The following is a 72,089-nucleotide window of genomic DNA, read 5'->3' on the forward strand; positions in this document are numbered from 1 at the left end:
ATTTTATGGAGATTTAAGCCCTTATCATTCATAAATAAATTGAATGCTGGATTGTTATTATCTTAGATTCTCTAAATAATAATCCGAATAATAATTATAAATGCTTGTTTTGAACAAATACTACCTATTATTTTAAACTTTGGACTTAGAAATTATAAATAGTATTAGCATGTGAATTTTAAGGAATTAGCTGATTCTGTCCAATTTTAAAGGTTGATGCCTCATGCTCACCTTATAGTCATTGGTTTTTGCTGAACAAATGAATGTGTATCATTTTTTTTCTTTTATTTTCTGTTATACTTTGATTCCCCTGCTTCTAGCTGATTATGTTCTCCTTTATAACGAGAAAGAAGTTATTTTTTGTGCTCTTATATATACATGTTAAGCTTGGATATGTGTGGTTTGGTTTGTTTTAATAATATGATTGTGTGGTGTCATCTGCAATACTTTTTAAGGATGCAATCAAATGAGTTTATACCTTACAGTGAATTTGGTTAATTTCAAGATATCATTTGTTGGGATCTTCGGCTTTGGTTGCTAATACAAAATTCCTCAAATCTCGATTGGAATTTGGGAATCCGTCCTAAATGATACAAGATTTGATAAAAATTTCTCATTCTGATTTATTATTCGAGTTGAGATTCAAGATCTAATTTTCTTCCAACTTAATATTCAAGACGGGATTTGAGATGTCTGAAAATCTCATTTGAGATCCCTTAGGCAATCAAATGAGTTCATTTCCTTATAATGAATATGGTTAATTTCAAGATACCCTTTTTTGGAATCTTCCGCTCTAACTGCTAATACGTGAACGTAGGCTGGCAAAATTATCCAGATACTAATCGAGATAGAAACCCTATACAAGATTTGTTACAAATTTCTTATCCCAATTTTGAATGTGGGTTAGGATTTGAGACCCATTTTATACCGATTCATAAATTTTTTTATTTAGACAGTAACTGATGACATATTATTAGTTCAAAGCTCACGGAGTAAAGGTTGAATTATTGGTGCAATCATCCGTAATTTTCTGCAAGCATGCAACATATTAAGCAAGAGAATATTTAATTATTTTTTGGGTTCTGTTATTAACAATAATGATTTTGAAGATATTAGTGGGAGAAAAATGGTTTTTTAAAATCATTTTCAATCTTGAGAAAAAGTTTTCTTGCTGGCGTACACTGTCCTTCATCTATATTCCAGTCTTCCATTATGTTAAAAAAAACAAATATGAAAATAAAAAGAAAATAGGACATCATCAAGTATCAATCAAAGATCAATTTGTTTTATCCACTTTCAGGAAAGAAAAGGTAAAAACAATCCCACTGGAGACCATAAAGTTTATCTCAAAAGAAAAAGCACTACAATAGTCGAACACAAAGAAGAGTAATAATGAGAAAGGAGTTAATTATAAATTAAAGAATTGGTGTTTTTTTTTAAGGGTTCGGCATCATGTTTGCCTTCATTTAGCAAAGGATATATGAAAAAGAGATGAATATTGCACTTTAGATTTGAATAATTCCGATTGGATTTTGAATTGTTTGGATTAGGAAAAAAAAATCATTCGAATCCAACCTGAATCTCAAATACAATCAATTCGATTAAAAATAAATCGATATTTCAGATGAATTTGGTTTTAGATTGTTCCGTATTTAAATGATATTTTAAATTCAAATGATATTTTAAATTTGGATTGAATTCAGATTTAGGTCTTTTTGACCATTTTTACAAAAAATCCATGAATTCTATATATATACATACATATATATATATATATAGATACAATTGGATTGTTTAGATTAAAACATCCAAATTCAAATCAGATCTATTCAAATCCAATCCAATGCACACCTTTAGCCCTATTGGAATGATCATCTAACCATTCAAATTTCAAACTATAACGTATTCTGTTGTAGTTTGTAGAGCGCTTGAAAAGAAAATCTCTAAACAATAGCGACTATTATGCATTTGATGCATCAATGAATCAGATTCTAAGGTGATGCTTTTTCTCTCTAAACAAGCTTTATGGTCCTAGCGGAATTATTTTTAATCTTTCAGTCTTTTGAGAGGGCCAAAAAGAAACTAGTCTTGATAGCATATTTTACTTTCTTCATACATATATATATATATAAAACACAAATTATAAGACACCCTTTTATCTTCTTGCATAAAGAATATTTTATATACACGTACATTATACCTCAGGTTTTGTGCAGAAAATCATTATTGTACATCAATAATTTCTCAATATAATTCCTCTTATCAATCAGTATCCCCACGATACCTGCAGCATCTAGGTTTAAGATTCATTTTCCAGTACTGCTCTGCCTTGATCTGTTCTACTTTGACAGCCACTTGAACTTGATTCAACTTCTTGAGAGAAGGAGGTATTGGTGCCATCCTTAGTTGATTATGTTGACTAATGTTGAAGTAAAAGGAGAGCTTTTAACCATTTTTTTTATAATTATTTTCTTTGCATGCTAGGGCTGCTGGCTACTGACTACCGAGAGTGAAGGAGATATGGACATCAACCTTGGACTATTTTTAGAGAGACTGAGAAGGGTGCTAGCTGGTGAAGAATTCACGGTGCCCGATACCGCTGAACAACCTATTCAGAACCTTTACACTGAGACCGAAATCGTTGCTTCTTGGCTGAGGGACTCTGGATACAACACTGCTTGGTTTATGTAGCAAGTCAATGCAGAAGACGGTCAAACTCTTGCAGAATTAGAAGATTTTAAGGCTATCATTGACAAAATTCGTTGCTTTTCATACGTATATGAGAATGTGATTGACACATTTGCTATCAGCATCACTCAACAGAAGAGTCAAAGCGGATGCAGCAAGGACATTTGTGATGCTCTGCTAGGACTCCAAAGCAAAATCATTGATATAAAACAACGGATGCAGCAAGTTCAGCACATCCACTCTGGAATCGTTGATGAGCTCAAATCGATTGAAGCAAAAGCCAGTAATTTTCCTGCATCCTCATCTTTTAAGAATAGGGACACGATGGGTCTAGATAATAGAATGGAGGAGTTATTAGATCTACTGATAGAGGGACCGCCTCAACTTTCAGCAGTGGCCGTACTTGATAGCATTGGATTGGACCAGACGGCTTTCGCTGCAGAGGCTTACAGAAGCAACTATGTGAAGCATTATTTTGATTGTCACGCTTGGGTTCAAGAGTCTTTACCATATGATGCTGACCAAATATTATACGACATTATTAAGTTTGTGATGCCTTCACGTAGGTTGAGTGAAATTATGGAAGAAAGTTCGGAAATGAAAAAAATTATTCTTCATGAATATCTAATGACCAAGCGTTATTTGATTGTGCTTGATAATGTGTGGAGAATATCAGTATAGGATGTTATTCGAGAAATACTTCCCGATAATAAGAATGGAAGTAGAGTATTGATAACACTCAGTCGAATTGAGATCGTCGCCTCATTTCAGTTCGAAAATGGAGAGAACATTGGGCTTGATTTTGTGCCCATTGGAGGACTATTGAGAGTTACATACCAAGGATGGCCTTTCCACATCTTATATCATGGAATCATCTCACTGAACGAAAATATAGAGGAAGCACTTGATGAACCCCGAGGGCTTCAACTCGTTGCATATTGTATGTTACCTTTTTACTTGAAACTTTGTTGTCTCTACTTATCTGTGTTTCCCATACATTTTGAGATATGCACCAAGCAATTATATCAGTTGTGGATAGCTGAAGGTTTCATTCCAAACAACAACAAGGCAATTGCTAAGAAGTACTTGGAACAACTAATCAATGGAGGCTTTGTTGATGCAGAGAAGAGAAGTGATATAGGCAGAATCAACACATGCTCTATTCTCGGGCGTTACAGCCCTGCGTTGTTGACTGTGGCTTTCGAGGGGGAATTTATCATTTCCCCAATCATGGTTCAGGAAGTTATATTACGGGAAAATGTGAAACGCTTCACCGCTCACGAAAAATTGAATGATTTTGCATTTTTAGATGATTTTGACTCGTTCCTCCATTCTTTGTTGTACCTCACTTCAGGAAGCCAATACCTTGACCCCAATTATTGCGAGAAAATCTGTAAAATGTTCAAATTTCTCAGAGTATTGGACTTGGGATCTCTTGTTCTCATTCGATATCTTTCCGGAATCCAAAATTTATTTCTTTTGAGATATCTGAAGTTGAATATCCCTTCCCTCAAAACCCTAGCTTCGTCGTTATTTAGCAGTTTATTGAACCTGTACACCGTAGAAATGCCCTTTAGCTGCAAAGATCATACAACAGATGAATTTTGGAAGATGAGCAAACTGAGGTATCTAAATTTTGGCTCAATCATACTTCCTGCACATCCAGGAAAATATTGCGGCTCTCTGGAAAATCTCAATTTCATTTCAGCCTTGCATCCTTGCCGCTATACTGAGGATTTATTGGGCTGACTACCTAATCTTTGAAATCTCCAGATATGGGGAGACTTAAGTTATTATCAATCTTTGTTGTCCAAAAGTCTCTGTAGATTGAGCTGCCTCGAGTCATTGAAGTTGGCGAATGAAAGCAAGATGCCACGATGATCCAATATTATCCTTGCTGAATACCAATTTCCTCCAATTTTAACCCACTTGAGTTTTTTGAATATTGAGCTAATGGATGATCCCATGCCCGCACTAGAAAAGCTGCCGGTTCTTCAGGTGCTCAAACTGAAGCAAAACGCGTATTCAGGTAGAAAGCTAGCTTGTAGCCCTGATGGCTTTCCAAAACTCAAGGTACTGCACCTTAAATCAATGCTATGGCTAGAGGAATAGACTATGGGGATTAGAGCCATGTCGAAACTAGAATGCTTGACATCAACCCTTGTGCTCACTTAAAAAGGATTCCTGAACAGCTCTGGTGCCTAAACAACTTTAACAAATTAGAGTTATGGTGGCCTGAGCCGGAGCTGAGACAATAGCTACGGGAATTTAAGGATAAGGAGCAGTATGGCATTCAACTATATCCATATGGAATTTGATTAGCATGGATCGACTTTGATGAAGTTTTTTTCTTTTCTATCCAATAACTTCAACCTCTAATTATTTATCTAATTTCATGTAAACATCTATTTTCTATGATTGATTCGATAGTACGCAGTTGCCTAAATAATAATTATACCATTAAGTGTTTTTTACATTCTAATTGTGGTTGCTTCTAATTTTTGTCTCAACAAACACTTGGAAGTGTCCATCACATTTCCTAATATTGACACTAATCATTAATCCCTCATTTATAGAAGAGGAAGAACCCGTATGTATTGGTTGTTGAAATAATCAAGAAAAACTGTAAAATAAGATCTTCATTACTTGTATGTGCAGGTCAAAGCAGAGCGGAAAATATCTCAGCAGCCAAAGTTTCAATTTCAATAAGAATCCCGCTGTTTGGGGGATATACTTCGACAAGACCAGCCATGATGAGCAGATATCTGGTAGCAGGATTCCACAAACAGGAATATTCTGTAGAAGTCTGGTAGCAGGTGAACACGAACAGGAATATTCTGCTCGTTCACAAATGCACCATCCACGGGGCCACAGCGGGAGCCAGCCTCCTACTAGTAGCATAAGGCCATTCCTGTTAGAGGTTGAGGTGGAGAGACTCGGTCAATGACGGTTGCTAAGACGTGCACTCCTGCCCGAGAATCAAGGCACGAAGTCCACTCAGCCACAACTACGATAATGAAGCATCCACTTCCAAGAGTTGAGGGAGGTGATAGACTTGGATTGTAGGAAGGCCCGGATTCAAAGGAAGGCTATAAAAAGGTAACCAACGAAGGTAAACAGGTTAGACTTTTTGAGATTAGAATTGAGAAAAAGAGCTTTCTATTGAGAGATTATAAAAAAGCCATAATATTAGTGGCCGTGTTTCCCAGAAAGACAAAACCTACGTTTCTGACTTGAGCGTCGGAGGGTTTACGCTGGAAAAACACCCGGCGTGCTCTAACCTGTCTCTGTGTACACATGAGTCTGCGGAGAGGAAGTCTTACGAGGAGAGATTCTGGTCGTGGACGAGCAGAAAACCAGAATCTCGCATCAACATTTTGGCGCCGTCTGTGGGGAGCTGAGCAAAAAGCTTATGTTAATAGAGAGAAGAAGAGGAAAGGAAGTGAGGGAACAATCGATGTAAGAGGAAGTAGTGTACAAGGAGGTGACTTGAGGTTTAACGAGTTCGTGATGCTAAAAGAGATAGCCAATGAAGCACGGGAAAAAGTAATGTATGAGCGGATGGAACGGATGGAGAAACAGATGGAGACCCTGACAACCATCCTACACCAGCTGAGAAGTGAACGAAGGGGAGTTCAAGAGGAGGGGGTGAGAAGTGGCAGAATGATACCAGGGCACGATAATATGATGAGGTCGGACCACCAGAAGATTTGGTGGTGAGGAAATCCTTCGGGAATTCATCAAAAGGTTCCATCGCGCTATCCTCGATTTGAGAGCCTTTAACCATCCTCAGGCATTAAGGGGATTGAAAGAAGGGGTGAAGATAGGACGGTTGTGGTACAATTTGAGGAGTCCAACTATTCAGACATATTCAGCCGCTTATGAGCAGGCCAAGAAGGACATTGAGATTGAAGAGGAAAAGACAGCACGAATTAAGACAGACCAGCTAGAAGGGTTGAGGAGGAAAAAGAAGAGAGCCCTACCAGGAAATAAGGTCGATTAAGAGGAAGGACCACCATGCCTCAAGTAGTGGTGCAGGACGCCGGGTCACCTCTTACCAGCCTCATCAGAGGCCACCCCAATTTCAACGCAGCAGGGCGCAACCTCTTCGTTTACCAGCCAGGGATTTATGGAGAAAGCATGACCCGACATATAGTCATCCTTATCCACACCCACACGGTGGTAGATGAAGCAGACCAGAAGCATCGTTACCCCCTCCAGTTCAGAACGGCACCAACAGGGAAAGGGCGGTACACATGATCGACTAGAGCCAAGATTATGGGCGATATACTTCCTTGAAGATGCCCCTGGACGAGGTGTATGAGGCCATAAAGGAACGAGGATTACTGTACCTCTCTACCCCAATAACAAAGTTACCCAGCAGGAGAGATAGGGGACGCTATTGCATGTTCCATGGCACCCACGGTCATACCACAGCTGAATACAGAGATCTCAAAACTCAGGTTGAAGATTTGGTGAGAAATCGATACCTGGACGAGTTTGTAGATGGGATCTTCCCGATGGTGGCCTCGTCATGTGAATGAGAGCAGAGTGATAGGAACATGAGCCACGAGCAGCCTATAGTAAGAGTAATTGCTGAGGGCCCAACATTGGCGGGAGATTCCAACAGATTGAGGAAGAACTACGCTAGATATGCCATGACTAGCAAAGAAGTGTTCTTCAACACCCCAGAAGTTCCGATCATGTGGACATATGAGGATAAAGAAGGGATTCTATATCCACATGAGGATGCCTTGGTCATTAAAGCCACCACTACTAGCAAGAAGTTTGACCGGATTCTGGTAGACACGGGAAGCTCGGTCGATGTTTTGTTCAAGTCAACTCTAGAGGAGATGGGAATAGCAGACCTGAGGTTAGAGCATACTAATACCTCCTTGAAAGGATTTGGTGGACGAAAGCTGGTTCCTCTAGGCGTGGTCGAACTGCCCATCACAATTGGCAGCTCCCCGATAGAAAAGACTATAATCCTAGATTTTGTGGTTGTCGATGAAGAGGGTCCTTACCAGATGATTATAGGCCGCCCCTTTTTGAGGATGAGCAAAGCGATGCTTTCCAACCATTATCTAGCTCTCAAGTATTGGGTGAATGGAGTGGTTGGGGTGGTACGAGGAGACCAGAGAATTGCCCGAAGCTGTTACTCCACAGTAGTAAGGGAAGCAATGCAGATTACATCACTTGATACTCGAGTGGGAGCCAAGAATGGCATATAAGAGCTTGTAGAGGAGCTGGAAATAGTAAGCTTGGAACAAGGTGATTCAGGAAAAACAATATGAATTGGGTCGGGGCTTAAAGAAGAGCAGAAGCGGGAGCTGGTGCATTGCTTGTGAGCTCACGCAGATGTGTTTGCTTGGACACATGAAGACATGCCGGGAATCGATCCTGAGGTCGCCTGCCATAAGTTGACAATAAGGAAGGGTGCTCGGACGGTAAGGCAAAAAAGAAGGTGCTTCAACCAAGAGAGGTATGAGGCTATAAATGGCGAGGTGGAGAAGCTCTTGAAGGCAGGGTTCGTTCGGGAAGTTAACTACCTTGAGTGGATATCGAATGTGGTTTTAGTGAAAAAGACTAATGGTAAATGGAGGATGTGTGTAGATTTCATAGACCTTAATAAGGCGTGCCCGAAAGATAGCTTTCCCCTACCCAAGATCGACTAGCTGGTTGACTCAACAGCCGGGCATGGCCTGCTTAGCTTCATGGATGTATTTTCGGGATACAACCAAATCCCAGTGTTTGAGCAGGATGAGGAGAGCACGGTATTTATCAGTAACCAGGGTTTGTTCTGTTATAGGGTAATGCCGTTCGGTCTTAAAAATTCGGGTGCCACGTACCAGAGGTTGGTGAACAAAATCTTTAAGCCGTTGATTGGGAGAACAATGGAGGTGTGTGTGGACAACATGATAACCAAATCAAAAAACCCGAAGGAACATGTCGAGTACCTCGAGGAGACATTTGGATTTTTGAGGAAGTACAAGATAAAGCTCAACCCAGAGAAGTGTGCCTTTGGGGTCAAGTCGGGCAAATTCCTTGGGTTCATGGTGAGTCATCGGGGGATCGAGGTGAATCCCGATAAAATCCAGGCAATCGTGTAGATGAGATCTCCTCGTAACCTGAAGGAGATACAGAGCCTTACAGGGAGGTTGACGGCATTGAGTCGGTTCATATCCAAGGCGCATATAAGTGCCAGGCATTCTTTCAAGTGATAAGGAGAGGAAAGAAAATAGAGTGGACCCCTGAATGCGAAGAAGCCTTCCAGAAATTAAAGCAATATTTGCAGCAAGCACCTTTGTTGTCCACACCGTGGGATGGAGACATGTTGTTCCTATATATGGTGGTATCGGATCATGCCACGAGTTCTGTTCTAGTGAGAGAGGAAGAAAGGGTTCAATATCCGATATATTACACAAGCAAGGCCTTGCTCGATGCTGAGACTAGATACCCACAGTTAGAGAAATGGGAACTTGCTCTTGTGGTTGCTGCTCGGAAGCTGAGGCCATACTTCAAGCATTCCCCATCTCGGTAATAACAAACCAATTGTTACGATAGACTCTACACAAGCCGGATGCTTCTGGTCGGTTAGTGAAGTGGGTCATAAAGTTGAGTGAGTTCGACATAAGTTATAAATCCTGAGCAGCAATAAAGGCCTAAGCAATGGCCGATTTCGTGGCAGAATTCGCAGAGCCCGAAGTAGGTTTCAACCAGTTGGATGCTGCTACAGTCAACAACGAAGATCGGGTATGGCAAGTGTCAGTGGATGGATTCTCAGGGGAGCAGGGGTCTAGAGCAGGGATTGTTTTGGAAGGCCCAAAAGGGGAGGAGATCTCTTATGCTGTAAGGTTGGAGTTCACAACCACAAATAACCAGGCAGAATACGAAGCTCTAATAACGGGCTTGAAATTGGCTAAGACAGTGAAAGTGGATAGGGTGGAAATCTGAACTGATTCCCAACTGGTTGCAAATTATGTCAGTGAAAGGTTTCAGCCGAGAGATAGGAAGATGGAACAATATTTGAAGAAAGTCAAGCAGATGATTGGGAAGTTTGAGGTGGTTGAGGTGATACAAATCCTAAGGGAGGAGAATAGTCGAGCATATATTTTGGCCAGGATGACAGCTGTAAGAGATCAAAAAATGCCTAAGTCGGTCCCTTCGGAGGTGAAGTCCAGCCCTAACATCGAGCAGAATTTAGAGGTGCTGCGGATAGAACAAAAAAGCTCGTGGATGGACCCAATGATCTCGTACATTAGGGATGGGGTATTAGCACCAGATAAGTTACGAGTTCGGAAGATCAAAGCTCAGGCGTCGAGGTACACAATGATTGATGGGGTATTATATCGGCGGGGATATACCCTACCGTTCCTTCGGTGTTTGGATGAGGACGACGCAGATTACGTACTGAGAGAAGTACATGAAGGAGTTTGCGGAAACCATTCTGGCACGAGGTCCCTTGCCCACAAGGCTCTAAGGCAGGGATATTTCTGGCCGACGATGCACCAGGATGTGCAGGAGAAAACCAGGAGTTGCATGAGTTGCCAGAGTTTTACAAATTTCTCTACCCAGCCACTAGAGAAGCTCACTTCTATGGCCTTGCCATGGCCATTTGCTCAATGGGGAATTGATTTGATTGGGCCGTTGCCAAAGAGATGAGGGGCAGCAACACATGCAATAATAGCGATAGACTATTTCACGAAGTGGATAGAGGTAGAAGCCCTCTGCAGGATCACAGAGAAAAAGACGACTGACTTCGTATAGAGAAACCTGGTCTGTCGGTACGGGATGCCTTATGCCCTGATAGCAGACAATGGGAGACAAATTGACAACCATAACTTCAGGGACTTCTGCCAGACCTCGGGATAGAGCTGAAGTATTGCTCGCCTGCTCACCCTCAGTCTAACGGACAAGTAGAAGCAGCTAATAAGATAATCAAGAGGCTTTTGAAAACCAGGCTTGGAGCAAAAAATGGAGCATGGGTTGATGAGCTACCAGGTGTATTATGGGCATACATGACAACCCACAAAACAGCAACCGGCGAAACTCCGTTCGCTTTGGCCTTCAGACATGAAGCTGTTGTACCGATCGAGATAGGGGCGACCACGCACCTGACAGATCACTTCGATGAGTAGGAAAACAACGACCAGATGTTCTTGAATCTGGATTTGCTGACCGAGAAGAGAGAGCAAGTATTGAAGCGATTAGCCGTCTACCAGCAGAGGGTTGCTCGGTATTACAACCAGAAGGTGTGTATACGACAGTTCAAGGTCGGCGATTAGGTACTAAGGAGGGTGAATCAGAACACGAAAGACTCGACACAAGGAGTACTTGGACCAAACTAGGAGGGGCCATATAGGGTCAAGCAGGTAGCTAGACCCGGAGCCTATAAGCTTGTTCGCGCGGATGGCCATGAGGTGAAACGCCCCTGGAACGTAGCACACCTCAGGAAATATTTCCAGTAAGACCCGATCATACTTTAAAGTTATTTATATTCGTCCTTGTTGTTATTCGTTTTATGTTAAATCAATCTCATGTTAGCCGAATTCAGTAATTAATGAAACATTGAGGAATTTCAATCAGTTGTAATGTTGTAAAGATTTCTAAAGCATGCAAAGGCTCACTAAGTCTCAAAGCCTGTTTTATGGTGAGACAAGAAGCCAAGGATGCTAAGGATCTGCTCGACCGAGCGAGGACGAGCAGACTCTCAAATGTTATAAGAATTTCTAAGGCATGCAAAGGCTCACTAAGTCTCAAAGCCTGTTTTATAGCGAGACCAAAAGCCAAGCATGCCAAGGATCTGCTCGACCGAGCGAAGGCGAGTAGACTCTCAAATCTTATAAGAATTTCTAAGGCATGCAAAGGCACCTTTAAGTCTCAAAGCCTGTTTTATGGCGAGACCAGAAGCCAAGCATGCCTAGATCTGCTCAACCAAGTGAAGGCGAGCAGACTCTCAAATGTTATAAGAATTTCTAAGGCATGCAAAGGCTCACTAAGTCTTAAAGCCTGTTTTATGGCAAGACCAAAAGCCAAAGCATGCCAGGATCTGCTCAACCAAGCGAAGACGAGCAAACAATCAAACGTAAGGCAACGGGAAGCCGAACTTTTCGACACCTGCTCGACGACAATGTAAGCGAACGAAAAAATAAAATAATCTGCCAAGAGCTCGAAGCGGAGAAAGCAAATAAGAGAATTCTTATTAATCTGCCAATAATTATGAAAAGCTGCTAGTCTTAACATACAATGTTCTAAAAAAGAAACCTACAACACAAGGTACATTCAAGAGGACGGCAGGTCAGTAAGTTAGGCCGTCTTTACTGGCTGGTCCACCTCAGGAGCAGGGGGGTCTCACCAGTTGCTCCCGGGGGGGTACTTGCCTCGGCAACATCAGCAGGGACTGCACGAGGAGGGGAGGGAACCTCTCCAGCTGCATTTGGCTCCAACTCTTCGACATCTTCTTTGGCTGCCTCCTCATCCATATATTGAGCAACACTAGCAGCAAGCTCATCCATCTTTAGATCAGGATGCTGCTTCCTTAAGACGACCATGATGTAGCGATAAGAATGCCGAAGCCCCTGGTCATATTGGTTGTTAGCTTCCTTCTCTAGGTTCTCGACCTGAACCTGGTGGGAATCTTTGAGAGATTCGAGCTGAGCCTCGTAAGTAGCCTTTTGTCTCTGCAGGTCCTTCTTGACCTTAGTCAGCTCCTCATCAAGAGTGATTAACTTTGCCTGCGCGAGAGACTCTAGCTCTATCAACTTCAGATTCTCAAGGTTGAGATCTCTGACTTTCTTCTCGGCAGCGTTAGATTTGGTTTTGGCCGACTAAACGTCTTTTCTCATCTTTCGATCATAGCGGCTGACCTTCGCTTTATAGTAAGTGGCCATGTAGCCGAGATGAAAAGCACTATACTGCATAGCCCCCACCAGCTCGCCCAGAGTGCTGCCATCAAAGTCCTCTAAGTCCTTTTTTCTCACGAGCCTAGAATACTCACTGATATAGGGGACCAGATGCTCTGCTCGATTGTCGGGCAAACGAGGTTTCGACCCCGCTGGTGGAGGAAGAGAAGTGGGATCAGTGGCTGTTCCACTAGTTTCGCCGACTTTGGTAGGAGGAGGTGGTAGAATCCTCAAGGGGGGACCTGCTCCGCGATGTTCACCTGTTTCGTAGAAAAAGCATCCTTATTCTAGTCCTGCTTAGCAGCAGGAGGTTGATGACGTTTTCGATTCAAAGCCCCGATCACAGTATCCTCCATCTTAAGATCAGTGGACACCGGACGAGATTCGAACAAGTTGTAAGTAGATAGCAACTCTCGGCTCGAGGAGGAATTGGCTAACACAGCCTTGACCTACTTGAGCGGCTCAGGTTTAAGCTTGTAGTGGACACCCCAAGAACCAGCAGTTCGAACAAATATTGGGTTAGAGATAAATAAAAAACGAGGACAACTAGGGATACAAGACATCTAAAGCGAGTAGGCAACCTAGGACTACGAAATGGGATGGGACGCGATAGTTCTTCCTGTCAATCTATGCAACTTGACCCCAGGGACCCCCAGCAAAAAATAATTTTTTCTTCCAATTCCCACCACCACCTGTTGGAAGATCAGTTATGTGTTTTCTAGTCTTGGTACTTGACATGAAGTAATACCAGCAGGTGTCTTTGGGGCTACTCTTTAGCTGGTACAAGTGCTTTACCTCATTAATTGTGGGCTCGCTCTGGCAGCATCTATCCCACAATATGAACAGACCAGAAAGCACCCTCCACCCATTTGGGTTAAGTTGACCAGGAGCTAAGTTTAACCCACTAAGCATTCGGGTAAAATAGGGTTGTAGGGGGCACCTCATCCCGAATTTAAAACTTTCCAGAAACAGAGTAACGTTTCCCCTGGGAGGCCGGCTGGGAGTATCTTTTTTTCATAGGATCCTAAGGGGTATATCATCAGGAATGTCATACCTAGTCCGGAGGTCAACGAGGTCGTCTACTGTGGTCGTGCACGTGATGAAGTCAATAGCGTAATGGAATTCAAATGGAGGGATAGATTTCTGCCATATCACTTCGCCCGCAATTAAATGCGACATGACTCCTCAAAGGCTTTTCCTATCATGCGCAAGCCAGAACTGTTGAATTTCTATTGTTGGTCCACTATGTTACCCAACACCAGAAACTGGGGGACCAATGTTTGGGGGATATACTTCTACAAGACTAGCCATGATGAGTAGATATCTGGTAGCAGGATTCCACGAACAGGAATATTTTCACAAGTCTGGTAGCAGGTGAACACGAATAGGAATATTCTGCTCGTTCACGAATGCACCATCCACGGGGCCACAGTGGGAGCCGGCCTCCTGCTAGGAGCACAAGGCCATTCCTACTAGAGGTTGAGGTGGGGAGACTCGGTCAATGACGGTTGGCAAGACGTGCACTCCTGCCCGAGAATCAAGGCACGAAGTCCACTAAGCCACAACTACGATAATAAAGCATCCACTTCCGGGAGTTGAGGGAGGTGATGGACGTGGATTGTAGGAAGGCTCAGATTTAAAGGAAGGCTATAAAAAGGTAACCAACGATGATAAACGGGTTAGACTTTTTGAGATTAGAACTGAGAAAAAGAGCTTTCTATTGAAAGATCATAAAAGAGCCATAATATTGGTGGCCGTATTTCCCAAGAAGACAAAGCATGCTTTTCTGACTTGAGCGTCAGAGGGTTTACGACGGAAAAACACCCGGCATGCTCTGACCTGTCTTTGTGTACGCAGGAGTCTGTAGAGAGGAAGTCTGACGAGGAGAGATCCTGGTTGTGGACGAGTTAGTTGAGGAGAGATCCTGGTCGTGGACGAGTTAGTTGAGGAGAGATCCTGGTTGTGGACGAGCATAAAACTAGAATCTCGCATCAACACCAGCCTTCACTGAAATTGTTTGGTTTCTTTGTTTTCAAGGATAATGTTATATTCGGATTAATATTTTGTACAAAAGTTTGATTGATTGTTTTACTTTCTATTTTCACATTCATTGGTGTGTATTCAATTTGTCAACATTCAAGTTGCATATATGTGATTGTTTTTTATTTTATTTTTATCTTGTTTCTAGTTTTTGAGTAGTGGTACACTTCAACTTCAATTTCATTACTTCAGTTTGACGAAAAGTGTTTGTGCTATGATCACTTCTCATCATCTTAAAACTGACTGAATGATATTGTTATTCGGTTTTTCAGAATTTCACCGATGTGTAGTTCATTATAAGGGTGACAATGCTGGTCAAAAGTCAAACGGGGTTAGTTAAAAAAGTGCAGGGAAATTTCGGGTTTGTTAGAAATAGCCTTTGTTGTAGTTTATAAGGCTGGTTGTTGGGTCATCTTCACAGGTCTCATCAAAGCCATAGAAAGAGAGAGAGTTAAAGAGAAAAAGTTGTATATTCTTGGAATGATTGTGAAATGGTCCTTGTTCTTCTGTGGATGTAGGCACTTTGATTCAATTTTGAGTTTGGGTTTCTAGGAATGATTCTTGATACGTCAAAGAGGGTCTTAGGTGTGTGATCTTGGTACTAACAGAGGATTAAACACAACAAAAAGAAACTGGGGCATATTGTCTAATCTTTATAGACTCCAAATATATGGAGATTTTAGCCCTAGTCAATGTCCAACAGCCCTTGTAAAATAAAAAACCATCACTAATCCTTGGTGACTTTAGGGATCTAGTAAGGACTAGGTAGAATTGAAGAGGAGATTTAACGAGTGAAGTTCTGAAAGTGGAAGATTTAATCTATAGCACGGAAGCTTAGTTAGAATTGATGACTGGATTCTTTCTCTATTGATTGATTTGCAGCCCAACTGCATTAAGGGAATAAAGAGGAGCTGTAGTCGTTCGCACATTTTCTGTTCACAGCATCCAGCGGGTGCCTTGTAATGCAGTGCAATGAAGTTGATGGCACACAGGATGTGCTGCTGCTCTCTCTCAATTCCTTATAATCACATCAAGGCCCTTGTTTGTAGCAGAGGAATTCCCTTTTGTATTAAAATTGATTCTGCTGCTCTGGTTGTCATTGGATTCTTATGGTTTCTTCACTCATTAGCCAGTAACATAATGTTGAGTTTATTGATTTTGTTATCTTAAAAATGTCCAAGACATCTTGTGATCATGATATATTGTCATTTTATTTTTAGACAAAAAGATTGTTTTTCCAGTTAGCAAATGTATATTGCGTTCATTTTTGGATTGGAAAAACAAAAATTTGAAGAAGAAAAATGAAAATTAATAAAAAAGATTACAGGACATCTGCATCATGTTCTTTTATTTGAACTAAGTCTTTGTTTAACTTTTCTCCTTTTCCATTTTGCAAATTTAGTATCTCTTTCTTTTCTTGAACCAAGATAGTTTCCTTTACTTACAAGTAAAGTTTAAATGACCTTGATCTTCTATTTTTCTCTTACCTTATTTTTCTTTCACAAGCACGATCATTTTCAACGCTATCAAAATCATCCATCTATCAATACCCAATTTGAATAAAATTCAGCATCTTTTTTCCTTATTCTTTCTATGTAATAATTTGGTTGTGTTGCTTTTAATCAAAATAAAATATATATCGTCGGGATTTCAAAGTTTGTGATCACTTTAAGAAAAAAGCAGGTACTTTATTATTTGAATTATCCACAAAATAACTCTATTTTATTATTTTCATCTTATGAATGTTAGATGTACTATATATCTGTGTTTGATTCTTATTTACAACCTATGTTTTTGCTCACACGTTTCATATGTTGACAAGTCAGATTAAAAAAAGATAAAAAGATCAACTTTCTTTTATTCCATTTGCAAATGCATTGACAAACAGTTTAATTTGTTTAATTAATTTATTTTTTTAAAATCACGGTCTCTTTTAATAATTTGTTACTTTGCATGTTAGAACAACAAGGTAATGACAGAGGAAGAGATATGGACATCAACTTCAGACTATTTTCAGAGAGGTTAAGAAGGGTGTTAGCCAGTAAAGAAGTCACGTTGCCTGATGCTGCAAAACAACCTATTCAAAACCTTCTTGCCAAGAATGAAATCATTACTTCTTGGCTGAGGGACTTTGAATATGAAACGTCCTGGCTTCTGGTGCAAAAAATAGGAAAAGAGGAAATTGATGACCCTGATCTCGGGAACATTATGGATGAAATCAATTGCTTTCCTCATCTTATATCATGGAAGCATCTCATTAGAAGAAAATATAGGGGAAGCAATGGAGAAGCCCCTTGGGCTTTGGTACTTCAAATATTGCAGGTCACCTTTTTGCTTGAAACTTTGTTTTCTCTACTTATCTGTGTTTCCCACATGCCTAGAGATATCCACTAAGAAGTTATATCGGTTGTGGATAGTGTAAGAGAGATTGTAACATTTTTCAATCTTTGGTTTGATATTCTAGAAGAAAACGGTTTGTCGTTTCTGGGGAAAAAGGCTAACTGTTTAATTTCAGAGAGCATGTTTTATGTTCTAGAGAAAACGGCTAACCGTTTGGAGAAAATGGTTAACCGTTTAGAGAAAACGGCTAACCGTTTATTTCCAGAGAGCGTATTTTTGCGTCAACTGAAAAAATGGTTAGCAAGCTTGAAAATTTCATATGTCAATCGATGCAAATTCAAACTAAAAGAGTGCTTTGAAATACACTCACTAATTAAATGTTAAAATCGAAAGATACATTTTTGTATGTATAAGTTTATCATTAATAAATCTGAAAAATATTACAATCTAGTGGGGGATTGTAAGAGAGATTGTAACATTTTTCAATCTTTGGTTTGATATTCTGGAAGAAAACGGTTTGCCATTTCTGGGGAAAAAGGCTAACCGTTTAATTCCAGAGAGCATGTTTTCTGTTCTAGAGAAAACGACTAACCATTTGGAGAAAACGGCCAATCGTTTATTTACAGAGAGCATGTTTTCTGTTCTAGAGAAAATGGCTAATCGTTTAGAGAAATCAGCTAACCGTTTATTTACAGAGAGCAACTTATTTGACATTCTGGAATAAAACGGCTCACCATTATTGAGAAAACGGCTAACCGTTTATTTACAGAGAGTGTGTTTTTGCGTCAACTGGAAAAACAGTTAGCAAGCTTGAAAATTTCATATGTCAATCGATGCAAATTCAAACTAAAAGAGTGTCTTTGAAGAAGTGCCATTTCTAATGGTTGTATTCTTTTAAAAATAAACTTCTTCTTTATTAAAAGATAGACACACAATTAGATCAATATCAGATTTTGCAGATTTCATGTATGTTCTGGAAATACAATCTTATTTTCTAGAGATTGTATTCAGGATTTGATATATCTTGGGGGTAATTTGCGATTAAAACTCTATAGCAAACCAAGATTGGTGAGGGCAAATAAAACCTTAAAGGAAAGTATGCAAATACGTCTCAAATCCTAAGAAAATTTCTTTGTTCTTTGCCTCCATATTCGAAAATTCACCAACAATATTTAAGGTTTTATTTTTATGCAAATGGAGGCTGAGAAGAGTTTGATGTCATTTTTTAATCCTAGTGTCCATCTCGATCGTTTTGATGGAACTAATTTCACTCGTTGGAAGGGAAAATTGTTCTTCTTCCTTACTATTCTTAAATGGCATATGTTCTTGATCCGAAATTGGAACCATTTCCGGAACCAAGAGAAGATAATACCGAAGTTGTTAAGGCTGCAAGGAAACGTCGTGAAGAAGATGAATTGGTGTGTCGGGGTCACATGCTCAATACGCTTTCTAACAGGTTATATGATCTTTACAATTCTATGACTTCTCCAGTGGAAATTTGGAATGCTCTTGAGTACAAATACAAAACAGAGAAAGAAGGTACTAACAAATTTATTGTCTCTAAATATTTTGAATTTATTATGGTAGACACAAAATCCATTCTTGATCAAATACACGAGTTACAAATTATTGTTGCTAAGCTTCAAGAGTTAAAAGTTGAAATTTCTTAATCATTTCAAGTTGGGGCTATTATTGCTAAATTGCCTCAAAGTTGGAATGATTATAGAAAGAAACTCCTTAATAGTAAAGAAAACATAACTTTAGAAGAATTTCAAAAACACTTAGTAATTGAAGAAGAGACTAGGTCTCGTGAATCCAAGGATAAGCATGATTCTACTAAAGTTAATGTTGTTGAAGCTAGTAAATTCTCAAAGAATTTTAAAGTCAAGAATGCCAAGAAATTCAAGAAGTCCAACACACAAAAGTTTACTGGAAATTATTTCTTTTGTGGCAAGAAAGGCCATCGCCAAAGTGATTGCAGATTCAAGAAGAAAAAGGAATAAGTGAATCCCCATAAAGCTAATGTTATTTAAAAAAATCTGAAGAGATTTGTGCTATGGTTTCTGAAATGCAAATTGGCATGATTACCGAAACCAATATGGCTGAAACTAAGTCCTATGATTGGTGGCTCGATTCGGGTGCAACAATTCATGTTTGTAATGATAAGAAATTTTTCTTATCGTACAAAGAAGAAACGGAAGGACAAATGGTTCTCATGGAGAACAATAATGCAGCCATAGCAGCAGGGAAATGAGTAGTTGAGATCAACTTCACTTCTGGAAAGAAAGTCACATTGTATAATGTCTTTTATGTACCTTCCGTTAGGAAGAATCTTATTTCTGCTAGTTGTATGTGTAAGCATGGGCTTAAGAATATGCTTGAGGGTAATACTTGTATTATCTCAAAGAATGGATTATTTGTTGGGGAAGGGTATTCTTGTGATGAAATGTAGAAACTTAGCATTAATAATAATAATATCAACTTAGCTTATATTGTTGAGTCTTGTGATGTTTGGCATGCTAGATTAGCACATTTGAATTTTAGATCTTTGAAATACATGTCTAAGCAAGGTTTGATTAATTACAATGATGTTAAAGGTCATAAGTGTAAAATCTGCATCCAAGCTAAATTAACGAAGAAACCTTTTCCTAAAGTCAAACGAAATACTCAAATATTGGATTTAATACATACCGATATTTGTAAGTATAATGGTGTTTTAACAAGAGGAGGTAAGAGGTACTCTATCACTTTTATTGATGATTGTTCTAGATACACTTATGTGTATTTACTTAGAACAAAAAATGAAGCTTTTGATAAATTTAAAAATTTCAAATCTGAAGTTGAGAACCAAGAAGATAAGAAAATCAAAATGATTCGTAGTGATAGAGGTGGTGAATATTTCTCAATTGAATTTAATAATTATTGTGAAGAATTTGGAATTATTCACCAAAGATCAGCTCCATTTACTCCTCAACAAAATGGTTTGGCTGAAAGGAAGAATAGGATCTTCAGGGATATGATAAATTCCATGATCCTTAATGCAAAACTACCAAATAATTTGTGGGGGAAAGTATTACTCACTGCATGTCATATTCATAACAGAATTACATCTTTGAAAACACATAAATCTCCTTATGAAATTTGGAAAGGAAGAAAATCAAACTTGATGTATTTAAGGGCCTGGGGTTGTTTAGCTTTTTATAAACATGATCCTAAATCATCAAAGTTAAGTACTAGATGTATAAAGAGTGTTTTCGTAGGATATGCTGAAAATTCCAAGGCTTATAGGTTGTTAGATTTAGATTATAATGTGATTGTGGAATTTATAGATGTTGAATTTATTGAGAATAAATTTCAACATGATTCTAATATTGAATTAGAATCAATTATTGATCAACCATGTGTTAATACTCCTGTTACCTCCACTAACAATAATAAAAGGAAAGAGTCTATGACATCTTTCGAACCAAGGAGGAGTCAACGTGAAAACAAAGAAAAGAGTTTAGCTCCAGATTTTATTTCATCACAAGCACTACTCTTCTTGGTTGAAGGGGATAGAAAGAATGTACTTAATAAAGTATCATTGTTGTTAAATATTGAAAAAGATCCAAAGACATTTAGCGAAGCTATGTCTTCTAGAGACGCTTCTTTTTGGAGAGAGGCGGTAAATAATGAAATGGATTCGATTATGTCGAATCAAACATGGGTCTTGGTTGATCTTCCTCTAGGATCTAAACCAATTAGCAGCAAATGGGTATTTAGAAGAAAGTACAATAGTGATGGTTCTTTGCAAACTTTTAAGGCTAGATTAGTAGCTAAAGGGTTTAAGCAAAGAAATGGTATTGATTATTTCGATACATATGCTCCGGTAGCAAGGTTAACTTCTATAAGAGTGCTATTTGCAATTGCTTCATTGAACAATTTGTATGTGCATCAAATGGATGTTAAAACTGCTTTTCTTAATAGTGATCTTGATGAAGAAATCTATATGGAACAACATGAGGGATTTGTTTTGCCAGGAAATGAGAAAAAGGTATGCAAGTTAGTCAAATCACTTTATGGTTTGAAGCAAGCACCAAAACAATGGCATGAGAAGTTTGATTCGGTAATTTTATCTCATGGTTTTAAGCATACTAATACTGATAAATGTATATATTTTAAATTTACGAATGATTTTGGTGTGATTATATGTGTTTATGTTGATGACTTGCTTATCTTTGGAACAAATATGCAAGGAGTAGATGATACAAAGAAGTATTTAACTTCACAATTTAAGATGAAAGATCTTGGTGAAGTAGATACTATCTTAGGTGTCAAAGTGAAGAAACATAGTGGGGGTTACTTATTGTGTCAATCTCATTATATAGAGAAAGTGCTTCTTAAATTCAATTATTTGAAATTTAAAGAAGCCAATACCTCATATGATTCTAGTATTAAATTACTAGAGAATTCAGGCCGAGTAGTAGCACAACTAGAATATGCTAGTGCTATTGGTGGCTTGATGTATGCTATGCATTGTACGATGCCTGATATAGCATTTGCAATTTATAAAATGTCAAGATTCACGAGTAACCCTAGTGTTGAACACTGGAAAGCAATTGGTAGGATACTTGGTTATCTTAAAAGGACCATTAATTTGAGTTTGTTTTATAATGATTATCCTGAAGTACTGGAAGGATATTCAGATGCTAGTTGGGTAACCAATACAAGAGATAATAAATCCACTTCTGTTTGGATTTTTACAATTGCTAGAGGAGCGGTTTTTTGGACTTCAAAGAAACAAACGTGCATAACTCATTTAACAATGGAAAGTGAGTTTATAGCACTTGCAACTGCAGGCAAGGAAGCCGAATGGCTGAGAAATTTGTTGTTTGATATAATGTTGTGGCCACAACCAATGCCATCTATTTCTTTGTACTGCGATAGTGAAGCTACATTGTCTAGAGCTTATAATAAAGTGTATTTCCAGAGAGCGTGTTTTTACGTCAACTGGAAAAACAGTTAGCAAGCTTGAAAATTTCATATGTCAATCGATGCAAATTCAAACTAAAAGAGTGTCTTTGAAGAAGTGATATTTCTAATGGTTGTATTCTTTTAAAAATAAAATTCTTCTTTATTAAAAGATAGACACACAATTAGATCAATATCAGATTTTGCAGATTTCATATATGTTCTGGAAATACAATCTTATTTGCTAGAGATTGTATTCAGGATTTGATATATCTTGGGGGTAGTTTGCCATTAAAACTCTATAGCAAACCAAGATTGGTGAGGGCAAATAAAACCTTAAAGGAAAGTGTGCAAACACGTCTCAAATCCTAAGAAATTTTCTTTGTTCTTTGCCTCCATATTCGAAAATTCACCAACAGATAGATGAAGGTTTCATTCCAGACAACAGTGAGGCAACTGCTGAGAAGTACTAAGATCTACTAATCAATAGAGGCTTTGTTGATACAAGGAAGAGAGGAGCTGGAAGCGCTATCAACACATGCTCTGTTCGTGGTCGTTGCCGTCCTGTGTTGTTAGCAGTGGCTTTCGAGGCGGAATTTGTCTTTTTCCCGTTCGGGGATCCAAAAGGTAAATCACGAAAAAATGTCAAACGGATCAACGTTTTTGAAAAACAGAGTGATTTTGCTCACCTAGATGATTATGACTCGCACTTGCATTCTTTGTTGTACTTCACTTCAAAAAGCGACTATCTTGACCCAATAAATTGGGAGAAAATTTGTAAAATGTTAAAATTTCTCAGAGGATTGGACTTGGGATCTCTTGTTCTCATCCATTATCCATCCGGAATTGAAAATTTATTTCTTTTACGATATTTGAAGTTGAATATCCCTTCCCTCAAAAGCTTGCCTTCGCCATTATTAAGCAATCTTCTGAACCTGTACACCCTAGACATGCCCTTTAGCTATATAGATCACACAGCAGATGAATTTTGGAAGATGAACAACCTCAGGCATCTGAATTTTGGCTCAATCACACTTCCTGCGCATCCAGGAAAATATTGCGGCTCTCTGGAAAATCTCAATTTCTTTTCAGCCTTGCATCCTTGCTGCTGTACTGAAGATATATTGGGTAGACTACCTAATCTTCGAAATCTCCGGATATGGGGAGATTTAAGTTATTATCAATCTTTGTTGTCCCAAAGTCTTTGCACATTGACTTGCCTCGAGTCATTGAAGTTGGTGAACGAAAGCAAGATGCCAACGCTCTCCAAAATTGTCCTTGTTGAATACCAATTTCCTCCAAGACTGACCCACTTGAGTTTCTCTAATACTGAACTTATGGAGGATCCCATGCCCGCACTAGAAAAGCTGCCGCTTCTTCAAGTGCTCAAATTGAAGCAAAATTCGTATTCAGGTAGGAAGCTGACTTGTGGCTCTGATGGTTTTCCAAATCTCAAGGTATTGCACCTGAAATCAATGCTATGGCTAGAGGAGTGGACTATGGGGATTTGAGCCATGCCAAAACTAGAATGCTTGATTATCAACCCTTGTGCTTAATTGAAAAAGATGCCTGAACAGCTCTGGTGCATAAAGAGCTTAAACAAGTTCGATTGCTGGTGGCCGCAGCTGGAGCTGAGACAAAAGCTACGGGAATTCGAGGATAAGGAGCAGTATGGCATTCAACTCTATCCTTATGGAATTTGATTAGCCCCGATTGAATTTGATGTAAGTTTCTCTTTTTATCCAATTTCTTCAACTTTTAATTATTTATCTAATTTCGTATACTTTCTATTCAATATATTTATTTTCCTTCTCCTTCAGTTAAATAGTTAAGCCCTCTTTAGAGTTTCTGATAGTCACCCCAATCATTACGCCCTCTTTTGCCGCAGGGAGACTTCAGTACCCTTGTATGTTCAACTATGAGCCTAGGCGACATTGGCATTCATTTGTTTTAATAGTTAAGATAAAAAATGTAATATAAAAATTTTTCTTTTTCACCAATTTCTCCTATGACTTGTGTAGGTGAAGTCCGAGCAGAAAATATCAAAACTGCAGCCTGTGTTTCAGTTTCAACCAGAATCCTTTCAGTTAGTCTTCACTTCTGCTGTCTATACAAATAAGTCCTGATCCTATGGTGGACATTTTTCTGCTTTCTTTGTATCTACTGTCTACACGATAATAAGAAATTTCGTTTCAGATATTCAGTTGAGCGTTGATTGATTGGTGCTTCGGGCCATGGTTGGTTAATTGTGTACAAAAAAAATAAATAATATTTGTGACGCCTTTCCAGTCTTGGATTCAGTGGAATGTATTTTCTGTCTTTGTTCTGTTGCTTGCTTTGAAATCCTTTTCTAAGACTGGGAATGTTTGACACTCAATATGTTTGGTTTATTTTGCGGAAAAGATTGATTATTCACGAACTTCATACACGGCTGACTCTCCTGGTAAATATTCTTGTGAATAAGTACTATGATCCTCTTTTAGGCACTACAATAAGGCCTTTTTCTCTTTTTTTTGGTGCACTAAATTGTGTACACTAAAGCACACACGTTGTTGTGTCAGAAAAGGATCCTTGCAGCCATTGAGATTAATTGATTAAATGAAGTAGAAAAAAGAAAGAAATCAAAATCTTCAGGTCTAATTATCGCCAATTCATTCAGGAGGTAGAATCAGAGAGGCCGTGTTATAGCGGCAGCCTGAGAGATCATTTCAGCTGAAAAACTCAGAATTTATAAAGTTACGACTTCATTCTCATAAATATGAGGTTAAAATGCAGAGGTTTGATTTTATAGGCTTCAGTCAATGTAGTACATTCTAGTTTTGGATTCACTTGTATAAATTTTTAGTCTGTAATTGTTTCAAATCCTCTTAGTTTGGTTTGGACGTCATTGGTATCTTATGGTTTCTTAATCCAATAATATAGTGTTGAACTATCCGCGGAGATGTTAACATTCTTTTACAGGCACAAATTGTCTGCAAATGAAAATATATAAAATAAAAAGGACAAGTGATAAATGAGTTAATCTGAGGAAATTCGAACCTGTATAAACATATTTTTAGTATTTTGAAGGACCAAAAACCTCTCAATACAATTTTTCAGTTGCCAAATAAAATATTTCAGCCTCCCATTATTAAGATTGATGCTAGTTTAAATACTAACTTACATATAAAATTTGAAACTAAAGAACAAGAGCAACAATCCTAAACTAAGGCAAATAATTAGCTAATTAACTAACAACTGGTTCTGGTTTATTGAGTTCAAGTATATGTTAACACATTAACCACAACCAACCAAATAAATATAACTTAAAATAAAATAAAATAAAAATATCTCAAGACTTGAAGATCGGATCACATTCTCTTTTAATAAACTAACGCAGGAATTTCATCTCTGTCATCTTTTCCTTTCAATCAATTGTATTCATGTTTCTATTACTGACTGAAATGACCTAAATTAGATTGTGAAAGATGAAAATGATATAAATGTCCAAAACATCTTGCAATCAGGGTTTCGTTTTCCCTTTCCTAATCCTGTTAGCAAAATCCTTTTATTGAAAAAACACAAACCGGAAGAAGAAGAAGACGATAAGCAGATTATAAAGGACGTCAGCATCCTGTTATTTTCTAGAACTAAGTCTTTGCTTTCTTTACTGTTTTTTAAGATGCCTTCCTTTTGGTCTAGTATGGTATCTCTTTCTTTGCTTGAACCAACATATAAGTAAAGGCTAAATGCTCCTTCCACTTTTCTCTTGACTTGTGTAATCTTTCTCTGGTACTCAAGATCGAATAAAATGCCATTTCAGTAAAGCCAATTAGAGTTCTTTTTGTTCCATCGGCAAGTCATTCTTGACTGTTTTGCCTCCGCTTGAAAGCTTCCGTGCATCCATTTATCAGTACCCAATTTGAATACAATTCAACTTTTTTTTTTCCCTTTTTGGTTTCTGTTTCTTCCATGTAGTAGTTTGACTGAGATGTTTAAGGGTGTGCTTGAGGTGTGGTATTGCATAGCATTAGTGTGTAGGCCAAGCATTACTTCAACATATCCCATATTTGACAATTGATTGGAAAGGAGTGAGCAGCATTAATCTTAGCTAATGCGGTAGTTTGCATTAGTTTTTTTTTTTTTTAAATATAATAATAAAAAATAAGTATAACTTTTAATATAATATTAATTTTTTAATTATTATATTATAATTATTAATATAAATTAATAATTTTATTATTTATTATTAAATAATATTATATCATATTTTATTTTTTATTATATAAAAAATATAAATAAAAAATATATTATTTATTTATATTATAATAATTAATATATAAAATTGATAAGTTAATAATAACTAATAATAAATACTTAATAACATATAAAAATAAAAATATAACATAATATTACATTATTTAATTATATTATTGTAATTAGTATATAAAAAATTGATTATTATTTAAGAATTTAATATAACTAAAAATAAATGTTTAAATATAAATAGACTTGAATAATATTAATTTGAAATTAACAATATAAATAATAATATAAAATATTATTACACATACTATAGAATTCTTACTTGGATTATTTTCTAAATTATAATTTAAATTAATCACAAAAAATTAATACAGTCCAGTGCAACACCAAATATAGTATAATTAAAAATTAATACAGTACAGTATAATACCAAATATTGTACAATATTTTTGTAATACAATATTTTTGTAATACAATACTAATGCAATATAACATAATATAATACATCTGCATTAAAAGTAATGCAATACAATATAATAAAATGCAGTGTGCCAAACACACCCTAAGTTCAATCACAATAAAATATCGTGGGATATACGGAAGTCTGTGAGAGGTACTATACTATCTAAATTATCTACAAAGTAACTTCATTTTATTAAATTCTTATAATCTGAATATTAGATCCACTTGATGTTTGTGATTGATTCTTATTTACAAGGATAAACTTTTGCTCGCATTTTTCATATGATGACAGTTGACGCAGAAATCTGGTCGAGCTGTTTAGCGACCAGACAACACTTAGATTTGTTGTTATTGGGGAGACGGTTCTATGTTGCTTCCTCACTATCGAACAAGCTCCTACGATCTCGAACACTTCCTCCAAGAACACTTGCATTTATAACAACTAGTCAAGGGACGCCACAAGTTTTTCAGGTGTAAACCCTCCGATACTCAAGTCAGCTATCCGGGTCTATGATAACTCTATGAAATGAGAGTTATCATGGTACTTTTAAACTTAAATCATTATTACTTAGAGAGTAAATGACATGTTTTTATTGCATTTTAGTTATATCTTGCATGAGTATCAATTTTAGTTTAGTTTTAATAAATTTTGTTGTTTTAGAATAATTTGTGTGCTTAGATTGTGTGCATAATTGTAGATGATTGGAAGCTCAAATTTAAGGAAGGAATGCTGCTGCAATAGGCTTGCAAAAATGGGAAAAGAACTTGATTACAGAAGAATTAAAGCAAATTTGGAACGGTGCAGTTGCTGTATCCGTTGTTGCAGCATCCATTGTTGTACCAATCCTGGAGCATTGATAGAGAAGATAAAACCCATAACTAACATCCCCACTGCGGGTGGAAATTGGTAAAGCAAGTTTTTTTTTTTTTGTTGGGGGTAATTGAAGTCGAGTAATGTCTATAGATGATAGGAATATTCATGTTCCTTTTGGTTTCTTGACTCAAGGTTGCTTACTGGCTTAAGACATTTTTCATTCTACTCACTCAGTTAAATTATACCATTCCAACGTGATCTTGGCTTATGCTACAGATTCCTAGAGTGTGGTCTACAACATTAAGAGCATATTACTGAACAAGGTTGAGGTCACTTTAGTAAATTCTTGCTCATGTAGAGATCTACTTTCTATTTATAGCTTGGTCGACTCACATTTAACGTCAAACACTCACGATATGGAGGACGTTGTGGTCAGAGCCTTGAACAGGAAACGCCCCCATTCTAGTGGTGCTAAAGGGAGTTTGAGCAAATATGCTTCTTGGAAAAGCACCTTGGTACTGCAGAAAAAGTTTCTTTTCTGAAGACTCTCCCGCCTCCTCTACCTAAGGTAAGTGAAACAAGTGGGGCTTGTTAGCCTATACGACTATAAATATTGATTTTGATGATAACAAACTACATGTGTTGGTTAAACAAAGATTTATGTATTGAGATTTTATAATAAGAAAATGATTTTATGGAGTTAAGTTGTTTTTCAAGTTATGGACTAAAATGAAATAATTTTACAATCTTTGATTTTAATAAATATTGTTTTGAATTTTCGGATTTGGACCTATTTGAAAATATTTAAATATTTTGGGTTATTCTATAATTTCACATATTTTGGGTCATATTATAATTTCAAAAAGTTTTGGGATTAATAAAACAATATTTAGAAATTCCGAAATTGGACTTATTTGAAAAGATTCATAACGTTTTGGGCCATAATATAGTTATATAAAGTTTTGGGGTCAAACTATAATTTTAGAAAATAATTCACTGTAGCAGTTACTGTAGTAAGCGGCTATTCGAATCCTGACAAACGGTAGACCGGATTTGGGTAGTAAGCTTCTGGAACATAAACGACTATTCGGATTTCATAAGCGGCATACCGGATGTTCAAAAATTCAAATTTTGGCTGTAACAGTAACATTAAGCGGCTAACCGGATGTCCATAAATGGTAAGCCGGTTATCACCAAAATGTGCATAACGGCTAGTTTTTGAGCTCAAACTATATACACTGAAATCCAATTCATTTTCAATTTCTCCAGCAAGCAAAAACAAAAAGCACACATCATATCTTGAGCTCTCAATTTACAAATCATTATTCATTGAATCATCTTTGTTCTTCAATTTGTTCCTCTACTCTTTAAGAGAGTTTATTTTGTTGTAATTTTCATTTCTTCATCTTAATTGTGAGTGTTTGAGTGTGTGAGACACTTGAGTGAAGAGATTGAGAGATAATCTCTTTGTTGTAAAGGTTCATTGACACCTTGAAGTCAATTGTAAACATTTGAAGTCTTGGAAGGCTTGGATTGTGAAATCCTCAAGCTTGGATCTCTTGGAGGCGTGGACGTAGGCGGGGATTGCCGAACCACGTAAAAATTCATGTATTTGTTTCTCTTCTCTCTTACTCATTTGTTATTGTCCTTTTATTGAACTTATTGCTTTCGAATTTATTAAGGCATTAGATTGGATTATTGTGTGGTTTTGTTAGGATAATTTTTAAAATACCAATTCATCCCCCCTCTTGGGTTGCATACTTGTATTTCAGGGTTGCTAGTGACAAAGGTCCCACCACATCTCCTCATCTTGTTGGCTATAAATTTCAACTTCCAAATGAGTGACCCAAATATCTGGTCCTTTATATCAATGAGCATAGTAAACTAGTGAAGAAGAAATCTGTTGAGGATTTAAAGGCCATACACTCGGGATCTGGTAGGCGTTCTTCAATTCGGTGTGTTTCAGCTGGGCATCCTGGCCGCTTATTACAAAGCAAAAGTTAGTCGCTATAGGAGGAAAATAAATGATGATATTTAAACTTTGAAGAAGAGAGCGGCCAGCTTTATCTCAAGAACTTAAAGCTTGTGGAACAAATGTTCTTCTCTGAAGCTAGGGTAGTCTAACTTGAGAAAGAGTTGGCCAATATTAAGGAAGAATTGCCACCCAAAAAATCTCTTATGATTCTCAGTTGGAATAACTTCAAGCAGTTCACCAGGACTAGATCAAGGCTTTAGAAAATGAGGTTAATGACAACTACAATGAGGGGTTTAAACACTCTTATCGGTGTATTACGACTGCCTCGAGAAGCAACATCTTGACCTAAAAATGGATGAACTGGCAGTCGATATTATTTAATATATGAAGGAACAAGCAACCAAAGAAAACGCAGAAAAAAGAGGCCCTGCTGTAACTAGCGAAACCACCACTCCTCTTATTGCAGCTGGCGAGACTACTATTCCTCCTACTAAAACTAGCGAGACCCCGACTCCTCCTCTAACTAGTGACAATTCATCGAGAGTAAACCCTCTCGTAAACACTTAAATTTCTTAGATGTGACAAATTATCTCTTTTAATCAACAGACCTTTTGTACAATGTTGTACTTCTTTTTCGTTAATGTTATAAATGTTTTCTTGCCCTTCCAAATTTTCATGATTGATTGTATGCTCGTCCTGTTGCTAATGAACAAATGTTGGTATATTTTGACTTTGGTCACACCTCGAGGAGGCTTCGAGACTAAAAGTCTTATATTTGACTTAGAAATTTATTTATGTATGATTACCTATTTGCCTTCAGTTGGTTGAATAGGTTTTGGCAAATTTGTCGTTTTATCTCGCCTTGAGGAGGCTTTGAGACTTAAAGGCTTATACTTGCATTAAAAAATATTTATGCATCATTGCCTGTTTACCTTCTTGGTTGAGCAGGTTCTGGTAAATTGGACTTTTTATCTCGCTTTGAAGAGGCTTTGAGACTCAAAGTCTTATACTTGCTTTAGAAAATATTTACACATGATTGCCTGCTTGCCTTCAATTGGTCATGCAAGTTCTGGAAATTTTGACTATTTATCTCACGCCGAGGAGGTTTTGAGACTTAATGTCTTATACTTACCGTAGAAAATATTAACGTATAATTGTCTGCTCACCATCACTTGGTTGAGCAGGTTTTGGCAAATTTGACTTTTTATCTTGCCTTGAGGATACTTTGAGACTTAAAGTCTTATACTTGCCTTAGAAAATATTTATACATGACTGCCTGCTTGCCTTCGCTTGGTTGAGCAGGTTTTGGCAAATTTGAATTTCCATCTCGCTTCAAGAAGGCTTTGAGACTTAAAATCTATGATTTGCCTTAGAAACATTTAATACAAAACAAGGGGAATAATCAAATGAATGGATTTTACTGCACCCATCTTATTTACAACTCTATGAACTACAAACAAAGTAATTTAAAGATACTAATTCGTTAAGAAATTCGACCATCTAATTTCATGAAAACTTTACTGAAAGTACTTCTTTAGTTGCTCTGCATTCCAGGATTTCTTGACTTTTCATCCATCTGCGTAGGCAAGCTTGTACACTCTTAGTCTAACTGCCCTTAGAACTTTGTAAGGTCCTTCCCGGTTGGGGATGAGCACTCCATGGTTTAGATATCTGGTGCTTTGATTTATCTTTTTGAGCACCCAATCATTACTTTTGAATTGTTGTACTCAAAAGTTCTAATTGTAATAACAAACAATCCTTTGTTGATAGACTGTTACTCTTTTTAAGGTAACTGATCTCTTATTGGCGAGCAAATATAGGTTTAAGCACATCTGTTGTTGTTTTTGTCCTCGTTAAGGCTCCTTGTCCGGTGAGTACTCATCCTGTTTTTTGCTGGCGCGACTACCTAATAACCAAAAGCTAATGCAGAAAGGATCCCACCTGTGGTGTTCTTATGAGTAGTTCTGTAAGCCTAAAGAACACCGGGAAACTTCTCGACCCATGCTCCCTTTTTCTCCCATAATCGAGTCTTCAAGAGTTTTTTAATAGCTTTGTTTGCTGCTTCTACTTATCCATTTGCCTTCGAATGAGCTGGCGAGCAAAATCTTAGCTTGATGTTTAAGCTCTTGTAAAAATAGTTATAGCTGTTAAATTGTTTACCGTTATTTGTTATGAGGTTATAAGGGATTCCATATCTGCACAGGATGTTCCTTTAAATAAAGTCAGTCGTCTTCTTCTTTGTTATCCTACTAAACGACTTGATTTCGACCTACTTCGTGAAATAATCTATTGCCAGAATAATATGAGTGGCGGCTCATCGCCCTTTCAGTAAAGGCCTAATCAGGTCTATTTCCCCACTAAGCAAATGGCCATAGTTTTTTCTGGCGGCTGTGCTAGATAACAAGCAAAGCTTTGCCAACTCTTGCAGCTCCTGGTCTTTTCTTGTGCATTTTGACCATCATTGGCTAGAAATATCCTTACCTTAGTGAAATACAAGTATGCAACCCAAGAGGGGGGTGAATTGGGATTCTAAAAATTATTCAATTTATAAAGAAAAACTTACTGCAAATATAATCCAAATTCAAAGCAATAACAATTAAGTTGATCACAATATAAAGAGATAAGGGAAGAGGGATTCAAACACAGAGATTTTTACGTGGTTCGGCCAACCTCGCCTACATCCACGCCTCCAAGCTTTCTGGGCTTGAGGATCCACTAAGCAAGCCTCCAAGGCTTCAAATGCTTACACTTGACTTCCAAGGTGTCAATAAACCTTTACAACAAGAGATTATCCCCAATCTCTTAACCCAAGTGTATCCCAACACTTACAATCACTCAAAGTAAAAGATTACAAATTGATTTGCCTCTCACAATATATAGGATTACACAATGGTGCTTAATATGTGAATAGATGAAGCAAGAATGTGTTCTAAGCTCTATGAAGATTGTATTCTCGAATATTAGCTCAATGGTCGTGTTGTGATAAACTTTCTTTGAATTTGAATGAGCTAAATGGTTAACCGTTTCGGTTGGTCAAAGTTACCATTGGGCCAGATTTCAAATAAACGGTTTGCCGTTTAGGATTAACCTTTTGCCGTTAAATTCTAGAGACCTGCAAGATGAACATTAGTTATCCGTTTACACTAAACGGTTAAGGACTTGCATAAAGTGACTTCTCTGGATATTATCGGTTAACCGTTTTTAATAAACGGTTAGCCGTTTGTCTCCAGTAACCTGCAAACAATTTAGCCTTATCAGGTTTTGTTACTTAGTGCCAGAGGAGAACAACCTTCAATTCTGGACGTTATCAGTTAACCATTAAAAATAAACGGTTCACCGTTAAGTTCCAGTAGCCTTCTCATCTTTTGAGTTTTCCGTCTTTCATAAACGGTTAGAGCTTTAGGCATTATGTTGCTCTCTGGAATTAATCGGTTAACCGTTTAAATAAACGGTTTACCGTTAAGTTCCAGTAACCTTCCCATCTTTTGTGTTTTCCATTTTTTATAAACGGTTAGAGGTTTAGGAAATATGTTGCTCTCTGGCTGTTATCGGTTAATCGTTTAAATAAACGGTTCACTGTTTATAACCAGAATTGCATTTTAAACTAGTTTTTGCAGAGAATCTTTTTCTAATTTGAAAGTCCATCTTTTATGAAGAATGAATGGAATGATTACTAAGGCTTTCGTTTATTAGGAAATAGCTCCAATATTTTTATCAAAAACCATTTAAAATTTGTTATCATCAAAATCAATATTATTAACATATTCATGTTAACACTTAGGGCTTTGAAGGCCAACGATCTCGCCCCTAAGTGATTTTCGCAAACTCCTTCATGTACATCCCTCTGCACATAATATGCCTCATCTTCATCCAAGCATAGTAAAAAAGGTAAGGTATACCCTCGCCTATACAACACCCTATTAATCAACGTATATTTAGACAATTAACATTTGAGTTTTCATGCTCGCATCTTATCTGCTGGTAATGTTCTATCTTGAATATATGAAATTATCAAATTCATCCATGCGTTTCGCCCATCTATCCACTTTTTTTCTGAATCCTGCTCGATATGGGGAGAGGCTTTAACTTCAATGGGAATGGACTTTGGCATCCTTGCATCTGTTGTAACAGCCATTCTAGCTAAGATATCTGCTCAATAATTATTTGCCCTTAAGATCTACTCCACGTCAACTAGTCAAACTTCTCAATTATTTGTCTAGCCTTCTTTAAGTATTGTTGTATCTTTTCACCCCAAGGTTGAAAGTTCTCATTGCAATGGTTAGCAACAAGCTGAGAATTTGTTTGAACTCTCACTTTGCTTGCTCAAGCAGCCTAGGCCAACTTCAATCCCACTATGAAGGCTTTGTATTTTGCTTGATTATTGGTTGCCTTAAATTCAAACCTTAAGGCATAAGAGATTTATTCTCCATCGAGACTTTCTAAGATCACTCATGCCCTTACTCTTTCCTCGCTTGAAGAGCCATCCACCGTTATCAGCCAGACTTTATCCCCATTACTCCTAGTAACCGCCTGATCACCACTAGCTTTCGTGTATGGTTTTGTGAGTTCTACTATAAAATTCGCTAATGCTTGTGCTTTGATTGCTGCTTGGGGTTTGTAACTTATATCGAACTCACTTAACTCCACCGAACACTTCACCAATCATCCGAAAACCTCTGGTTTATGTATTGTGTGTTATAACAGTTGATCCGTAATCACGACGATTGAAAAGGCCTAAAAATATAGCCTTAGTTTTCAAGCAGCAACAATAAGGTGAAGGGCCCATTTTTTCATCATCGAATATCTAGTCTCAGCATTGAGCAGGACTTTGCTAGTGTAGTAAATCAGATATCCAGCCATCGAAGGCACCATGCGGGGCACCGGTGCTGTTCCAATGGAAGCATGATGGCTCACTTCGACTCTGCATCAACTACCGAGCCCTTAACAAAGTGACCATGTAGAACAAGTATCCCATACTACTGATTACAGACTTGTTCAACCAACTTGGATACGCCAAGTGCTTCTCCAAGCTTGAGCTTAGATCGGTATATTACCAAGTACGGAGTGCAGAGGGAGATGAGCTAAACACCGCTTGTGTGACGAGATATGGGGCGTACGAGTTCAAAGTCATGCCTTTTGGCCTCACCAACGCTCCAGCCACATTCTACATGCTCATGAACTGTATATTCCAGCCATACCTTGATCAGTTTATGGTGGTGTATCTTGATGACATTGTGGTTTACAATGGCACCTTAGCAAAGCATGCCGAGCACTTGCGAGTTGTGTTCAGGGTGTTGCGGGACAATGAGCTGTTTGTTAAGCGGGAGAAGCGTTCGGTCGCTAAACTGGAGGTTGATTTTCTTGGCCACAAAATCAGAGATGGGACGTTGCTCATAGACAAGGCTAAGGTCCAAGCCATTGCGAAATGGGAGCCGCCCTAGAAGGTGACCGAGTTGAGCTATTTCTTAAGCCTTGCCAACTACTACCGGAGATTCAACAAGGGTTATTCTGCCATTGCTGCACCACTCATCGATTTGCTCAAGAAGAGTAACAAGTGGGAATGGATGGAGAGGAGCCAACAAGCCTTCGATGCCCTCAAGAAGGTCGTGACGGAAGAGTCGGCACTAGCGCTACCAAACCATGCCTTACCATTTGAGGTACACACATATTTTTTTGATTTTACTATTGGGGGTGTACTGATGTAAGCTGAACATCCTATAGCCTTTGAAAGCTAAAAACTCAACAATACTGAGCGGTGATATACAGTATAAGAGAAGGAGATCACTGTGATAATGCACTATTTACGCACATAGAGGCACCACTTGCTTGGGTCCAAGTTCATGGTGAAGACGGACAATGTAGCGAAGATGAACATCCCATAGCCTTTGAACACCAAAAGAAACTAAGTCTGAAACAAGCGAGACGGCATGATTTCTTGGCTGAGTTCGACTATGTACTGAAGTATAAGCCATGAAGGGCCAATTTAGTAGTGGATGCCTTAAGTCGGAAGGTCGAGCTTGTTGCCATGAGCCGGATACAAAGGGAGCTTCTTACGCTCATAAATGAGAGAACGTAGCATGATCCCTTAGCCAAACGACTGGTTTCCCTCGTGCAACAGAGGAAATCGAAGAGATTTTGGGTTGAGGATGGTCTTTCGTACTCCAAGGGACGATGTGTCTATGTTCCAAAGTGGGGAAACTTGATGCAGAACTTGATCAAGGAGTGTCATAACACCAAATGGGCTAGACACCTAGGACAAAGGCGGGAACGAGCCTTGCTTGAGTCGGCATACTATTGGCCTCAGATGTGGGATGAGGTGGAGTAGTTTTTACAGACATGCTTAGTGTGCCAATAGGGCAAAGTGTAGCAACAATGTCCCGCAGGGTTACTTGAGCCACTGCCCACACCGAATCGATCGTGAGAAAGCACATCGATGGATTTCTTCACTTGTCTTCCAAAGTTCGAGGGGTTTGCGACTATTGTTGTGGTGGTGGATTGCTTCTCCAAGTAAGCCACTCTCATTCCCGCCCCGAAGGAGTGTACAATAGAGGACTCATCCAAGCTTTTCTTTAAGCTTGTGGTGAAGTATTGAGGACTTCCAAAATCCATCATTAGCGACTGTGACAATTGGTTTACAGGGAGGTTTTGGACTGAGTTGTTCAAGCTCATGGGGTCGGCACTGCACTTCTCTACGAGATTTCACCCACAGACCGAGGGGCCAACGGAGAGAGTGAATGCCTTATTGGAGTTGTACTTGTGGCATTTTGTAAGCACCAACCAGCATGATTGGGCGAAGTTGCTGGACGTGCCTAATTTTTCTACAACTTGCAATGGAGTGAGGTTACTTCGAGGAGCCCTTTCGAGGTGATCATGGGACAGCAGTTGCTAACGCCATGCACACTTATCACAGGCTACACTGGGAGGTGTCATGCAGCATACTAGGTGGCTAAATCGTGGCATGAGCAAGCGGACATATCACGGGCGCACCTTGACAAGGCGATCAAGTGGATGAAGAAGTAGGCGGATAACAAGTGTAGACATTTGGAGTTCAATGTGGGGGACATGATGCTAGTGAAGATCCTACCATCCCAACACAAGTCTACCCGTTCACTATACAAGGGCCTTATTCGGAAGTATGAGGGTTCATTTCCCATCATCAAGAAGGTCGACAATGTGTCATACAAGCTAGAGTTGCCCTCTTAGATAAAACTCTATCTGATCTTCCATGTGAGTTGCTTAAAGCCATACCATAGGGGTACCAAAGATCCGAAGTGGGGAGAATTTAAGCGCCCTCCACTCGGCAATACGAGGGCGTATGACAAAGAAGTGGAGACCATCTTGGCCGATCGAGTGGTTTGGAAGAAGAGTTTTCCGCCATGCCAAGACTACTTTGTCAAATGGAAGAGACTACACGAGAGTGAAGCAAGTTGGAAGCTCGCAAAAGATTTTTGGTAGTTTTAAGACAAAATCAAAGACTTCCACAGCGAGTCGACGAGGACGTCTCCGGATTAGGAGGGGGAGAATGTCATGGCCAAAGCCTCTAAGTAACATGGACTGGACCCATGGATGATTATAGACTTATGTAGTGTGTAGATATTTCTCATGTACTTATTATAGGTAGGTGGTAGGTAGTAGTTGAGCATTAACCTACTCTATTGTACTCTATATACAAGAGGGGCCTCATTTGGCCAATACACACAAGACATAACAAACAAAACAACATACATAGCTTGTAAGTATTTTATCGAGCAATATAAGTCCTTTCCTCTTATCTTGTGTGAGTTTGAGTGAATACACATTTCGATTTTCGAATCCAGTAACAGATTTGAGTGTATGGCTGACTTAGGGCCAAGAGAGTGTGAATTTAATGCATAAGGCTGCAAGTCACAGCGTGGGATATAACTAGGCCATTAAACAAGGCAAAAGAAAGAAAAGATTTTTCACTCTATTTATTATGCCAGCAAGACTTTTGCATATGATAAATTCATGGCTTATTTGGTTGGCACCAAAGTGACTGTTTATATAGATCACTCGGCTATAAAGTATTTGATTTCAAAGAAGGATGCCAAACCAAGGTTGATTACGTGGATTCTATTGTTACAAGAGTTTGACTTAGAGATTAAGGACAAAAAAGGTACTGAGAATCAAGTAGCAAATCATCTTTCAAGGCTGGAAGTAGATGAAAGCACTCTGACCTAGCAACATATCACATAAATATTTCCTGATAAGCAATTGTTAATGCTACAACACTCTTAAATGTTGCAGCAATTTGGATTTCCATGGTATGTAGATTTTGTTAATTATTTGGTGAGTGGACTATTTCCACCTGATTTAAGTTATCAGCAGAAAAAGAGGTTTCTTTATGATGTAAAAAGTTATTTGTGGGATGAGCCTTACTTGTAAAAGATATGTTCAGACCATGTAATCAGAAGATGCGTACCAAATCAAAAAATTTCAAACATCATGCAATCTTGTCATCCTGCAGCATATGGAGGACACTTTGGAGGGCACAAGGCAGCAACAAAAGTCTTTCAATCATATTACTACTAGCCCTATATTTTTAAAAATGCTTATGAGTTTGTTAAATATTGTAACAGGTGTCAAGGGGCAGGGAACATGTCTGAAAAGCATTAGATGCCACTCTCAAAAGCATGAGTAGCCCAAAGCTATTGAACATATTGAAACCCCACCAATTAGTCCAGCTCAGAGCTAGAAAAAGAAACAACCAGCTGCTAAATCTTTAGGTTCACCTAAGGAACATTCGCGAAGTACAAATAAGAAGAAGTGAACCTTTTTCAGCAAGAGCTGCGACAAAACATCCAACAACAAGGGAGTATCCCCTGCCAACCCAATTTAATTTTCCAACTTCTGAAACGTTTCTTTTCTTTTATTTATTTTCGATTCTTTATTTTGTATTTCTTTATTGTTAGTGTATGCATGTTTGTCTTTGCTTTATGTTGTGTACTTGTGAGGACACAACACCTCTCAAGTTTGAGGGGGTTGTCCTACAATGTAATGTGTTTATTAATGCATGTGTTTGACTGTTTGTGTTATGTGTGTAGCTCTGTTATCCAGTAGTTGTTAGTGGATTATAAAACCCAATGAGGATAAATTGTGTGTTAAATGTGAGAATGAACGACTGCCAAGTAAGGATAGTTTATAGATGAATGTTGAAGCTCTCTCTTTACCATTAGGCTTTGGTTGAGTTTGTGAGTATACTGTAGCAAAGCCAGAAAGACCAAAAAAGTTAGAAAATATCTCAAGTTTGGGGGGGGGGGGGATTTTTTAGATTTATCATAAATTATGCTTCAATGGCTTAAGTTGCTGAGTAATCAAGGCTGAGTATGTACCCTATATGCAGACTTAAGTAAAAAGGCAGTAAGAGCTATGAGCATTACTATAGCAACTAAAACAAAAACAAAAAAGAAAAGAAAAAAAGAGAAAGGTCCTCTGTCTAAGATATTGAGTAGTCAGGTCTGTTTATGAGCCCCGTGTTCAGCCTTAAGTTAAAAGTGTCTATAGATAAGACTATATTATAACATTGCTGCAACAACTTTGATATGTACATTGGTTAAGTAATTGGGTGCCATTATTACAAGTGATAGACATTCACATGAAAAATCAATAATGATACATTAAAGAGAATTTGACTAAATAAAAAGAAAAAAAAACTTTGTTGTAGCACAGTTTAAACCTATTTGTGACTTCTACTTCCTTAGATATGAATGTACTTAGGTTCTATCTTTGAGTTATGTGTAATGTCTGTGTGATGCGGCAGCACCTATAGAACTTGAATAAAGTGACACACACTGTAATACCCCAAATTTCCTAAGGGTATTTAAGTCTTTTTAGTTTTTAGTGATCCCTTTTACCCTAGTATAAATAGAACAAGATGTCTTTTCCATTATGAGAGAGGAAGAAGGAGAAATCCGCTAAGACAAAAAAAAAATGACAAAAGAGAGAGAAGAGATAGAGAGAAAAGAGAGAAAAGAAAAGAAAAAGAGAAGAAGAAAGTCTTCTTCTTCTTCTTCTTCTTTGTTCTGCCACGACAACACATGAGATCAAATTGCATAATTTGAATTGCGTATTGTTGAGAGAAGATTTGGATTTGCAGGTAATTTTTAATTCTTGGTTTTTATTAATTCGTTATGGAGAAGTATGATTGCAATAGAAGTAGAAACTTAAGATTTTATAGAAATATGCTGACAGTGAATTATTACGAAAATTATAGTAATTTGTACAAATTGATTTTGATTCTGATTTTTGGATATGTTAAACTAGACATCGTCTAGAACGCTTTGCAACTTGTTTCAAGTTAATCGGATAAGATTTCAATTAATTATGATTTTTCAAAGTCAAGTCTGAAAACCTGGAAATTTATGATTGCAATGAATAACGTGAATTGCGAAATTAGTTTTACCATAGCTAGACTTCTTCAAAACTTATGAAATCTGGACCAATGATTTTTATATATGGCTAGTATGATTCTGTAATTTTTCATGATTTTATGATAACGAAATAAATTGTTTTGTATTTTTAAAGCAAGTGTGTTCAAAACAGAAAACTGTTTGACAATATTGATGATGTGTGAAACATCAATTATTTTCAATCGTTTTTGAAGGAATTATGTTATGAAGTTTTTATCAATGAACTTTCAATGTGTCAGCATATGGCCTGTAAAATTTTAGATTATTCCAATAAGGGAATAATTTATTACAAATCAGAGAATATGGACTGTTATGTTTTGAGGGCCGATAATTGAGAACATTTGAGGTTGAGCTTAGGAGTTGTTTAAATTGAGATATTTGAGGACATTAGAGTTTATGATTGAGATTTGATTATATATTATGAGGATTTATTGATGATTTTAGGTTGATGATATCAGTACGCATTTGTTACATGAGGATGCCAAGAGGTAAGTAAACTAGACTTTAAAATGAATCACAATAAACAATACATATGTTTGACTTGTATGAAAGGCCTACTTTGATATGTACGAATATGGATTTATATGTCTCTGCTAATGTGTTTATGTGATGTGTTGCTATGTATTGGGCGTGATTATGTACATGGGCATATGTATGTGTGATGGTTCATTGGTATGAGCACGAAAATACATTGAGTTTTCTATGAATGAGAAAGTGGATTTTAGCAAATGAGAATTCTGTTTTATGAGATTTTGCATTGGGGGCCACCTCTTGAGACTATGCGGGGGCCACCTCTTGAGGGTCAAAGCGTCGCAAAGTGCCACACATGGTGGAAAGTGCCACGCACAGCACAAAGTGCCACAATTGCAGAATATGTATTTCAATGAAAGAAAATATGAAAGTTTGAAAGCGACAGAAAGAGATTTTGATGAATTTATTTTACAATATTTCCAAAAGATCATGACATATCATCCATCTGCATTATGTATAAGTATGTATGTACTTTCGTATAAGAAAAACTAGTTTGCTTACTGAGTTTTATACTCATTATAGTTCATTGTGATTCAGTTTTCAGAAGTCAGGATTGATTCGTGATGAGTGAGAAGTTGAAGATGGTAGATGGTTCGGCTAAATTTTTAAGTTATTCCGCTAACTTTTGTATTTGAGGCTCGAATTTTATCGTTTGTAAAGAGTTATTTAAATTCATATGTGAGTTGTGGTCAGATTTGCCCTCGGAGTTCGGGCTGGGTGTTACACACACACTTTGGACAGTGTAAGGCCTATGTCTTGAGTTTTAGAAAATGTATATTTATAAAGGAGAAAATCGTCATTTTACATTTCAAGTTTTACTAACAACTCTTACTTTTATGTATTTAAACTTCTTGTAATTTAATTATGTGTGTTTTATTTTAATTAAGTATTTTATGTATTTTAGGGGCATCATAGTCATTTCACAATAAACGAGAGATCAGACGGTAAAACAGACATCACTTTTGAACTCAGGACGGTCGAAAACCTTAGGAGAAGCATAAAAGAAAAAATGGCATTATTCACATGTACGGTACTGTCTACATTACTGTTCATGACATTGTTCACATACACGGATCGATGGCATGGCATTGACTGATGAGGTGTCACGATCCTATTGGACTAAAATTCTTATGCACTGTTGATTGGTGACGTGGCAGCATATCAATGGATCAAAAATCGCGCGTACGGTACATGCATCACACAAGATTATTTTCAACCAAACCGCGTCACTGTTCAATACGGGTCAAAATCGTGTTACTGTTCAAACCGCGTACTGTTGACTGATGACGTGGCGTAATTCTAAGCGTCCAAACTGTTTTTAATCCGATGGCCATGATTTACTCAATGTATCTATAAAAAGGGGGGCTCCCCCCCCCCCCAATTTGATATCTCTGAATCCATTTTTAAACTCCATTTTATGTAATTCCTTCTCTATCTTGTATTTTCTACATATTTTAATAAATTTCTATTTTGCCCCTTGTTCAATTATGAGTAGCTAATTTTCTTTCAAGCTTGGGTTGAAAGTGAAGTCTCAACATGTGTCATGGGTTTTATTTGGTAAATTTATTTTCTCTTCCCCTCTAGGTTTTGTGGATGTTTTGACTTCTCGTCGACAAATAATAATAATCTTGTCTAGATACCGCCCTGGTTTCACCGGCTCCCTAGTACAAGGTTATTATTATTTGGCACGATAAGCCCTTAGCACCATATTGATTAGAGTGTGGTTCATGAGGTGTGGATTCCCCCCTCATGATTTAATTGGCATTAATAAGGAATATTTAACCCATGGTGCATGTTGATACGGATCCAGCTACCCAAGTGCCACATTTCAATAGAATTCTCTTCAATTTATTCTCGCCATTTCAATTCCAAATTTAAGATAATCTAAGTCACTTTCACCACAAATCCAACCGCCCTCATACAAAATTAATTCTACATATAATTAAAATCCACCTCCTCGCGAGATCGACACTCGTCACCATTAATCTATTCTACAATAGATTTATGCACTTGCGAGTTCAATAAAATTTGCACAACAAGTTTTTGGCGCCGTTGCCGGGGAGGTAAGTTATTTTAATTTTTAGAATTAATTTTTGTGAATAATTTTTTTTATTTGTTTTCTTGTATTTTTTTATTAAAAAGAAAAGCAAAAAAAAAGTGAATCTGCATTTAGAGGTTAGTATTTCTTTTCTTTTTCTCTTTTTTAAAATTCTGTAATTTAATTTTCAAGTTATTTTTTTCTTCTTTGTAATTTTTTTTTATCTTACTAATTTTTTTTAGTTAATTTATTTTACGTATTTTTTTTTTGTGTGTATTTTTATAGTAAGGTTGTAATAACGCGATAAGGTTAGTACCGTAATTTCTCCTTCTTCTTTATTTTTTATTTGTTTTGTTCTCATTTATTTTTGTGTTTCTTGCATGCATGATCGTAGGTCGTTATTACCTAATCTTGAACCTATAAACCTTGAACTAGAAAAAATACTTCGCACATACAAGCACGTTAAAAATAAATTTGAAATGGATTTGCAACAACAACAAGCACCACATGAGAGGCCATTTAAGGACTATTTTAGTCCCTTAGCTAATTTGAGTACATCATGTATAAGATACCCAAATGTAGCTGCTAGGAGTTTTGAACTAAAACCTAGCATGCTAAATTGTCTCCCAACATTCTATGGCCTAGAAAATGAGGACCCATATAATCATTTGAATGATTTTCATGTTGTTTGTCAAACATTTAAATATGAGAATTTTTCAGACGATGATGTTAAACTCAAAATTTTCCATTTTCTCTAAAGGATTGAGCTCGTTTATGGCTCAATACATTGCCTGCCAATAGCATTACATCATGGGAATAAATTGTAACTAAATTTTTGAATAAATATTTCCCAGTGCATAAAACCAATGCTATTCGCAGGGAAATCTCGGAGTTTACCCAGAGAGAAGACGAGCAGTTTTTCGAAACATGCATTGATTATAGAAAGTTGAATTCTGTCACACGTAAAGACCATTTTCCTTTACCATTTATTGATCAAATGCTTGATAGATTAGCAGGCCATGAATTTTATTGCTAATGGCAACAAGTGGAGGAGAGCTAATGTCAAAAAGTGCATAAGAGATTTGGGAATTTTTCCAATGACAAGCAGATAATCCCCAACAACGGAGTCGATCACTCCGGAATACTAGAAGAATTAAGGGAGTAAATGAGGTTCACATTGGCGAGTCAACTTCGGGAATCAAAGAAGTCAAGGAGATGGTTGAAGGTCGCTCTCGACAAATAGCATCGTTAACGACTGCTACATCAACAGAACCACATGACCCTGACTCATATCCAGATCAAGCCAATGCTATAGGTGCAATGAGAAAACCATCAAATTACAACCCATACTCCAACACATATAACCCTGGATGGAGAGACCATCCCAATTTTTCATAGTCTCAAGGATTCTAATAGAATGGACCAGCAGCTCCAGCTCCACCAATGCAACCAATTCCTCAAGCCTCTCAGCCATCATTTAGACCATACAATTCGAACCAAAATTACTCTCAACCCAGACCATGGGAGGATGCATTCCAGAATTTCAGGAATGCTACTCACTCCACGATTGAACAACAGAACCGCACCATTGATGGACTACGAAATGAGTTGGGAGCAGGCTTCAACTCACAAGCTCAATCAGTTTCAAGCCTCGAGAAGATGGTGGAACAACTTGCTTATTCAGTTCAGACCTTAGCAATGACTATTAAGAAAGGTAAATTTCCAAGTCAACCAGTGCCTAATCCTAAAGGAGTGCATGAAGCAAGTACCAATTCACCACAGCAGCATGGAGAGGTCAAAGCAGTCATGACCTTGCTAAAAGGAAAGGAAGACGACAACAAAGTGGAGATACCGGTGACAAAACAAAATCAAATTGTATATGTGAATGTTGAGGACTCATCACCGGAGGAGAAAGAAGAAACCAACCTACGAGAAAGGAAAATCCACAGGTGACATTCTTGAAATTTTCAAACAGGTAAGCGTTAACATCCCTTTACTTGATGCTATAAAGCAAGTTCCATCTTATGCCAAGTTTCTTAAAGACCTTTGTACTAAAAAGATAAATATTCATGTTCAAAAGAATGCATTTTTAACAGAAAAAGTTAGTTCTATACTCCAACACAAAATTCCTCTAAAATGCAAAGACTCAGGCTCCCCCACTATCTCATGTAGTATAGGGAACCAAACAATTGAGAATGCTTTGTTAGATTTAGGAGCTAGTGTAAATCTGTTGCCTTATTCAGTTTTCGTGAAACTTGGACTGAGAGAATTACACCCAACTCCAATGGTGTTACAGCTTGCAGATCGGTCCACGAAAATACCTCGTGGTATTGTAGAGGACGTGCTTATCTAGGTAGACAAGCTTTAGTTTCCTGTTGATTTCATTGTAATTGACACTCAACCAATATGCAGTTGTCCTTCGACAACATGATTATGGAGTTAAACATCTTCAACATTGCCAAATAACCTCACAATGTAGATGATAGAATTATCGATGTGGATTTAATTGAAACATTAGTTGATAATACTTTTCTTTTAAACCTTAGTGATGACCCTTTACAAACATGCTTAACTCACTTTGGTTTGGATTTTGATATTGACAGGTCGGTCGATGAGGTCAACGCCTTACTTGACTCAGCACTATCCATGGACACTAATAAATGGAAGTCAAGAGTTGAACAACTAGCACCATCAGAGAAGAAACTCACCCCATCATCAGAATATAAAAGGTATAAACCCAATAGACTGCATGCATTACATTCATCTTGATGAAAATGCTAAACCTACCAGGGAAATGCAACGTCGGTTAAATCCTAACATGAAAGAATTTGTTAGAACCGAAATCCTTAAACTATTAGACGCATGTATCATTTACCCAATTTCTGATAGTTCATGGGTCAGTCCTGTACAAGTTATCCCCAAAAATTCAGGACTCACAGTAGTTACCAAGGCTGATAATGAATTGATACCCACTAGAGTGACTACAGGATGACGTGTGTGCATTGATTATAGAAAGTTGAATTCTGTCACGCGTAAAGATCATTTTCCTTTACCATTTATTGATCAAATACTTGATAGATTAGCAGGCCATGAATTTTATTGCTTTCTAGATGGCTACTCAGGATATAATCAGATTCCTATAGCACCAAAAGATCAAGAGAAGATCACTTTCACTTGCCCTTTTGGCACTTTTGCATATAGGAGAATGCCATTTGGATTATATAATGCACCTGCTATATTTCAACGATGCATGTTGAGCATTTTTCTGATATGGTTGAACGATTCCTTGAAGTCTTTATAGATGACTTTTCTGTTTTTGGTGATTCATTTTATCAATGTTTACATCATCTAACATTAGTTCTGCAAAGATGTATCGAGAAGAACTTAGTCTTAAATTGGGAGAAGTGCCATTTTATAGTAAAACAAGGTATTGTTCTCGGTCACGTCATTTCGAGCAAAGGTATTGAGGTTGACAAAGCCAAAGTGGGTCTCATTTCTAATCTTCCTCCACCTAAAACAGTCAGAGAAGTGAGATCTTTCCTTGGGCATGCTGGTTTCTATAGACGTTTCATTAAAGATTTTAGTAAAGTTTCTAGACCCTTATGCAATTTACTTGCATAGGATGTACCTTTTGTCTTTGATGATTCATGTCTTGTGGCATTTGAAAAGTTAAAGCAGTTGTTGACATCATCACCCATCATTCACCCCCTAAACTGGAGCTTACCATTTGAGCTCATGTGTGATGCATCTGATTATGCAGTAGGAGCAGTATTAGGATAAAGAGTTGATCGAATTCCCCATGTTATTTACTATGCTAGTATGACATTGAATGATGCACAATTGAACTATTCAACTACTGAAAAAGAAATGCTAGCGGTAGTGTTTGCATTAGAGAAATTCTGATCTTATCTCATTCGTTGTAAAATAATTATATTCACAGATCATGCTACTCTTAAATATTTTCTCACAAAGAAAGATGCAAAAGCTAAACTAGTTCGTTGGGTGTTACTTCTGTAGGAATTCGACTTGGAATTTAAAAATAAGAAAGGCACAGAAAATGTTGTGGCAAACCATCTCTCTCGTCTCCATTTTGACACAATTACTGAACCTTTAACATTGAATGAGTCATTTCCAGATGAACAATTGATGAGTGTGGAAGTATTGCCATGGTATGCTGACATCGTGAATTATCTTATTACAGGTCAACTTCCAGAGCATTGGACCAAGCAAGACAAGGCCAAATTTTTTGCAGAAATAAAGAATTTCTTTTGGGATGACTCGTATTTGTTCAAATATTGTGCAGATCAAATTGTTAGATGATGTGTCCCAGAAGTGAAATTCAAATAATCGTTTCATTCTGCCATGAACAAGCTTGTGGAGGCCATTTCAGTGCTAAGAAAACAACAACTAAAGTTTTACAATGTGGTTTCTATTGGCCAGCTATATTTTGAGACGCTTACACTTTCTGTTCTTCATGTGATAGGTGTCAACGAATGGGGAGCATTACACGAAGGAATATGATACCACTAAATCCAATTTTAGTGGTTGGGATTTTTGACGTATGGGATATCGACTTCATGGGACCCTTTCCTCATTCTTTTAGCCATCAATATATATTGGTTGTTGTTGACTACGTATCGAAATGGGTAGAAGCAATTCCATGTAGAACTAATGATCACAAGGTGGTGATAGGATTTTTGAAAAGCAACATTGTTTCACGCTTTGGATTCCCTTGAGCGATAATCAATGATAGTGGTGCCCACTTTTGTAACAAAGCATTCAAAACTCTTTTGACAAAGCATTCAATCACTCATAAAGTGGCGACCCCATATCATCCGCAAACCAGTGGCCAAGTTGAGATCTCCAATCGAGAAATAAAGCACATATTAGAAAAGACGGTGAGGCCAGACAGAAAAGATTGGTCATTAAGACTTGATGATGTATTATGGGCATATAGAACGGCTTTCAAGACCTCGATTGGGATGTCACCCTACAGGCTAGTGTATGGAAAAGCTTGCCACCTACCCGTGGTACTCGAGCATCATGCATATTGGGCCATCAAGAAATTCAACTTTGACATGCAGCAAGCTAGCTCAGAAAGAAGATTACAACTGACAGAACTTGAAGAAATTCGCAATGATGAATACGAAAATGCCAAGATTTACAAGCAGCGAATGAAAGTCTTTCATGACAAGCAACTTATGAGAAAATCTTTCACTCCAGGTCAGAAAGTGCTTTTATTCAATTCTCGTTTGCACCTATTCCCAGGTAAGTTACGCTCTCGATGGTCTGGCCCATTTATTGTTCATATTGTTTTTCCACATGGGGCAATTGAAATTAAGGACCTAAAGAATGGTGTCACGTTTAAAGTTAATAGTCAAATATTAAAGCCATATCTAGAATACCAACCACATGGAGAGGACACTGAAATAAATTTGAGTGACCCACCAGATTTGAATTAAGTTTGTTTTCTTTCCTTTCGGTGATTTGATTTTTTTTCTTCTTTCTTTCTTTTTATTATTCTTTTGCTAATTATTTTTGCATCAGTGTGTTTGTTTAACCATTAAGTTTTCTCTTATTATTGTTAATCATGAGTGTCATAGCTAAACAGTTCCTCCTGAACATTCTTAAACCACTTTAACGTGTAAAATCTCATCTCAAAAGATAGATTCGATTTTGTAAGACACTTCGTATTTGGGCTCTGCAACCACCAAAGTGAGTATCCTATGTTGAGGATTTAGAAAGCCAACTCAGAGACATTGAGAGAGGTGTCTACAACATCTAGTTGGAGCTTGAGGTAAATTCAATAAGAGGACGATTTTAATTTTCTTTGTGTGTTTTAATTTATTTTTCTATTTGTGTGCTTTAGTTTGTTACCCCGGTGAAGTGGCGGATAACGGTACTCCGTGACAATCAAGTCGGTTACTTCAGTTTCCCATAATAACTGATATTCTGAGGCGAAGGTATGGACATAAATCAGATCTTAGTAAAGCTTCACAATCGATTCCCTTCACTTCCTCATAATGCCCTCCTTACAATCTATAAAGCCCGGTCCGAACGCATGTGATTGCTCATGAGGAATAATATACCTGTTGACATCCGTTGGTTAATCGAGGCAAAAGTACGATTGGCAGGTGAGTTACCTCCAAAATTTATTGCATACATGCCTGGTTATGGTAAAGGAAATTATGCAAGAAAACGAAGAGCTCGAAAAATTTATGTTGCTTGTCATAAGTGTGCCTGAATGAGTTGCGATAAAAAACCATGTTCTTTAGGAATGGTGTCTGATAACAGGGAAGATAAGATTCAATTCATTAGGGATGGCTTGAGTAAGGAGTCATTGGATAATATCCTTTTGTCTCTTGAAACGCATCCCAATGGATATGTGCAAGGAGCGATTCTCCAGTTATGGCCATTATTTCAGAAAGAGCATGCACGATATAGTCTTGGGAATCTGACTATAAACGATCCTGTTTGCCAGTTTATAAGAAAATTGGATAGGAAGCCTATCCTCGACCCATAGAGGGCGTTCAAGCTGTTTCTGGACGTAAAACCAGAGGAAGATGTGAGCCACAGTCGCAACTACCTGTAAATATCCTTTTACTTCACTGTTATTTTATTTCACTGTTGTTTTATCATTTGCATTATTGTCTTGAATAATTTTATTTTATCATTGTTTCTTTTTCTTTTTACTGTTTCCTTTTTGACTCGCGAGCCATGTGCTTTACACATTATTTGACACTGACATGCTACCTCATACACAGCTGTGACCCACTGTTACCAAGATTCTTAAATATGATTTTTTTGTCAATCACTCACAAATTATTTTTGAGAAGTATCCCAATAGCAGCTACTCCCAATAGACAATTCAAGAACATTTGTGTGTTTTCTGGATTTAACTATGGCAAACATAAAGAGTTCGTTGAAGCAGCCATAGATCTTGGTCGAAGCATAACAGAGAGAAAATTACATATGGTGTATGGAGGAGGTAACCGAGGGTTATCAAAATTAGTCTTAGAAGCTGTTTTTGTCAGAGGAAGTCAAGTGTTAGGCATCATCCCAAGAGCGCTAAAACCTTTGGGCAGTTTGTCTGACTCACCAACTGGAGAAGAGTTAGTCGTCTCAGATATGCAAGAAAAAATAACTTAAATGCTTAATCATGCTGATGCTTTTATTTTCCTTCCAGGAGATCTTGCAACACTAGAGGCACTTATCACACTAGCATCTTGGGCCCATCTGCACATTCACCAGAAACCCATCGGTTTGTTAAATGTCAATAACTTTTATGATGACTTTATCGTATTTCTTAACCATGCAATAAAAAATTATTTCATTCCTTCCAATGCGAAAAAACTTTTTATTTGTGCTCACATTGCTAATGAGATACTTGATCTATTACAAGCTTATAAACCGGAGCCAGACCCCTGGACCTTTGTGTTAGAGCGTCTAAATAATGATGGTAACAGTAGCTGCAGTAAGAAGTACAAATTAGATTTAACTCTCCACCTATAAATATTTTTTTCTGTGTTGCACCACCCAGGTGATGTCTTCTAAACTCTACTTCTTTCCTTTAAAATATTGAGGACAATGTTTCGTTCTGGTTGGGGGGAGGGAAAAGTCGACAATTGTGCAATCTTGGTTGAGTTTTTACTAATTTTTTGTTGTAGAAACTAATTGTTGCTAACTTTTTATGTTGAAGATGGCTGAATATGGAGTGTAGTGACTCTGGAAACGCATCCTCATCGTTTGGAAAAAAAACAAAAAAAAATTAAAAAACAAAAAAAAAGTTCAAACATTTTCTTTTTCTTCATTAAGTTTTGATGTTCATTTTTCTTCTTCTTTTTAAATTATCCTTTATAAATATACATTTACAAATTTTTGAGTCGAAGATGGCTAATTGTGGAGTGTAGTGCCTCTAGAAACGCATCATCTAAGTTAAAAAAAAAAGAAAACCATTTTCGTTTTCTATCATTTTAAGTGTAACTTTTCTAATTAGTTTTTCTGCATCATTTTCACATTTCTGCATGCATATTTTCCTTTCATGTTTAGAATAGGTTGGGGGGTAGAATGTTGTTTGAAAAAAAAATTGTGTGATTTGTTTTAACATTGGATGATATGATGAATTTTGAATTTTAGTATTTGTATTATCTCTGGTCTTAAGTGATGTTACGCTATGTTTGCTACTCTACATGTTGATGTCGGGAAAAATATGAGTTGCTTGAAGGAATGAACATGTCATAATAAGTACCAAGTAAGTTTTTGAGCCTATCATTTTTCTTGGAGAGTAACTATTTTGCCCATTCTTTATACAGCTTAGCAATTTATTATTTTATACACGGTCTCTAGATATCTTTTGAGTTAACCCTTAAAAAAAATTGTAAAATTAAAAAAAAAAGAAGAAAAAAAAGAAGAAAAAAATGTGTGTTGCTACATTTGGAGGCCCATCTAACTAGTAGATATGGAAGATTATTTAGAGCCCTAAAAGACAATGGAAATGCCATCTTTGATCCGTTTGAGCCTTTCTAGCCATCCATTTTGTGAAATATTAATAGTTAACCCTTTTGAGCCTTTAAAAAAAAAGAAGAACATTTTCTTTGTCAACTTATCATCATGACCCACTTCGATTTGGAGTATTACCCGATATCTTATAAGTTCCATCACCTATTTATGTTTGAGAAAAATGTAAATAATTATTTTGTTAAGTGACGTTGTGCCAAAAAAAAAACAAAAAAAAAACAAAAATTGTTGTTTCAAAAAGAAAAAAAAACAATAATAGGTGAAATCTATCTTCCAACTTTCAAAAAAAAAAAACTCTGCATTTTTCTCAAACATACACTTTGTTTTCCTTATTTCCCTTCTTTGTTAGCCATGTCTCTAACCTACATTACGTCCTAATAAAAGTCTTTCTTGATTTTAGGGAACTATAGTTTGAAGTAGAAGCTAGTTATATGGGCTAAAAAGATGTAGTGGTGCATAAAAAAAATAATATAAATAAATAAATAAATATCTTTGCCATGACTGTTTGCATAATGGGGGATCGACTTAATTGGAGCGTTACCCAAAGGGCGAGGAGCAACTTCTAATACTATTGTGGCTATAGATTATTTCACGAAATGGGAGAAAGTTGATGCTCTTAGTAAGATCACGAAAAAGAAGACAACTGATTTTATTTGAAAGAACCTCATATGCAAGTATGGAATTCCTTATGCCTTGATAATAGACAATGTTAGGCAATTCGATAATCACAACTTTAAAGAGTTTTGTCATAACTTGGGTATATAACTGAAATTTTGCTTGCCAACTCACTTGAAAGCCAACGGGCAGGTAGAGGCAATGAACATGACAAAAAAAAAAAGCTTTTGAAAGCTCAATTAGGGAAAAAGAATGGGACATGGGTTGATAAACTGTCACGTGTGCTCTAAGCATATAGAACCACTCATAAGACTACCACAAGAGAAAAACATTCGCCCTGGCTTTTGGTCATGAAGTGATGGTCCCTTCAGTGGGGTGACTACCCACCGAACGAAGTATTTTAACGAGGAGGAAAATGACAAGCAAATTTGCTTAAACTTGGACTTACTAACTGAAAGAAATGAGCTCGTGTCGAGAAAGGTAGTAGTTTACCAACAGAGAGTTGCTCACTAATACAACTAGAAGGGTGAATCAGAATACCAGAGACTAAAGCCAGAGAGTATTCAGTTTTAACTAGGAGGACGAGAAGCAGGGCCAAAGGCCTACAAGTTAGCTTATACAAATGCTCGCAAGGTCAAACGATCATGGAATGCCGAGCACTTAAAGAAGTACTTCTAGTAAGCGTTCTCCGTAGTCAGCTAGTTATTTTTTTTATAATTATTTAATGTTTATGTTCAATTTGTTTCTTATACCACTTGAAGCCAATTTATTTCTTGTAATTCCTGAAGTATTGAATAATATGAGCCAGATAAAGTTCACTCATTTAACTTTTTCTATTTCTAAGGCAAGTAAAAGCTTGAAGTCTCAAATCCTCCTCGAGGCGAGACAAAAGTCAAACTTGCCAAAACCTGCTCACTAATGACAAGACGAGAGGTAGTTAATTATGTAAATATTTTCTAAGGCAAAAGATAAAGCTTGAAGTCTCAAAGCCTCATCAAGGCGAGACAAAAAGTCAAATTTGCCAGAACTTGCTCAATCAAGTGACGGCGAGCAGGCAGTAAATTATATAAATATTCTCTAAGGCAAATATAAAAATATTTTAAGGTAAGTAAGGGCTTCAAGTCTCAAAAGAGGCGAGACCAAAGTCAAACTTGCCAGAATCTGCTCGTTAATGATAAGATGAGTAGGCGGTTAATTATGTAAATATTTTCTAAGTGAAGGCTTGAAGTCTCGGAGTCTTTTCGAGGTGAGACAAAAAGTCAAAATTTTCAGAACCTACTTGATCGAGCGAAGACAAGTAGGCCATCATGCATTAATATATTCTAAGGTAAGAATAATATTTTTAAATCATAAAGCCTCCTCGAGGTAAGATAAGTTTGATAGGATCTGCTCGTTAATAATAAGATGAGTAGACAATTACTAACGAAAACATTCTAAGACAAGTGTAAATTACGTAAGGCTCAAAGCCTCTTAGAGGCGAAAGCCAATGTCTTCCAACATATGTTTATTAGTGCTAATCCGAGCAAATAATTATTTGTGGGTATTTATAAAGACTAGGAAATATTCATAACATTGAAGAAAAAGAAGACAGTGTTTACAAAAAGTTATTGATTAAAAGATAAACATCTTATTACATTCAAGATGGAGGGTCTAAGGGAGGATCTGCTCTCAATGAGTTGTCATTAGTTGGAGGAGAAATGGGAGTCTTGCCAGTTGCACCAAGAGGAGTGGTGGCCTTACTAGCAGTAATAGAAGGAATGGCCTTACCGGTTACAGCAAGGTCTCTTTTTTCCACATCCCCTTTAGCTACCTACTCATTTATACATTTAGTCACACCAACAGCCAACTCGTCCATCTTCAGGTTGGGGTATTGCCTCTCAAGGACGACCATAATACACCGATAAGAGTGTCAGAGCCCCTCCTTATAATTATTGTCGACCTCCTTTCCCAGGGCTTCAATCAAATTCAGGTGGGCTCCTCGAAGAAACTCTAACTAAGATTTATAAAAGTCCTTATGGGTCGCAAGCTCTTCCTTAATACTAGCCAGTTCCTTCTTGAGTTCAACCGCCTTGGCTTCAGAGAGAGACATTTGCTCTACGAGCTTTAAGTTCTCGAGATTAAGCTCTCTTAATCTTTTTTTGGCCGACTCTTTTTTTAGCAGCTTGAATGCCATCCTTAATTTTTTTGTCATAATGGCCAACTTTTACTTTGTAATAAGTGGCCAGGGAGCCTAGTTAGAATACACCAAACTAAAGAGCTTCTACCAACTCCCCAAGTGTACGATCGTCGAAATCCTCAAGGTCTTTCTTCTTTATGAGCCTGCAAAACTTATTGATATAGGGGACCAGATACTCTGGTCGCTCATTGGGAGACTGAGATTTCTAGCCAACTGAAGGAGAAGAGGTGGCAGGGCCTTTATTGCTTGTAGCTCCATTTATTTCAGCTGCCTTAGACAGAGGAGGTGAGAGAGCCTTCGAAGGGGAATCTTTTTTTGTACTATTGGGGCATTTCTCTTAGGGAGTATATTTACTTGAACATCCTTTCGCACTACCAGAATAAGGGCGCTTTCTATTCAAGGCTTGGATTACAATGTCTTCCATATCGTGGGCATCTGACACTAGATGTGAGTCGACCAAGCTATGAGTGCAAAACAGATCTCTATATAAGCAAGAATTTGTTAAGGTGATCTCAACCCTCTTCAACAATTTTCTCTTAATGTTATATATCACGCTCAAAGAACTTGCAACACAAGCCAAGATCGCGTTAAAATGATACAATTCAACTAAGCGAGTTAAAAAAAAAGTCTTAAACTAGTAAGCAACCTGGAGTTGAGAAACGAGAAGGAATATGGACATTCCCACCATCCACAGATGCCACATGACCCCAGTTACACCTAGCAAAAAAGAACTTACTCTTCTAATATCCACCTCTAGTTGAGAGGTCGGTTATAGGTTTTCTAGCCTTAGTACTTAACATAAAGTAATACCAGTCTGCACCTTTTGGGCTGCTCTTTAGCTGGTACATGTGTTTTATTTCATTAAAAGTGGGTTCACTTTGCCCATATTTGTTCCACAAGACCAACAGATAGAGAGCACCCTCCACCCATTTACGCTTAATTGACTAGGGGCTAAGTGTAGCCTTCCAAGCACTCGAACAAAATAAGGCTATAAGGGGAGTCTCATCCATAGTTTAAAACATTCTAGGAACAAGGTGTCATATCCCTTAAGAGGCGGCTTGGTGTATCCTTTTTACATCATCAAGAATGTTGTAAAATTTTCTAAGCCTATTTAATTCATCTATAATTGTACTGCTTGCCATTAAGTCAATAAGGTAATTTTTTACTAGAGCTCTACTACTTAACTTTCTTTTCTTCTCTGGTCTAACCTCATCTGGTGAAGACTCTTTACCTTTATCCTCATCAGAGTCTCCCTCCTAATATCCACTTAAGGTCTGCTCTGTATTAGAGGAGTCATCGCTACTGTTTTCCGCAAATGAGGTCCAAGCCTCAAAAGACATCCTTCTAGCACTATCTCTAGCATTAGTATCACCTATCAAATTTCAAGGGATTCTCGGGTCGAAAATGGGTTTCTTGAGTAAACTAGGCAAACACTCCAGTTCATCATCATCAACCTCAATTACTTATTCTTTCCTCTTAAACATCTTTTAAACAAACTTAGAACTAGAGCTGAATATCTTCAAACTCAAGAAAAAATAATACCTAATGTTGAAGTACGAGAAACAATACCTTAAGCGAGGAAAAGCCAGAAGCAAAGCAATTTGTACGACTTGATCTCCGATGAAAAGAATTGACTATGTAACTGTTGGTTAATTGTTAATCAAATGCTATTGATGCCAATGTGCAAGTGTACACAACAATTAATAAAGTGATGAGTATTCAGATCGTCTCCACAGGGATTGATGTTACCAGAAATGCTACAGCAATCACAATAGTGCAATCTACCTTTATTTTGAATGAACAAATGTGAAGTTGTTTACTACTGAAATTTAGAATTGTGAGAAAATAAAACGAAATAATGCAGTGATGAAATAAAGTAAATAAATTGCGTAGAAGGATCAAATGAGAATAAGGTAGTTGAATGATCAAACGCTCTTTATGGGTTGACTGTTTTTCATCAAATTAACAACAGTTGCTACAACACTGTCTATAGCACTGGGCAGAATTATTTTGCATCCTCAGCTGTCGCGTGTTGGAATTCTCATACCCTTAAGTATCTTAGCAATGACCAGTTGCTATTCTACCTTCGGCATGGCATTACAAACATCTATTCTCTCCACCCTACAAGGTGAGTACTTATGTCTAGTTTGTCACAAATCTTAACTTCAAGTATAGCTCTTATGAGATTCAAGATAAACTTAATCTAGGAAACTCGAATTAAGATCAAGTATTACTCTAATAATATCCACTAAGACATGCCCTTTTGCGGCTCTATCTTAACTTGAACCATTAAATGAGTGGTCAATTGAAATAACAGTTATAATAATAGCTACTAAAGTAAAATGCTATAGCAATTATATAGCAACTCATAAGAACAGTAAAAAAACCCATTAGATTGTTTGTCACTCAACTACAAGCAAGTTTAGTTCATATTTTGAAAGAGAAAAACAAACAGAAACATATTAGTCCCGAAATACATTGGTTCAATCAAATAGTGAAGAAAAGAATAAGTGGAGAACGACAAAAAGTGAATCTAAATAACTCTGCTCGATTCTTCAATGATGCAGCATCGGTTCCTTTAAATTCTGATCTTCTTCTTCTTTTTCTCTTGATTTTCTCAATGTTAATTCCTTGTCGCCGTTTTATGTGACGCGCGCCCCTTTTTGTAACGATTCTTCCACCTTCATATCACAATCTCAATCATGCAAAATGGCCATAGTAGATCAGTTTTAGACTTAAGCTTCCTTCTGTCCAAAGTGTGTGTGTGCTACTTTGATTGAATTCTAGAGATGCTACAACATTACCAAGAGATTTCATGTAATTCAGAGGTAGCACAATTTTATTCAGATATGGGGTAGCAGAAATCTCACATACTCAAACTGTGCTATATTTAAGAACAAAAACTTAAGAGTACTCAACTCTCTTCACTGCAACATTTATTTTTCATATGAATGTTAATCAATTGGAGCAGAATTTATTTCATAGCAGGTACAGTCCAACAAAATTTTCCCCCAAACTTAAGATATTTTCTATTCTTTTGGCTCTACTACAACATTCTCATAAAACTCCACCAAAGTTTAGGTGTCAGGACATAATTTCACTCTCCATCTATAACTATCTTTACTTGGCATTCTTATAATCACTACTTAACACTCAATTTATCTTCATTAGGTTTTCAAATCCATACACAAATATTAGATGGCAGAGCTTCACACAACACACGCATAAACACATATTCATAATACACAGAAACACAACCCCCCCAAACTTTAAATGGTGCTCTATCCTCACAAGCACACAAAAAAAAACCACACAACCCAACAAGGACATGGAGGATGAATTAGAAAATAAACCACACAAAATAAAAATATAATGAAAGAAAAGTTGTTTAGAACTAAATAGAATGACTAGTAGGAATGGGATACTCCCCTGTTGTTTGGACACTGCTGCAACATGGTGTAATGACTTCAGCACTTTTTGGATGCACTTCGCAGCTTATTGTTGTGCAAATTTTAATGTACTCGCAAGCGCACGAATCTATTGTAGTATAGACTAATGGTGACGAGTGTCGATCCCACAAGGAGGTGGATTTTAATTGTGTGTAGAATTAATTTTGTAAATGGGTAGTTGGATTTATGGTGGAAATGATTTGGAATATGCTAATACTTAAATTAAAATAGCGAGAATAAATTCTAAAATTGGAATTGCAATGGAGAGAATAAATTGAAGAGAAAATCTATTAAATTGACGTACTTGGGTATCTGGATCCGTATCAACATGCATTATGGGCTAAATAATCCGTATTAATGCCAATTAAATCATGAGGGGGGAATCCACACCTCATGAACCACGCTCTAATCAATATGGTGCTAAGGGCTTATCGTGCCAAATAATAATAACCTTGTACTAGAGGGCCGGTGAAACCAAGGCAGTACTAGACAAGATTAGTATTATTTGTCGACGAGAAGTCAAAACATCCACAAAAACTAGAGGGGAAGAGAAAATAAATTTACCAAATAAAGCCCATGACACATGTTGAGACTTCACCTTCAACCCAAGCTTGAAAGAAAATTAGCCACTCATAATTGAACTAGGGGTAAAATGAGAATTTATTAAAATACGAAGAAAATACAAGATGGAGAAGGAATTACAGAAAATGGATCCCAAAAATGGATTGAGAGATATCAAATTAGGGGGGGGAGGCCCCCTTTTTATAGATACATGGAGTAAATCATGGCCATCGGATTAAAAACAGTTTGGACGCTCAGGATTTCGCCACGTCATCAGTCAACAGTACGCAGTTTGACCACGCGGATGAACAGTAACACGGTTTGACTCGGATGAACAGTAACGCGGTTTGACTCGGATGAACAGTAACGCGGTTTGGTTGAAAATAATCTTGTGTGATGCATGTACCGTACACCGGATTTTTCGTCCACTGATATGCTGCCACGTCACCATCAACAGTACATAAGAATTTTAACCCAACAGGATCGTGACACCTCATCAGTCAATGCCACATCATCGGTCAATGCCACGTCATCGATCCATCTATGTGAACAGTGTTGTGAACAGTAACGTAGATAGTACCGTACACGTGAATAGTACCGCACATATGAATAGTGCCATTTTTCCTTTTATGCTCCTCCTAAGGTTTTCGATCGTCCTGAGTTCAAAAGTGATGTCCGTTTTGCCGTCTGATCTCTCCTTTATTGTGAAATGACTATAATGCCCCTAAAATACATAAAATACTTAATTAAAATAAAACACATGTAATTAAATCACAAGAAGGTTAAATACATAAAAGTAAAGGTTTTTAGTAAGACTTGAAATGTAAAATGACGGTCTTCTCCTTTATAAATATGCATTTTCTAACACTCAACACACTCCCCAACCAACTTATTGCTAGTCCCTAGCAAATAAAGCGAAAACAAAATTCAAATTCAAAATATTTTTTTTTTAATAAAAACACTCGTATTTATTCCATCAGATTAATGATAGCAATCAAATAAAAGTATAAGCATTATCTCCAGTCTAAAGCAACATCACACCCACATCAACCATCCACATGAATCAGCCCAGTAGACTTTGTTATAGCTACTTTCAAGAATGACATGTCAAACCCCAAAATCTCACTGGAAGTAGTGACACTCTCACAAAGAAATTAAAACCAATAAAAATAGTCACTCCAATGAATGGTAATTAAGAGAGAAAATAATAAAGAAGTGATATCACATGCCCTCACCAAGATGAAATAAATATGCCCTCAGCTTAGAAATAATACGATCTCAAGTCAAATAAAAATGCTAGTCAACCCAATTTATTTATCTTTTTTATTTATTTATTTATTTATTTTTATTATGCACCACTACATCTTTTTAGCCCATATAACTAGCTTCTACTTCAAACTATAGTTCCCTAAAATTAAGAAGGACTTTTATTAGGACGTAACGTAGGCTAGGGATATGGCTAACAAAGAAGGGAAATAAGGAAAACAAAGTGTATGTTTGAGAAAAATGCAGAGATTTTTTTTTTTTTGGAAGTTGCAAGGTGGATTTCACCTATTATTTTTATTTTTTTATTTATTATTTTTTTAAACAACAATTTTTGTTTTGTTGTTTTTTTTTTTTGCTTTTATTTGGCATAACTTCACTGAACAAAAATAGGTGATGGAACTTATAAGACATTAGTAATACTCCAAATCGGAGTGGGTCAAGATAAGTTTAACAAATAAAAGGTTTTTTTTTTAAAAGGCTCAAAATGGTTAACTATGGATATTTCATAAAAGGGATGGCTAGAAAGGCTCAAACGGGACAAAGATGGCCTTTCCATCGTCTTTTAGGGCTCTAAATAATCATCCATATCTACTAGTTAGATGGGCCTCCCAATGTAGCAACACACATTTTTTTTTCTTTTTTTTTCTTGTTTGTTTTTTTTTTTTAAGGGTTAACTCAACAGAAATCTAGAGATCGTGTATACAATAATAAACTGTTAAGCTGTATAAAGAATGGGCAAAAGGGTTACTCTCCAAGAAAAATAATAGGCTCAAAAACTCACTTGGCACTTATTTATGACATGTTCATTCCTTCAAGCAACTCATATTTGTCTCCGACATCAACATGTAGAGTAGCAAATATAATGTAACATCACTTAAGACCAAAGATAATACAAATACTAAAATTTGAAATTAATCATGTCATCCAATGTTAAAACAAATCACACAATTTTTTTTTTAAACAACATTCTACCCCCCAACCGATTCTAAACATGAAAGGAAAATATGCATGCAGAAATGTGAAAATGATGCATAAAAACTAATTAGAAAAGTTACATGTAAAATGATAGAAAACGAAAATGATTTTTTTTTAAGAAGATGCGTTTCTAGAGGCACTACACTCCATATTCAGCCATCTTCGACTCAAAAGTTGGAAAATGGATATTTATAGACGAGAAATTAAAAAGAAGAAGAAAAATGAACATAAAAACTTAATAAAGAAAAAGAAAATTTTGTTTTTATTATTTAGTTTTTTTAGTTTTTTTTTTTAATTTTTTTTAAACGATGAAGATGCGTTTCTAGAGTCACTACCCTCCATATTCAGCCATCTTCAACACGAAAAGTTAGCAACAGTTAGTTTCTACAACAAAAAATTAGTAAAAACTTAACCAAAATTTCACAATTGTCGACTATTCCCTCCCCCCAACCAGAACGAAATATTGTCCTCAATGTTTGAAAGGAAAGAAGTAGAGTTTAGAAGACATCACCTGGGTGGTGCAACACAGAAGAAAATATTTATAAGCGGAGAGTTAAATCTAATTTGTACTTCTTACTGCGGCTACTGTTACCATCATTATTTGGGCGCTGCAACACAAAGGTCCAAGGGTCTTACTCCGGTTTATAAGCTTGTAACATATCAAGTAGCTCATTAGCAGTGTGAGCACAAATAAAAAGTTTTTTCACATTAGAAGGAATGAAATAGTTTTTTATTGCATGGTTAAGAAATGGGATAAAACCATCATAAAAGTTATTGACATTTAACAAACCGATGGGTTTTTGGTGGATGTGCAGATGGGCCCAAGATGCTAGCGTGATAAGTGCCTCCAGTGTTGCAAGATCTCCTGGAAGGAAAATAAAAGCATCAGCATGATTAAGCATTTCAGTTATTCTTTCTTGCATACCTGAGACGACTAATTCTTCTCCAGTTGATGAGTCAGACGAACTGCCCAATGGTTTTAAGACTCTTGGGATGATGCCTAACACTTGACTTTCTCTGATAAAAGCTGCTTCTGAGACCATTTTTGATAACCCTCGATTACCTCCTCCATACACCAATTGTAATTTTCTCGCTGCTATGCTTCGACCAAGATCTATGGCTGCCTCAACGAACTCTTTATGTTTGCCATATGTAAATCCAGAAAGCACACAAATGTTCTTGAATTGTCTATTGGGAGTAGCTGCCATTGTGATACTTCTCAAAAATAATTTGTGAGTGCTTGACAAAAAAGAAATCACATTTAAGAATCTTGGTGACAGTGGATTACAGTTGTGTATGAGGTAACATGTCAGTGTCAAATAACGCGTAAAGCACGTGTCTCGCTAGTAAAAAAGGAAACAGTAAAAGGGAAAAAGCAAACAGTAATAAAATTATTAAAGACAATAATGCACACAATAAAACAATAGTGAAATAAAATAACAGTAAAGTGAAGGGATATTTACAGGTAGTTGCGACTGTGGCTCACATCTTCCTCTGGTTTTACGTCCAGAAATGGCTTGAACGCCCTCTATGGGTCGAGGATAGGCTTCCTATCCAGTTTTCTTATAAACTGGCAAACAGGGTCGTTTATAGTCAGATTCCCGAGACTATATCGTGCATGCTCTTTCTGGAATAATGGCTATAACTGGAGAATCGCTCCTTGCACATATCCACTAGGATGCGTTTCAAGAGACAAAAGGATATCATCCAATGACTCCTTATTCAAGCCATCCCTAATGAATTGAATCTTATCTTCCCTGCTATCAGACATCATTCCTAAAGAACATGGGTTTTTATTGCAACTCATTCTGGCACACTTATGACAAGCAACAAAAATTCTTCGAGCTCGTCGTTTTCTTGCATAATTTCCTTTACCACAACTAGGCATGTATGCAATAAATTTTGGAGGTAACTCACCTGCCGATCGTACTTTAGCCTCGATTAACCAACGGATGTCAGCAGGTATGTTATTTCTCATGAGCAATCGCATGCATTCAGACCGAGCTTTATAGATCGTAAGGAGGGCATTCTGAGGAAGTGAAGGGAATCGCTTGTGAAGCTTCGCTAGAGTCTCGTTTCTGTCCATATCTTCGCTTCAGAATATCAGTTATTATGGGAAACTGAAGTAACTGACTTGATTGTCACGAAGTACCGTTATCCGCCACTTCACCGGGGTAACAAACTAAAGCACACAAACAAAAAAAAAATTAAAACACACAAACAAAATTAAAATCGTCCTCTTATTGAATTTACCTCAAGCTCCAACTGGATATCGTAAACACTTCTCTCAATGTCTCGGAGTTGGCATTCTAAACCCTCAACATAGGCTACTAACTCTGGTGGTTGTAGAGCCCAAATGCGATGTGTTTTACAAAATTGAATCTACCTTTTGAGATGAGTTTTGACACGTTGAAGTGGTTTAAGAATGTTCAGGAGGAACGGTCTAAGTAATGTACTCATGATTAAAAATGATAAAAGAAAACTTAATAGTTAAACAAACACATTTATGCAAAAATAATTTCAATTAGCAGAAGAATAATATAAAGAAAGAAAAAAAATCAAATCAACGAAAAGAAAAAAAAATCAATTTAGATCTGGTGGGTCACTCAAATTTATTTCGGTGTCTTCTCCATGTGGTTGGTACTCTAGATATGGCTTTAATCTTTGACCATTAACTTTAAACGTGACACCATTCTTTGGGTCCTTAATTTCAATTGCCCCATGTGGAAAAACAGTATGTATAATAAATGGGCCAGACCAACGAGAGCGTAACTTACCTGGGAATAGGTGCAAGCGATAATTGAATAAAAGCACTTTCTGACCTGGAGTGAAAGATTTTCTCATAATTTGCTTGTCATGGAAGACTTTCATTCGTTGCTTGTAAATCTTGGCATTTTCGTATGCGTCATTGCGAATTTCTTCAAGTTCTGCCAGTTGTAATCTTCTTTCTGAGCTGGCTTGCTGCATGTCAAAGTTGAATTTCTTGATGGCCCAATACGCACGATGCTTGAGTTCCACAGGTAGGTGGCAAGCTTTTCCATACACTAGCCTGTAGGGTGACATCCCAATCGGGGTCTTAAAAGCCGTTCTATATGCCCATAATGCATCATCAAGTCTTAATGACCAATCTTTTATGTCTGGCCTCACCGTCTTTTCTAATATGTGCTTTATTTCTCGATTGGAGATCTCAACTTGGCCACTGGTTTGCGGATGATACGGGGTCGCCACTTTGTGAGTGATTGAATACTTTGTCAAAAGAGCTTTGAATGCTTTGTTAAAAAAGTGGGCACCACCATCACTGATTATTGCTCGAGGGAATCCAAAGCGTGAAACAATGTTGCTTTTCAAAAATCCTGTCACCACCTTGTGATCATTGGTTCTACAGGGAATTGCTTCTACCCATTTCGATACGTAGTCAACAGCAACCAATATGTATTGATGGCCAAAAGAAAGGGGAAATGGTCCCATGAAGTCGATACCTCATACATCAAAAATCTCAACCACTAAAATTGGATTTAGTGGCATCATGTTCCTTCGTGTAATGCTCCCCATTCGTTGACACCTATCACATGAAGAACAGAAAGTGTAAGCGTCTCGAAATATAGTTGGCCAATAGAAACCACATTGTAAAACTTTAGTTGCTGTTTTCTTAGCACTGAAATGGCCTCCACAAGCTTGTTCATGGCAGAATGAAAGAATATTCTGAATTTCATTTTCTGGGACACATCGTCTAACAATTTGGTCTGCACAATACTTGAACAAATACGGGTCATCCCAAAAGAAATTCTTTATCTCTGCAAAGAATTTAGCCTTATCTTGCTTGGTCCAATGCTCTGGAAGTTGACCTGTAATAAGATAATTCACGATGTCAGCATATACCACAGTAATACTTCCACATTCATCAATTGTTCATCAGGGAATGACTCATTTAATGGTAATGGCTCTGTAGTTGTGTCAAAATGGAGACGAGAGAGGTGATCCGCCACAACATTTTCTGTGCCTTTTTTATCTTTGAATTCCAAGTCAAATTCCTGCAAAAGTAACACCCAACGAATTAGTCTAGCTTTTGCATCTTTCTTTGTGAGAAGATATTTAAGAGCAGCATGATCTGTGAATATAATTATTTTACAACCAATGAGATAAGATCGAAATTTCTCTAATGCAAACACTACTGCTAGCATTTCTTTTTCAGTAGTTGAATAGTTCAACTGTGCATCATTCAATGTCATACTAGCATAGTAAATAACATGGGGAATTCGATCAACTCTTTGTCCTAATACTGCTCCTACTGCATAATCAGATGCATCACACATGAGCTCAAATGGTAAGCTCCAGTTTGGGGCTTGAATGATGGGTGATGATGTCAACAACTGCTTTAATTTTTCAAAAGCCACAAGACATGAATCATTAAAGATAAAAGGTACATCCTTAGCAAGTAGATTGCATAAGGGTCTAAAAACTTTGCTAAAATCTTTAATGAAACGTCTAAGAAACCAGCATGCCCAAGGAAAGATCTTACTTCTCTGACTGTTTTGGGTGGAGGAAGATTAGAAATGAGATCCACCTTGGCTTTGTCAACCTCAATACCTTTGCTCGAAATGATGTGACCGAGAACAATACCTTGTTTTACCATAAAATGGCATTTCTCCCAATTTAAGACCAAGTTCTTCTCGACACATCTCTGCAGAACTAGTGTTAGATGATGTAAACATTGATCAAACGAGTCACCAATGACAGAAAAATCATCCATAAAGACTTCAAGGAATCGTTCAACCATATCAGAAAAAATGCTCAACATGCATCGTTGAAATGTAGCAGGTGCATTGCATAATCCAAATGGCATTCTCCTATACGCAAATGTGCCAAAAGGGCAAGTGAAAGTAGTTTTTTCCTAATCTTTTGGTGCTATGGTTATCTGATTGTATCCTGAGTAGCCATCTAGAAAGCAATAAAATTCATGACCTGCTAATCTATCAAGCATTTGATCAATAAATGGTAAAGGAAAATGGTCTTTACGTGTGACAGAATTGAACTTCCTATAATCAATGCATACACGCCATCCTGTAGTCACTCTAGTGGGTATCAATTCATTATCGGCATTGGTAACTACAGTGACTCCTGACTTTTTGGGGACAACTTGCACAGGACTGACCCATGAATTATCAGAAATGGGGTAAATGATACCTGCATCTAATAGCTTAAGGACTTCTGTTCTAACAACTTCTTTCATATTAGGATTTAACCGACGTTGCATTTCCCTAGTAGATTTAGCATTTTCATCAAGATGAATGTAATGCATGCAGTCTACTGGATTTATACCTTTTATGTCTGCTATGGTCCATCCTAATGCCCCTTTGTGCTCTTTTAAAACATCCAACAACTTACCTTTTTGTTCATCATTGAGGGATGATGAGATGATTACCGGCAGAGTACTTTCTTCTCCTAAAAATGCATATTCCAAAGTGTTGGGCAATGGTTTGAGCTCGAGTTTCGGTGGTGATTCTGATGATGGGATGAGTTTCTTCTCTGATGGTGCTAGTTGCTCAACTCTTGACTTCCATTTATTAGTATCCATAGATGGTGCTGAGTCAAGCAGGGCGTTGACCTCATCGACCGATCTGTCAATATCAAAATCCAAACCAAAGTGAGTTAAACATGTTTGTAAAGGATCATCGACCGATCTGTCAATATCAAGTAGGGTGTTGACCTCATCGACCGATCTGTCAATATCAAAATCCAAACCAAAGTGAGTTAAACATGTTTGTAAAGGATCATCACTAAGGTTTGAAACAAAAGTATCATCAACTAATGCTTCAATTAAATCCACATCAACAATTCCATCATCTGCACTGTGAGGTTGTTTGGCAATGTTGAAGATGTTCAGCTCCATAGTCATGTTGCCGAAGGACAACTGCATATTTCCAGTCCTGCATTGAATGTGAGCATCCGCAGTTGCCAAGAAAGGTCGGCCTAGAATAATGGGGATGTGCTTCCTCGAGTCCTGTATTGGTTGAGTATCAATTACAATGAAATCAACAGGAAAATAAAACTTGTCTACCTGGATAAGCACGTCCTCCACAATTCCACGAGGTATTTGTTGAGTGTTAGAAAATGCATATTTATAAAGGAGAAAACCGTCATTTTACATTTCAAGTCTTACTACAACCCTTACTTTTATGTATTTAACCTTCTTGTGATTTAATTACATGTGTTTTATTTTAATTAAGTATTTTATGTATTTTAGGGGCATTATAGTCATTTCACAATAAAGGAGAGATCAGACGGCAAAACGGACATCACTTTTGAACTCAGGACAGTCGAAAACCTTAGGAGGAGCATAAAAAGAAAAATGGCACTATTCATATGTACGGTACTATTCACGTGTACGGTACTAACTACGTTACTGTTCACAACACTGTTCACATAGACGGATCGATGACGTGGCATTGACCGATGATGTGGCATTGACTGATGAGGTGTCACGATCCTGTTGGGCTAAAATTCTTATGTACTGTTGATGGTGACGTGGCATCATATCAGTGGATGAAAAATCTCGCATACGGTACATGCATCACACAGGATTATTTTCAACCAAACCGCGTTACTGTTCATCCGAGTCAAACCGCGTCACTGTTCATCCGAGTCAAACCGCGTTACTGTTCATCCGAGTCAAACCGTGTTACTGTTCATCCGCGTGGTCAAACCGTGGACTGTTGACTGATGACGTGGCGCAATCCTGAGCGTCCAAACTGTTTTTAATCCGATGGTCATGATTTACTCCATGTATCTATAAAAAGGGGGCCTCCCCCCTTAATTGGAGATCTCTGAATCCATTTTTGGGATCCATTTTCTGTAATTCCTTCTCCATCTTGTATTTTCTTCGTATTTTAATAAATTCCCATTTTGCCCCTAGTTCAACTATGAGTGGCTAATTTTCTTTCAAGCTTGGGTTGAAGGTGAAGTCTCAACATGTGTCATGGGCTTAATTTGGTAAATTTATTTTCTTTTCCCCTCTAGTTTTTGTGGATTTTTTGGCTTCTCGTCGACAAATAATACTAATCTTGTCTAGTACTGCCTTGGTTTCACCGGCCCTCTAGTACAAGGTTATTATTATTTGGCACGATAAGCTCTTAGCACCATATTGATTAGAGCGTGGTTCATGAGGTGTGGATTTCCCCCTCATGATTTAATTGGCATTAATACAGATTATTTAGCCCATGATGCATGTTGATACGGATCCAGATACCCAAGTACGTCATTTTAATAGAATTCTCTTCAATTTATTCTCGCAATTTCTATTCCAATTTTAGAATTTATTCTTGCCATTTTAATTTAAGTCTTAGCATATTCCAAATCATTTCCACCACAAATCCAATCACCCATTTACAAAATTAATTCTACACAATTAAAATCCACCTCCTCGTGGGATCGACACTCGTCACCATTGATCTATACTATAATAGATTCGTGCGCTTGCGAGTACATTAAAATTTGCACAACAAGTTTTTGGCGCCGTTGCCGGGGAGGTAAGTAATTTTAATTCATAGAATTAATTTTTTGGAATAATTTCTTTTATTTGTTTTCTTGTATGTTTTTTTATTATAAAAAGAAAAAAAAAGAGTGAATCTACATTTAAAGGTTAGTATTCCTTTCCTTTTTCTCTTCTTTAAAATTCTGTAATTTAATTTTCAATTTATTTTTCTTTGTAATTTTTTTTGTTTATTTTATTAATTTAATTTTTAGTTAATTTATTTCACGTATTTGTTTTTGTGTATTTTTATATAAAGGTTTTAATAGCGCAATAAGGTTAGTATCGTAATTTCTCCCTCTTCTTTATTTTTATTTGTTTTGTTCTCATCCTTATTTTTTTTTTATTATTTGTTTTGCATGCATGGTCGTAGGTCATTATTACCTAATCTTGAACCTATAGACCTTGAATTAGAAAAAACACTTCGCACACACAAACAAATTAAAAATAAAATAGATTTACAAGCACCACAGGAGAGGCCATTTAAGGACTATTTTAGTGCCTTAGCTAATTTGAGCACATCATGCATAAGATACCCAAATGTAGCTGCTAGGAGTTTCGAATTAAAACCTAGTGTGCTAAATTGTCTCCCCACATTTTATGGCCTAGAAAATGAGGATCCATATAATCATCTGAATGATTTTCATGCCATTTGTCAAACTTTTAAATATGAAAATTTTTCAGACGATGATGTTAAACTTAGACTATTCCCATTTTCTTTAAAGGATAGGGCTCGTTCATGGCTTAATACATTGCCTGCTAATAGCATTGCATCATGGGAACAAATGGTTACAAAATTTTTGAATAAATATTTCCCAGTACATAAAACCAATGCTATTCGCAGGGAAATCTCGGAGTTTACCCAGAGAGAGGACGAGCATTTTTTCGAAACATGGGAGCGATTCAATGGGCTACTCTTGAAGTGTCCACATCATGGGTACGAGAAATGACACCAATGCCAATACTTTTTGGAGGAATTATTGCCGAATGTGCAAGAATGGCTAATGGCAACAAGTAGAGGAGAGCTAATGTCAAAAAGTGCATCAGAAATTTGGGAATTCTTCCAGCGACAAGCAGATAATTCCCAACAACGGAGTCGATCACTCAGGACTACTAGAAGAATTAAAGGAGTGAATGAGGTTCAAATTGGCGAATCAACTTCAGGAATCAAAGAAGTCAAGGAGATGGTTGAAGGTCTTGCTCGACAAATAGCATCGTTATCGACTGCTAAATCAACATAACCACATGACCATGACTCATACTCCGATCAAGCCAATGCCATAGGTGTAATGAGAAAACCATCGAATTATAACCCATACTCCAACACATATAACCCTGGATGGAGAGACCACCCCAATTTTTCATGGTCTCAAGGATTCCAAGAGAATGGACCAGCAGCTCCAGCTCCACCAATTCCATAAAATCCTCAAGCCTCTCAGCCCCCATTTAGACCATACAATCAGAACCAGAACTACTCTCAACCTAGACCATGGGAGGATTCATTCCATAATCTCAAGAATCTTACTCACTCTACGATTGAGCAACAGAACCGCACCATTGATGGACTACGAAATGAATTGAGAGCAGGCTTCAACTCACAAGCCCAATCAGTTTCAAGCCTTGAGAAGATGGTGGGACAACTTGCTTCTTCAGTTCAAACCTTGGCAATGACCGTTGAGAAAGGTAAATTTCCAAGTCAACCAGTGCCTAACCCTAAAGGAGTGCATGAAGCAAGTACCAGTTCACCACAGCAGCATGGAGAGGTCAAAGCCGTCATGACCTTGCGAAAAGGAAAAGAAGTCGACAACAAAGTGGAGATGCTGGTGACAAAAGAAAATCAAATTGTACCTGTGAATGTTGAGGAATCATCACCGGAGGAGAAAGAAGAAACCAACCCACGAGAATACGTTCCGAAAGCTCCATTTCCTCAGAGGTTAGCGAAAGGCAAGAAGGGAAAATCCACAGGTGAGATTCTTGAAATCTTCAAACAGGTAGGTGTTAACATCCCTTTGCTTGATGCTATTAAACAAGTTCCATCTTATGCCAAGTTTCTTAAAGACCTTTGTACTAAAAAGAGAAATATGCATGTTCAAAAGAAGGCATTTTTAACAGAAAACGTTAGTTCTATACTCCAACATAAAATTCCTTTAAAATGCAAAGACCCAGGCTCCCCCACTATCTCATGTAGTATAGGGAACCACACAATTGAGAATGCTTTGTTGGATTTAGGAGCTAGTGTAAATCTGTTGCCTTATTCAGTATTCGTGAAACTTGGACTGGGAGAATTACACCCAACTCCAGTGGTGTTACAACTTGCAGATCGGTCCACGAAAATACCTCGTGGTATTGTGGAGGACGTGCTTATCCAGGTAGACAAGTTTTATTTTCCTGTTGATTTCATTGTAATTGACACTCAACCAATACAGGATTCAAGGAAGCACATCCCCATTATCCTAGGCCGACCTTTCTTGGCAACTGCGGATGCTCACATTCAATGCAGGACTGGAAATATGCAGTTGTCTTTCGGCAATATGACTATGGAGCTAAACATTTTCAACATTGCCAAACAACCTCACAATGCAGATGATGAAATTGTTGATGTGGATTTAATTGAAACAATAGTTGATAACACTTTTCTTTCAAACCTTAGTGATGATCCTTTACAAACATGTTTAACTCACTTTGGTTTGGATTTTGATATTGACAGATCGGTCGATGACGTCAACGCCCTGCTTGACTCAGTACCATCCATGGACACTAATAAATGGAAGTCAAGAGTTGAACAACTAGCACCATCAGAGAAGAAACTCATCCCATCATCAGAATCACCACCGAAACTCGAGCTCAAACCATTACCCAACACTCTGGAATATGCATTTTTGGGAGAAGAAAGTACTCTGCCGGTAATCATCTCATCATCCCTAAATGACGAACAAAAAGGTAAGTTGTTAGATGTTTTGAAAGATCACAAAGGGGCATTAGGATGGACCATAGCAGACATTAAAGGTATAAACCCAGTAGACTGCATGCATTACATTCACCTTGATGAAAATGCTAAAACTACTAGGGAAATGCAACGTCGGTTAAATCCTAACATGAAAAAAGTTGTTAGAACTGAAGTCCTTAAGCTATTAGACGCAGGTATCATTTACCCCATTTCTGATAGTTCATGGGTCAGTCCTGTGCAAGTTGTCCCCAAAAAGTCAGGAGTCACAGTAGTTGCCAATGCTGATAATGAATTGATACCCACTAGAGTAACTACAGGATGGCGTGTTTGCATTGATTATAGAAAGTTGAATTCTGTCACACGTAAAGACCATTTTCCTTTACCATTTATCGATCAAATGCTTGATAGATTAGCAGGTCATGAATTTTATTGCTTTCTAGATGGCTACTCAGGATATAATCAGATTCCCATAGCACCAAAAGATCAAGAGAAAACTACTTTCACTTGCCCTTTTGGCACATTTGCATATAGGAGAATGCCATTTGGATTATGTAATGCACCTGCTACATTTCAACGATGCATGTTAAGCATTTTTTCTGATATGGTTGAACGATTCCTTGAATCTTTATGGATGAATTTTCTGTCTTTGGTGATTCGTTTGATCAATGTTTACATCATCTAACACTAGTTCTGCAGAGATGTATCGAGAAGAACTTGGTCTTAAATTGGGAGAAATGTCATTTTATGGTAAAACAAGGTATTGTTCTCGGTCACATCATTTCGAGCAAAGGTATTGAGGTTGACAAAGCCAAGGTGGATCTCATTTCTAATCTTCCTCCACCTAAAACAGTCAGAGAAGTAAGATCTTTCCTTGGGCATGCTGGTTTCTATAGACGTTTCATTAAAGATTTTAGCAAAGTTTCTAGACCCTTATGCAATTTACTTGCTAAGGATGTATCTTTTATCTTTAATGATTCATGTCTTATGGCGTTTGAAAAATTAAAACAGTTGTTGACATCATCACCCATCATTTAGGCCCTAAACTGGAGCTTACCATTTGAGCTAATGTGTGATGCATCTGATTATGCAGTAGGAGCAGTATTAGGACAAAGAGTTGATCGAATTCCCCATGTTATTTATTATGCTAGTATGACATTAAATGATGCACAGTTGAACTATTCAACTACTGAAAAAGAAATGCTAGCAGTAGTATTTGCATTAGAGAAATTTCGATCTTATCTCATTGGTTGTAAAATAATCGTGTTCACAGATCATGCTGCTCTTAAATATCTTCTCACAAAGAAAGATGCAAAAGCCAGACTAATTCGTTGGGTGTTACTTTTGCAGGAGTTTGACTTGGAATTCAAAGATAAGAAAGGGACAGAAAATGTTGTGGCGGACCACCTCTCTCGTATCCATTTTGACACAATTACAGAATCATTACCATTGAATGAGTCATTTCCAGATGAACAATTAATGAATGTGGAAGTATTACCTTGGTATGCTGATATAGTTAATTATCTTGTTACAGGTAAACTTCCAGAGCATTGGACCAAGCAAGATAAGGCTAAATTCTTTGCAGAGATAAAGAATTTCTTTTGGGATGACCCGTATTTGTTCAAGTATTGTGCAGACCAAATTGT

The 72,089-nt window shown here is 37.3% G+C and overlaps 1 non-coding gene and 2 pseudogenes across 1 annotated transcript; 2 read left to right on the top strand and 1 right to left on the bottom strand.

Annotated features, from left to right (window-relative positions):
- The first annotated feature begins 3,030 nt into the window (after nt 1–3,030).
- Nucleotides 3,031–5,006, top strand: LOC112101652 (annotated as a pseudogene).
- Nucleotides 5,007–16,815: 11,809 nt separating this feature from the next.
- On the top strand, nt 16,816–23,623 carry LOC112095673 (annotated as a pseudogene).
- Nucleotides 23,624–68,335: 44,712 nt separating this feature from the next.
- On the bottom strand, nt 68,336–68,439 carry LOC112095944. The gene has a single exon (XR_002904104.1). It is a non-coding gene; the product is annotated as a small nucleolar RNA R71 (small nucleolar RNA).
- Between the last annotated feature and the right edge of the window lie 3,650 nt (nt 68,440–72,089).

Source organism: Citrus clementina, unplaced genomic scaffold (genome assembly GCF_000493195.1).
Source record: "Citrus clementina cultivar Clemenules unplaced genomic scaffold, Citrus_clementina_v1.0 scaffold_1, whole genome shotgun sequence".
In the NCBI taxonomy this organism is placed as follows: domain Eukaryota; kingdom Viridiplantae; phylum Streptophyta; class Magnoliopsida; order Sapindales; family Rutaceae; genus Citrus; species Citrus x clementina.